Source organism: Cololabis saira, chromosome 10 (assembly GCF_033807715.1).
Source record: "Cololabis saira isolate AMF1-May2022 chromosome 10, fColSai1.1, whole genome shotgun sequence".
NCBI lineage: Eukaryota > Metazoa > Chordata > Actinopteri > Beloniformes > Belonidae > Cololabis > Cololabis saira.
The window spans coordinates 23,020,821-23,081,695 of NC_084596.1; the positions used below are offsets into that span (position 1 = coordinate 23,020,821).

General features: G+C 39.7%; 2 protein-coding genes across 2 annotated transcripts; both read right to left on the minus strand.

The window, feature by feature from the left end:
• Nucleotides 1-9,515: 9,515 nt before the first annotated feature.
• LOC133452634 (potassium/sodium hyperpolarization-activated cyclic nucleotide-gated channel 2-like) lies at nt 9,516-44,008 on the minus strand. Its single transcript, XM_061732093.1, has 8 exons — nt 42,798-44,008; nt 39,982-40,405; nt 37,625-37,786; nt 28,109-28,327; nt 16,782-16,928; nt 16,411-16,651; nt 16,155-16,319; nt 9,516-15,610 (listed from the first exon to the last, which is right to left on the minus strand). Exons 1-8 carry the CDS (start codon nt 44,006-44,008, stop codon nt 14,664-14,666), a joined length of 3,516 nt encoding a protein of 1,171 aa, XP_061588077.1. The 3' UTR covers nt 9,516-14,663.
• Nucleotides 44,009-48,609: 4,601 nt separating this feature from the next.
• Nucleotides 48,610-59,129, minus strand: rnf126 (ring finger protein 126). Its single transcript, XM_061732094.1, has 9 exons — nt 58,984-59,129; nt 57,246-57,304; nt 57,096-57,156; nt 56,762-57,000; nt 55,913-55,981; nt 55,680-55,749; nt 55,315-55,408; nt 54,971-55,086; nt 48,610-49,428 (listed from the first exon to the last, which is right to left on the minus strand). Exons 1-9 carry the CDS (start codon nt 59,056-59,058, stop codon nt 49,276-49,278), a joined length of 936 nt encoding a protein of 311 aa, XP_061588078.1. The 5' UTR covers nt 59,059-59,129; the 3' UTR covers nt 48,610-49,275.
• Between the last annotated feature and the right edge of the window lie 1,746 nt (nt 59,130-60,875).

The window sequence follows — 60,875 nt, forward strand, 5'->3', positions numbered from 1 at the left end:
ATCAATAATATATAATAATATATAATAGTTGGGGTTTTCTGGTCCTCTTTTGCTGTTGGATTCATGTTTATCTGGTTATGTTGGTACCGCCTCAGCTCAACTGTGTGACTGTGCATGTGTATACCTGTATGTAGTTTTGTGGTTCTTCTGTCCTTTACTGTTCATTGTTGTTGGGCTTTCTGTGCTCCTGGCTTGTCGCCTCATCCTCTTCCTCTGTTTCTCTGCCGGTTTATCTTTTTATTCTTTTACATTTTATTTTTTGATCATCCTGCGTTGACAGCGCTTTTTGTTCCTCAGCTATTGTTGAAAAAAAAAATGGTATTATTATTATATCACTGTCTGCATAATGACACGACATCATGACTGCTGGTTGCAGGTGAAAAAATCCAATGTCTTCAAACTCATCATCCAAAAGACAATTCAATTCAATTTTATTTCAATAGCATCTATTACAATACAAGTTGTCTCTGGGCATTTTCCAGAGACCCAGAGCATGACCCCTGAGCAATTATTAGATAAACAATGGCAGATAATAACTCCTTTAAGAGGGAAGAAACCTTGAGCAGGACGTGGATCATAAGGCACATAAGGCCAGTTGGGTATAAAGAAAAGGAAGTTACGACAGAGATGATGAAGAGCAGAGAGAAGAGAGGCACAGATACTGTGTCATATAAGACAATATATATTAGACTAGCATACTATGTAGCGTTCAAGGATCCAACGACACTAAAAATTGTGCTGTCTGAACTTGGCTTTACACAATTACATTTAAATAACTATTTAAGGAAATTATGTTTTTCATGTAATGAACAATGATTTGACGCACTGATATTTTCATGTGCCCACTCCACATCCTCACTTTTACATTTCTTTCCAGTTTAGACGAACGTCAGTGGAACCTCACATCCACCAAATCATTCTGAAAATAAATAAATAGATAAAAAGTCCATTGTGCTGATCTCACTTTTCCTTGAAGGTCTGAGTGCACAAACTCACACCCACTCACTGCTATTACTCACTCTCATTCATAGTGCTTTGGCCTCTCTTATCAAGGTCAGAAATGATGCAGAAGAACATACCACACTGGTTTTGCTTAGAGAATAGGCTACCTCAATATGGATAAATGACGCTGATAAGTCTAGTAACGTTGTTAATGCTTTCTGTATGAAATAGATTAGTCAGTCTAATTTTTAAACGTAAATAAACATATTTATAACAACAGGGGGATTATTGTTCAACCAGAGCAAGTCAAATCATATAAAAGCAAAACATTAATCTTAAATTAGGGGCTTGGTCTTTTGATTGGCTCCTGGAATAGTCTTCACAACTGTCATCATTTTTTGCTACTGAGCACTGCCTTGACTTCTGAGTTGTGAATAAAGACCTAACACAGGATTTTCATTCATATCTTATGGCCAATACAGACCAGAGAGATAAGTGGTGGGTTGGCTTGGAAGGTTCTGAGGACGAACCTTTGCTAAGTGGCAGGCAGCATGTGCTAACCAAGCATCGGATAAATGCAGTGGTCATTCCAGATTTTGCCACCGAAACGACATTTGACACAGCAACGCTTGCTGCACGGCATTAATCGGCTGAAGGGACCAGGAGCCACAGCAGATCATTTCAGAACATTTACAAGTGGAAATCTGCTGGGGTCCACAATAAAAACACCTGCACAGGCTGATACCGGGTTTGAAGTATTTTCTTGTCTTGTCTGCTGTGTTAGTCCACGTACAGCAGAAAAGTTCCGAAATTACAAATATCCCGAGTCCTATGTACTATTTACAAAAGGATGTGTGGAGGATTGCCCTGCAATAGACTGGTGACCTGTCCAGGGTCGACCCCTGCCTTTTGTCTGTATGAGCTGGGATAGACTCCAGCAGACCCCTGCAAAGGATAAAACGGGTAAATAAAATGGATGGATGGATGGATGGATGGATGGATGGATGGATGGATGGATGGATGGATGGATGGATGGATGGATGGATGGATGGATGGATGGATGGATGTGCAGGACCTACGCTGTAACACAAGTATGTGGGGTCAAATATGTCTTAATTTACTTACATTTATGTATTTAGTATCTACTGTACATAAACTAATGTGCAAAAGAAGAATAACCAGATTTCAGGTCTTAAAGTCACATCATTGTTACATAGAAGGATTAAATAAGTATCATAAACACATTAAACTGTAAACAAAGAGCACAAGAACAATAGTGGGAGCATTTCTGGTGGAATAAAGAATAATGTATTTGGATACAGTAGTACATCCTGACACAGACTTGTTTGCAGTAAATGATGGTGCTAGAATTTTTAATGATACATATCAAAGTTATTTAGGAAAACATATATGCTGCTCTCATAACTGTAAACGTATTGCACAGGGCCATCTTTAGAAAAATGTTGATGATGTGATTCAAAAGTGGAGAATATGCAAAACCTTAGATGGTTGCTGAGTAAAGCAATATTTAATACAATAATAAAGAAAAAAAATTCGACCATCTCACATATTTACATCTTTTTTGGGGGGGATAAAGTTATTTTTTTGTGCCGTAGCACAATAATGCTGTAGTACATGTTCATGTCAGTGTAACATAAAATACCCATATCACACAAGTACACATTAAGCCATCAATTTAACCTCTCTTCTTCTTCAGTCTGCTCAAAATATCCTCCTGTTTTGTATTGATGACTTTACTAAAATCTGTTTATGAGGAATATAGATTAAACCTTCCGGTATTGCCACAACTTCTGCTGATTATTAAACAAATTTGACCATATCTTCATCGAAGTCACAATTAGTCAAAGACAATTTGACAAAAAAAAAAAGAAAACTGTAATATTTAAATTTTTGTACCTTCATTGCTTGTGAATCTCTCTATTTATAGCTTATAAAATGGTCATTTGGAGTCTGTTGTTTCAATTAAAGAGATGAGAAATGGCAGTGCGGCTTGTAGAGGTGCCCCCTCATTTAGGCGTATGTAAACCTCGTCTGGTGACCGACCGTTTGCCCTTCACAAGAAAGATTGGATGGTGTGTACATGTCCATCATAATAACTTTCATACAATCTTAGAAGAGGGCAACAAAAGAAAAACCTTTGTTCTGAAATATCCAAACCAATTATCTTATCTCATTTCATAAGATAACCTTTAAGAATCTTCTGTAATGGTATTTATTCTTTAATGTTTATTGCTTGTTTATTCATCAGTGTATGAGAAATAAACCGTATTATTTCACCTTTCTGTCATCTGAACAATGGAGACTTCAAAGCCTGTTATAATAATAAAACCCTTGAATTTTGACATCTAAGCTCCAGTACTTTGATAATCAATCCCCATTTATTAAGATGAACAGACATCGGACGTGATGAAAATTTCTTTTCCCCCCTCCCCAGAATGGGAGAGGCAGGGATCCTGACAGGCGAGAGACATCAGGAGGCATGTGACAACACCTCTTGTTCCTTAAACACACCAACGAATGAGAAAGAGTATTGGGAATAAACCATGCAGAGGGATGAAAGTGAGCTTAAATCACTGGGGGAGATGCCTGCCCTAACAAGCTCCCAGGGATTGCCTCATACTTAAGTTTTCCAGGAAATCCCAAGGTTTTTATCAGGCTTAATGAGAAAAAAAAAGCTGTTGGTCAGAATTGGTTAAAAAGCCCATAATATGCTTAATTGTGGGTATGAAATTTAACTTTGGGGTTGCACTAGCAAGCTTTTGTCCTTTCAGCTGAAGGGGTAATTACTCACTCTTCTAGCAAAACACTTGACACTTTGAAAAGAATGATAGATTTCCGAGGATCTAATTTAAAGCAACAAAAGGTTGCTAAAAAAATAAAAGCAGTGTGTCATGCCATGATGAGAAACTACCAAACAACCTGGCAAAATGGGGCACTGTACAGTCTCATTAGAGCTGAACACACTGCCTCAGATGCATTTTTATTGCATTTGTTTGTCTTAGCGGGACTTTCCCAAGGTCTGTTCGTTCCCTAAGGAAATGGAAAGAGATGGAGGTGTTGGTAGGACCCAGAGGTGCACTGTGTGAAGATGATGGATTCTTAAGGATTTCTCTATCCTCCTGACAATTACAACGTCACTTGTGTTCCAACCCTCACATAGAAACCATGTCCTGGTTGAAATGCACCAGTACGCAGTCATCAGTCTCTTCTAAGGCTGTTGAAAGTTGCAGCTAGAGATCATGTTTTTGTGCAGATTGCTGGATTCTGCTTGAAGGTTCGAGACCTAACAGCAGTATACAAACGATTATGATTACTTAGACAAACACATTGACAACATACCGACCCCTTGGGCCAAAACTCAACAACAGCCCTACAGAGGAAGATTTAAATGGGTCTGTTCAAGGGTCACTGCAAAAAAATAGCCTATCTTGTTTATACTTATATCTTGTTAAAACTCTTTGTTTTCTGTCGCTTTTGTCTGTGCTTCAATGATTTCTGTCTTCTGCGCTGGTTTTTTTCTACAGCGTTTGAAAATGCAGCAGTGCAGTAACAGCAATGATGACCTTGATAAAGCAATATTTCATTGCTGCTTTTGTTCCCTTTATAAGCTGCATCAAGATGATATTCTTGTTTGTATCGGGTAGTGAGGACTTACAGCTAAATGTTACTATTTTATGAGTTGCAGTATAACTAGGTCAGGGCTAATTTTCACCCGAATTCTCTAGGAGGCCACAATTATCAATAAAGATGAACAGGAAAAGACTAAAAGATACTTATGGCAGTATATCCCATTTGCCAGACAGACCATAAAGTGAATATTTGCATATTATCATTAAATGTTTTGATTCAAAAATAAACCTTGTTTAAATTTTTTTGACAATATATTAGCATTGTGTAGAGGCAATCTATTTTTTTAAGAATAAGACATTTAAATGTTTACATTACACCAGTACATTTTGCAGTTGACTCCTAGTGATGTTGAAGCTATTACTGTATCAACCTGTGTCTGCTTTATCTTGTTTCTTCCACTTTACAAACTAACGTGTGCCGTTTCAAACTGGTTTGGATCTTTTTGCATGTTTTGATCACAGGAAGATTCTCTGCTACCAAACAAAACAACAACTAATATGTAAATTATTTTCTTCTCTTACATATTCTTTTATTGTCAGCAAATTCTGATGATGCTGTTTTGCATCCACTGAAGCCTACGATTCAGTCTCATCATTGTATAGTCTACACATGCCATTCCCATCCTTGTTTTCCATTTCATTCAATAATGAACCTATTTCTGTTTCCTGGATAGTTAGGTTTAGTCAATGCAATTTCAGTTGAAGGATTAGGTGCAAAAACTAGAGTAGAATAGAATACAAGTTATTTCATTCATCTTACCCAGGTCACATTCGGAAAACATTTAGTAAAGTTTAGGAACCAAAACTGCTTTGTTGAGGCAAAAATACATTTCATGAAATGTAACCTCTGGCTTAAAAACTGACGCTAAAGTTAAAATGTTGTCAGAGGGTGAAAAATGTAAACTAAAGGTGGAGAGGGGCAATTCTTGTTAACATTCATGTTGTGCCTCCGTCTTAAAACATTGAGTTTGAAACCAAATGAGGATTTAATTTTTTTTTAAAATCAGAATGTGATTTCAGATCAAATTCCACTGGTTATGTAAAAAAGACGATCTGCACACTTGGATCAATGCAAGTATCTTTAATAAACCAAGCTTTCGGTCAGAAGACCTTCATCAGGGTGATAGATCAAATTCCACTGGTTGAAATTACTTTTTTTTTTTACCTTGTCTGCACACATATTAATGGTTGATACCATGCCGGTACAAACCTAAGGCATATATGTGTGCATTATTACTATATTTAATATATATACATATATATACGCATACATACACATACATATATATACACATACAAACCCAGTGAGTGTTTTGGTTTTTTTTTTGGGGGGGGGGGGTGACATCCACTGCCAATCCAGGAAGCAAGAGCACACGGAAGGTTGAAATTACTTTTAACTAACTATACAGTGAGAAAACCTTGCAGTTGAATGGTGGGTATCTTTGGCACCCACTGAGAGCGTGAGTGATGATGTGTGAATGTGTGTGTCTTCTCGTATGAATAGCTTCCATGTCACTGGGTGCAGACCCTGACAGAGAAGAACAGATGAGATGATTCAGAAGCCAAGCATTGTCCCTGCTCTCATCACTTCAGCTGGCAGCCCAGAGCAAATATTATCGGTGGAATTGGACGATGGAGTAGAAATTGCAGAGCGGGAGCCTTTGTTTCCTGCTGTAAAACAACCACAGCTGGGAATGCATAAAGACTTGACGGGATTCAATGTTTTGTTAAATGACACAAATTGCTTGAGGACAAAAAGAAGGGTAATAATATCTTCCTTGAGATTTTGTCTTCCTTTTGAGTTCTCTATGAATCATATATTTCCGGTTCTTCATATTTCTAGAACATCATTGTTATCCTGCTAACGCCTTTTTGTATTATCTTCCGTATTTCTTCCGTCTTTTTGCCCAGGGTGGAAGTTTCTTTGTCGCCTGTAATGAGAAGTGTTTAGCAGTGCAGATACATGGAGTGCAGCTTGCACTAGCTGCTCAGTTAACCCGGCGGACACACTTTCATCTCCTCCTTTCTCCTCTACCTCTGCTTTCATTGCCCTGACAAATGCTCTCAGTACCTTTTGGTGGGTGAGGGGCAAACTCTTTTAATTTTGTAAGAATAACAGTATCATTTTTTTCATTCAGCGCTCTTCAAGGAATGCTGCATTTGAATGTTTTGATTATTTACCTAAAATGTTGTATAAAATATTACATAAAACACTGCATTTATTGTTACAGCAGATACACTCCTTATCTTTCTCTGCCCTGCAGGCATGTTGCTCATGTTGCAAACAAAAACAGCACTTGATGAGAAGTTCTGTCACATTAAATATAGCTATGTTAAGGTTTATAAAAAGATTCAAAATGTTAAAGATTTTAAAATTGTTGATTTGGTACATGTACAGTAGAAAAACGCACTATGTTGTTCTTGTCACATGCAGTTGATGACACAGAGAAAGTGCAAACACTGTTATAGTGCATCCAATACAAATAAATCTACTTTATACAACATGTAGTAATTATACAACATTAAAAGGGCACTTTTCTTTACATGTCTGTATGACTCATCTGAGCTCACCCTACAGAAATACTCCTACTAACACCACTGATGATTAAAAAAAAAACAAAACAGAATAATAATCATTCATATGTTAGTTGTAATAAAATTGGTTAAGTGAGAAAACATATGAAAGCTTATAATTTCTTTAATCAACTGACATGATCCCTTGTAAAGGATCATGTTCATGTGACCCTTGTTCCCTGTCTCGTGCTCTGTGTTTTTCTCTTGATCTCGTTCTCTTGTCCCTCTCAGCCCACTGTCCAGCAAACTGTGATGTTGTTGAGGCTGTCCGCAGCTGTAAGATGATTTTCTGTATCTTCTTGCTGTCTCGCTTGCTGACTCATTCATGGACTCAGAGCTTGGACCAAATGCTAATCCTGGCATTCAGAGTTGAGCTGTGTTTCCTAAATGCTCCCCAGAGCAGAAAGACAAGGCTGAGGCAGCTCCAGCAGAGGGGGAATGCTGGGACAGCGGCTGTAGCAGGGGTTAGCTCTTCTTTCCATGCAGGCACGCCAACTTTTCTATGCATGTTCAAAGCAAATGCTGGCAGATTTTACAGCAGAAATAAGTTTATATATATATTTATATATAAATATAAATATGTGTGTACACACACGCACCTCCATCATGACTTTACAAGAACTGAATAATGAATGTACAAGGTTTTGACAGACTGTGATATTTTCTTAAGCTTAAGCAAGTAATTTGTTATGTGCAAACCTGATCAAACGTGATCAAACAATGAATGGTAATAGACGTATTATAACAAACAAACAAACAAAAAAAAAGATTTTAAGAATTTGAAGCCACAGTATCCAGTGCAAAACATGTTTGATCAATACTATTCCCAGCCCCAGATGTGGGCTTGTTGACAGCCTAATAAGACACTGCTTACACATGTTACCAAAACATAGTAAGATTAAAAAACGCAAACTTTTTTTTTTCTATTGAAACTTGGCTACAATCCGTGCCGGTTTTTGTGGCTTGTGAGAAAATTGCAGTTCTTACGTCCTGAGAAGATCTGGGGAAAAACACAGAGCTTTAAGAAAATCTGAAAGAAAAAGAAGCTCATGAAGACGCATGGCCAAACTGAAAGTGGAGGGATGGAAAGGGGCACGGATAGTGCTAAGGAGCTAAAGAAGCAAATTGTCCTCTGGAGATAAACAGCGAGGAGGGTTATGCAGGTGACGCTGATATGATTAATTGAAGTAGGACACACAGGGACAAAGCTAAGGACCGGCACAGCCGAGGAAATTAGGTAAAGGACATATACAGAATGAAGACGCATACAGCTTCACAACTTTGTTTGCTATCTGCCTGCAGCCACTATCAGCACATTGCTTCCTCACTGAATTACAATTAAATAGAAAGAGAGAGGGAAAGAAAGCGAGCATGGGTGTATGTGCAATAGAGCGGAAGAGAGAGGACATTATGTCACGTCAAGGTAAAAGGACGGACACGCACTGCGGATGGCCTCACCCACATTTGTACAATCTGGGGAGGCAACACGAGCAGTGTAAAGCTCTGTGTTAAAATCTCACCTTGCATGTAATATGAATCTTTCTCTCGCAGTGTGTCATGCATAATCACTGCTGATCAGACGGCTGTTTGTGTGTGTGTGTGTGTGTGTGTGTGTGTGTGTGTGTGTGTGTGTGTGTGTGTGAACATTGAGAGGAAAAGAAGACTGATAGGGAATGGGTGGATGTAGCTCCCAGGCTGCCAGAGGAATGTGTCCTTGGACTGCCCTCATCTCTGACGCACACACACCCACCCACCCTTTCTCACTCACAAACACACACACCCTTTCTCACTCACAAACACACACACCCTTTCTCACTCACAAACACACACACGCACGCACACACACACACACACACACACATACCTCTTACTGGTTCATTTACTCTCTCTTTCAGACAAATACAAGACTCAGACTCGCATGTGTACGCACACCCTCTTAGGTATCGAACAAATTTCACTTACTGCTGTGCAGCGCTGTGTGTGTGTGTATGCGTGCGTGTTCACATGCACACAGACACATGAGTGGAAAGCTCTTAGTCAGAGCTCAGACATCTCATCAGGGATGCAGCGGAGCCCCTGTCTGCAGAGAAGAGAGAAAGATCTCAACTGATGTAGGGTAGGATGAGGGTGTGGTGGTGGTGCGGGGGAGCCGTGGCAAGGTTAAAGTGTGTGAGAGCCCATGCATTTGTAGCTGTTAGTGTAATTTCAGGAGCCATGTTGAAGGATCATAGACGCACACATCTACACTCTGACAATACAGGCAACCTGGCACATCAGCAAACAAAATCCACAAATAAAAGTGCACACACAGAGATAAGTATGCCAATGCGCTCATCTTTTTTATTGCACAACAATGTATCATCTGTTTACGAACGCTAAAAGAACATTGCCACTGACTGACAGACCAGTTTATTGAGATTGACCAGGGTGTGGCTCTGTGTTCTCGTCAAGCAGAGGTGGTGGACAAGACAGCCTTTTAGACACAGGTTCAAACCAGCCCCACGCCCCCGCCACTAAGCAGCATCACAGCTTGCAAGGACTGGACACGAACAAAAATCACCTTCTATCTTTCTTCCAGATAGGTTTGGTAGCACTGTGACCTGGGCCGGGAGCTGAGTTGTCCCTGGATTGTAGACATCAACTTAAGACAGAGCCAGAGTTCTGTAAAACTTGAACCTTTTGTTGTTATTTTTTCTTGTTTTTTTTTTGTTTTTTTTTGTTTCAAGAGCAGAAGCTGAGCACAGCCCGAGATGGTTGCAAACTGGCCCCCAGAGAGAGAGAGCACACAAGCTGTGTCAGATATCTGTGCTGTTTTTTTTACATGGTGCTGGTAAAGTGTGTCTAGATGCCCCCATGAAGCGGCTCGTGTGGGCTGTGGAATGCTACTAAGTCTAGGGATGTGCTAGAGTCATTTCTAGAAAGCATTTCAGTGTTTTTCTTTTTTAATTTATTTTTTTGTTTTGTTTTGTGCATTTTTTTCCCTTTTTTTATGTTTGTCTGGAGAATAAATGTAGTTATGACCATTTAACGCTCTGCAGCTTGTGCTGGCACCTGTCTCAGTCTCATGTGGGTTTCAAACCCCTAAATGGCATCGTATTCTCAAGTGGGACCAACGTTATAGAAGGAAAGGCACAGGAACACACACACGCACACACAAACTCAAGCACACAGAGTCCTGAAGCAGAGAAGGCTTAGGTAAGTTAAGCAGGCTACAGTAGCTACGACACAAAAGTTTAACTGTTTGACTAAATTAAATCATTGTACAGTAGTTGGTACACGACAATGTCTAGATTTAAAGGTCCCACAAGAAATTATACACAGAACTCTGCTTAGATAAGAAAAATACAAGCATGCATTCTGCTTTATCTGTCAGCAAACTCAACTGGGAGTTGTGCTCACATCACTGCTGTGGCTCATTAGTTAGATTCACCTTTAGAGAGTCTTTTTTTTTTTTTTTTTTAATGGCAAACACCAGATCAGTGTACAACCAGCTTCAGTGAGAATAACTGTGCAAAAAATACAGTTCAATAACATTTTCCAGCATATGCACAGCCTATTTTTCTGATATTGTGCAAGCATCTCCAATGTTTTTACTTATTGTTTTTCTGTCATTTTTGGCTTCTTGTGGCAAGCAGGTCATCTAAGCTAATGTCTAGACTGCCGATATCCACCAAGAACCAGACAGAGCTCACCCTCTCACTGTAGAAAATGTTTCTTATAACAGCAGGTTGTGGTAAAAAACACAACAATGTGCCCCACATCTCTGTGTTTTACCGTATGTACAGAACATGAAAGTACAGAGTACAGCGCGCATGGTGTTGGAAGGCTCAAACCAACAAAAATGTGCAATTTTGTGTTTCCCTTATCAGGGAAAATTATATATACTGACATTGTCATTGTAATTCAGCAATACTAGTCTTCATCTATAATGGTTTTTTACATATATTGCAAGTTGAAAATAAAAACACATATTTGCATTTTTACAGGCACATACATACCACAAAAATAGACTATGTGGAAACTAGATATACTAGGCACAAGGTATGTACAGTCCATGTGCATAGGGCACACTAAAAAACAAAGCTGTATAACAACAACCAAATATAATAGACTGTTAAATAAGAGACAGTTTTACAAACAAAAATAATACCCTGATTTGCTAACATATCAACACCAAGGCATTCAGTACCCTTAATATCTGGTGCAGCAAAAATGAGAGGTTTGAAACTTGGATATCCTCAGTAAAACCAGTCAGTGTCACATGTGTATGAGGGACGTTAGTCCCCGTTCACAGCAAGGTCCAGGAGTAGAACCATAAAACAATAACACCTAGAACCCACCGTCATCAGGCAAATACAACACTGTGTCATACAGAAGTGAAGCCAAAAGACTCTGCATTCTTTTGTCATATCAAATAGATAAACTGACAGAGGCGTGTTTCCTGTCAGGATTGTATCAGCCTCATGGCTGAGGGTTCAAACAGAGAAGTGCTGATCAAAGTATCTGGGACCCTTTGAGCAGGAGTGAGCTGCAGACTACACATCTCACCAGATGGACACAATAAAGCAGAGATGGCACCTGATATTTCCTGAAATATCAACCCTTTAACTCTTCTCCCGCCACGCTCTCTCTCTGACTGTGGACTAATTCAAATATCAGCACTGTCTTGATAGCAGCTTAACAGGGCAACCTCTGGTATTATTAGCACAAAGAAATAGGGGAGAGGACCAATTGATTGCACTGAAACAGTATCGAAGCACATAATAGCCATTGACTCAAATGTTCACAATCATATTGGAATTTTGGTTTAGAGAAAAAGCAGTACATTGTTCCTGTGTTGCTGACAAAGCAGGGTCGCAGCATCGTAACCCAGGTGTGACGAAGGTTTATTCGGAACATGATATTGATCAAGCAGAAAAGGAAAATGTGGTTGCTCTAAAGTAACAATGAGCCAGGGTTTACAAGCCATAGGATGAAGCCCTTGGATTAAAAAAAACAATCACCTCCACCTTGTTTCAAGATATAAACAATTCTCCGGATAATCGTTCCAACGATTCACCAAGCAGGAAGTTATGCTAATAACAATCTCAGGGTTATGAACACCCTTGGCCCTCAATGTTTCTCTGTGTCAGTCAAAAATCAAGGAGAATCCTTCAGCGTAGTCAAATCAACAAGATGAAAGTAAGATAGATGAGTTTACAACAATAGAAAGCCATGTTGCAGCAATTGATACATCTCTCTGGAAAGGTAGCAAACCTGAGTGAAATGTCCATCGCATTGATTTTTACAGTCTGGCTCCTGATCGAAGTTGGAAACTTTGTTTGTCTAACGGATTAATCAGCTGCCTATTTTCCATCCCAACTTGCTTCCCCTTCAGTTCAACCACATATTGGGTTGAGGAGAAGTACAGCAACCATTTTAAGAGAATAGATCATTGTTTTTTTTTTAGATTACAAGGTTGTAGTGCAACACAAGGTGCTTCACCAAATGTCCTCAGTGCTCTCTTTGGACAGAGGAGTTCAAAGTGGTTTCAACTCACTCTCATTCACGCCCATTTCAGGAAATAAACGTAGAAAAAAAAACTATCATCGCCTCATGTTAGTTCTGGGTATCTGATTAACTATAGCAAAGTTATACCCAGAGAAGCAACAACCCCCCCAAAAAAAAGATTACGCAGACACTCAGCAACTCGTACAGCGATGTCCACCTCCTTGCATCATAAAAGCTTCTTCATGTCTCCGTCCGTCCCTTTATTTACATGGCAGTTAGAATCTGATTAGCTGTCTTCCTTCATATATGGCATACATTCAGCAACAGAAGGATTTTCGGCTTAACAGGATCAGACTGTTGAGCAAAAACTAACCAACGCCTTAACCTGGTCCCATAACTTGAACTAAAAACTCGTCATCTAAAAGTCGAGACATTCACCAAAGTTTCTGTTGATATTGAGCACATCGTTCTTACCAGCGAGCTGTTTGTGCCCTATACTGCCCCCACCAACCCGAATTCAACATAGAATTGAACGTAATAATTTGGGCTTTAAAGTGACATTTTTGAGGATCTGACTTGCTGAGCTCCAACATGGATTCCTCCTGTGACCCTAAACCAGTTTAAAGCAGCTTGTTCAATCTGTTTTCAACAAAAAAAGACACGACACATCCTTTCATTCCCTCAAACATTTTTGGTTAAGGTAACAACATGTTCACTGGATCACCATACCTCAAGTGAAGCCACAATAGCTGCTGGATTCTTTAGGAATTCACATTAAAAAGAAAACATAAAGAGAGAAGTTCAAGTTCCTGTACAGCATATATATAGATATTTATATTCAGATATATATTTATATATAGGCGGGGTAGAGTATTGCAGAATTATATTGCATGTGTTAATCAATGAACCTAGACAGAAACAAGCAAGTATACAGTATGGGTTGTTCACAAATGTTTCCTTCCAGTAAAGCTCAGATTATTAAACCATCTTTGCTTTCAGGGTTACAATCAGTATGCTGAGCAAACAGCTGACCGCTTCCCAGATGATTCATGAAAACGGGGCAGTGCCACCGTCAGCAAGTCGAACCACTCATGCTTGACGATGCGGTGCAGAGAGCGAGTCCCTTCTCTGAAAATGGAACCGAAACACATCAACAAACTCACACGCACAAACTTACACCCACATATATACATACGCACAAACCAAATATATGGCTTCTAATGTTGAATCAAGGCAGTTAAATAAATGGCATTTTCTTCTATGTTTCTTTTTCTTTTCTTTTTTTTTTAGTTGATACAGACACAACCAGACTTGGTGTTTAAGCTCAACTTTGGTTTGGGTAGATACAATGAATATAATATCCTTCCACACTGTTTTTCTTTTTCTTTTTTTCTTATTTTGCCTTTTTTTGCAGTTATTTACACACAGATGTAAGATCGACCAGCGGTCTAAAACACTAATTCCACTACTATTTTAAACAAGATGAAGATGTGTGTCCTTTTGCTACAACAGCTTATACAGAAAAATTACACTCAAAACACTTTGAACACTGAAAATGTCATTGTCATTTGACCTCAAGTCCCTGATTTTCATTTTTAAGTCCAGCTCCTGCTAGATTGCATTGCATGGATTCTACACAGTATGCAAAAGGTACATTAATCATACTTTTCTTTATATCTTTACAGTAAAGACAGCAATATACAGTAGGTGTTTGGAAGCAGAGTGAAAGTGGTGATACCAAGACTAAAGGTGCTGCCACAGTAGACTAGACCAGTTCAACCTTAAGTTATATTAGTTTAATTGTATAGAGTCCTCCTAGCTAAAGTGTCTCTAGACGTTGAGTAGCTCTTTTCTTTCTGCCGACACCAGCACAGTGCATCCAGGTCGAATGACAGGTGACGCTGGCAGTAGCTGATCGGTCATTTAGCAAGCTGAAAGAACAGCTGGATTGACCTCACACTGAACAGATTCTCCGACATAAAAGGCCTCTCATGAACTCTACCAGGGTCACAAGTTGGAAGACAGCCGGGATCTGGCAGAGTCTAGCTCTGGAAGGCTGACAATCGAATCCTTCTTGGGAACTACAGAGTCTGGAGGTCCTGATCCAACAGCAGCTGCTGCCCCCATTCCAGCAGGTCCAGCAGGTGTGGAGGCAAATGCCACCCTCTGTTGAGCTCCCGCCGATCTTCCCACCCCTGAGGGCCCCGGCAAGCTGTGGTGAGGGGGCTGCGGAGGGCCGATGGAAGTGTTGGAAGTGCGGGTCGAGGGTGGAGGGCTGGGAGCTGCAGACGCAGACGCAGCCTGCGGCGTTGCCTCCTGGGGGAGCGAAGGCTGCGATGCAGACAGGGCCCGGGTGTCCTGGCTCAGGCTGCTAGCATGAAGGGAGTGGGTGCTCTTGTGGGAGACAGGCCTCTGCTGGATCTGTGTGGGGCTGGGTGCATGGTGCTGCACGAGGGACAACTGGGACCCTGAGGGTCCTACACTCGCCATGTACTGGAAAGTCCGTCCCGAAGCTGTGAGCGGGCTTTGAACTGGTGGGCTTGAAATTGCAGATCCAAATGCCCCTCCGAGAGTCTGGGGAGGCTGAGACTGAAGAGGAGACATAGAGACCGGACTGGACACGTTCTGCATCACCTGGAATCTTCGCACCATACGTGGAGACTGCAGAGTCCCTGGACCCACCAAAGGACTCGCCATTTGGGGGCAGAAACTCATGGCCACAGCTTGTTGGAGGGTGGCGATGGCAGAGCCTGTGTTTGATGGACCTGGAGGGGCGAAGATGCCACCGATAGAGGGGGTCATAGACATGGCCCGTGGCCGCTGCAAGTCCACCAGCTTCACCATCTCGCGGTCATACTTGACAATCTCCTGGATCATCTCATTCTCTTGGTTGTTGAAAACGCCGGAGTTAAGATCGTGCTGAACCTTGTGCATTAGGATGGAATTCTTCTTACCTGTGGAAAAGTATCAAAACATTGACTAATGGCAAAGGTAAGAGGTAAAAGCATGAAAAAGAGAGGAAAGAGAGGGGACAGAAAAGCTGAACAAAACACAGAAAACAAGCAAATTGAGGATTTTGAAAATGTGAACGAAAGTATTAGGATATAGCATGTGATGTCTGTGACACCAGGTACATCCTCTACCAGAACAATGAGCCAAATCAAGGTGCCACCCTGTACTTTCATCTCAAGTTACAGTATCCTGGATCCTTTTGATTGAACAGTGCATCTCATTTAACTGCCTATTTCCACTGTTGTATTCTAGACATTTAAAAACATTTTCTGAGTGGATTGAGTGCAGAGACACTTATCTCAGAAGACTTTCTAATCACATTAAAAAACGTTGCCATTGGCATCCTCTATGTAGTCGTTAAATCAATATATACTGTTTGTTAGAGAGCATTTTTGGTAAAACAAATGTACTTATAAGGCTCTAATCCAGTGAAAGCATTAGAGAAAAATATCACATTTTAGATTTTGTCTTTCTTCTCTTTTTTACCTATGCGGTCTAGACGGTCAATGGCAACAGTCTCGAAGGCTCGTCTCATCATGGGATACTCTTCCAGCACTTCATTGAAGTTGTCAACAGACAGAGAGTAGAGTCGACAGTAAGTCTCAGCTCGCACACTGGCTGTCCGCCGGCCCCTCGTCAACAAACAGATCTCTGAAACAGGGAAGGAAAAAGCTTGAAATTAAATAACATGAACTTCAGCGTCATCCTGGAGATCAGGCGCAAGCTGCAACGTAACCTTCACCTCCAAAATAAGAGCCGTCGGACAGTTTCATGGCGAGGGTTCCCTTGGTGATGACACTGCATACTCCATGCTGGATGAAGTACATTTTCTTGCCAATCGTGCCTTCCCTTATTATGTAGTCATGGGGTTGGAACACCTCAAAGCGAAGCTTGGTCAGCATGGCGGTCACAAAGTTTGGTTCTGCATTGGCAAACAGTGGCATGGAGGCCACCAGCTTGCGACAGTTGAAGTTGACAATTTCCTGTGGAAAGGCACATCGCAATGAAATAAGTGTGCGTGCGTGTGTGTATTATAAAAAGAGGATGCTTGGAGAGGCAAAGGCAGCTCCAGCTTATATTTAAGGAAAACATGCGTCTTATTGTTTGTCTCACCTCTCTCAGAGGCTCGCTGAGTTCTCCCAGGATGCTCTCCTCGTCAAACATCTTGCCCTGGTATCTGTGCTCATAATAGTCGTGGATTTTCTGCCGGAAGTCAGCGGGCAGCTTGTGGAAGGACATATATTGCTCCACTTGTTTGTACTAAGGGAAAGTGGGATAGACAGAAATGATGCTCTGTTAATGCAATCCATACAGTTAAAAACATGTTTCTATTGATCCACAAACCACTATTGCATTAAAAAGACTAACCAGCAACGAATGCTGAACACACAATTTGAGCAAAGATACCCAAAGCAGAATGGATTATTTGCATTTCTTTTTTTTTTAGATTACATGTTTTAATTGTACTCTCTTTATTAAATTGTGATTTTGGTGATATTTGATGTTTTATAATTCTGCCAAAAAGGTAAACGAATTTTCAGCCTGTTAACATTCACATATATTAAGTCTATATTGCCTTAAAAAGTTTGATGACAATAAGCATTATTTGGTTTGAGTGAACCAAAAACCTGTTGCTGTAAAAATCTCACTAGAACTGTGAAAATCTTCAGTGTATAACAATGCATAAGGTTTACATTTATCCTGAATAACAGATTTTCTGTTTTTTGAGGGGATGAAATGTTGCCAGGTGATGGCAATTTTTTCATGTTTTAACTGTATTTTTGTACAATAAAGGCTACAAAAACCTTTGACACCAAAACTGAAATATATTGTTTCTGTGGATAGAAAAAGCTTGAGCAATTTTTGAAGGACGGCATGTAAACTTTTTTATAAGCAAAATGGCCCTTTTCTTAGATCAAATTACAAGAATTAAATGGAAAAACAAAAAGAAATAGAATAATGTTTTTACAAAAAGTCTCTACTGAAATCAAGAACGCAAAGTCTAGTGGAAAGTTTTTTCATCATTTACTGAAACACACTGGCCAATTTTTACGTCAGATATGACTTGTGACACAGTCGCTACGAGCTCATAAGTAAGTATTCTCATAGTGCCCAAGTCTTGTTAAATAGGGAGGGGGTGTCAGGAAGAGAATCCAATGTCTTTCCTTTGCCAAATCATTATGTGGAACACAGAAATCTGCTGTGGTGACCTTAAAGAGAAAAACCAAATGTACCTTCATATTCATACAGTCTGGCATCTTTAAGGGCCCCAAAGGGATATGACTATACAGAGGCTTCATCCACATATTAATTTACTATAATTTTATTATTTTTGAAGGATTTGTTGTCATTTAAAGATGAATTGAGAATGATTGTGCTGTACTATGTTCACGTCTGATGGAAACTCATAAAAACCTGGAAGTACAGAACAATCACTTGTTGCTGGATTAAATGCATACTGTGCTTTTCCCCATGGCAGACAAATGCCAGGTCTTATCTAATGTAAATGTACATTTGTAATTTAGTTAGTTAGTTCAGTTCAGTTCAGTTCAGTTCTTTTTTTTTTTTTAACTCTTTAGACATTACTGGAGATATGCATGCTTCTGCAGTTAAAACAGCACAAGCAAATGAAATCTTTAGATGTCTTGTTTCAGTTTCTCATTTAACCAACTCAAATGTCCATTAAATGCTTTGTGTTACCACAAGGCATGTTTTACATTGCAATTGAAGACAAAATGGTGAACACAGAATAGGAGCACGGAGCAATGATTCAACAGATTGTCAGCCACATTTCCTCTGCGATGCACGTCTTTACACTAGAGGGAGGTCCAGGATGTCGTACTACAGAAGTTATTATTAAAGCTCAACATAGTGGAAACAGTGCAAACTAATGCCAAGTCTGAGCCTGTTCTCCCCACGAGGCATTTACACGTATAAAACGAGCCGCACGTATGAGCTGCACATTGCTGTACATACATTACTCTGATCAGACAAGACGTTGTGCATGTTTTAGGGCTGTCCTTGCCGGCAGACTTGGGACTTCTTGCCATCACAAGGCCCCTTTGCAGAGACAGACAATCACTCCACTGACATCTCATGAGTCGGATGACCACGTTCAGCTATGAGCAACTACCCACTTCCACTGTAAGCGAATGCTTTCACAAATCACAGTGACGTAACATACACAAAACACACAGCTGCACAGCTGCAACAAACGCTCATGCCCTATGCTAAACACTCTCTAGACGCTACTATATATCAATTTGAAAGAATGTGTTCAGCTTGGCAGAAAAACCGTTAGCTTTATCAGAATCCATCCGAAATGAGAGACATAAATACATTAATAAATAAAATAAATCTCTTTAACTGTGGAGACAAATAGATTATAGAGCACATACTTCAACAGGCTGAAATAAAGAGTCTCTGAGACTACAGCTGAAACCTGCAACCTATAAAACTGTCTGAAACATCATTTCGACAGGACAGCAGTCTGGCATACACTGTGTACTCACAATTTTCAGTGACTAAAGGAGTCATTATCCATGACACCTATGTTCCAGTGGCCCTGAACCACAACCTGCACATTACAAAGGACTTCAATAGGTTTTCTGCAGAGCAGTGAGACCAGCCAACAAATGCAAGGTCTCAGCTTCACTCCTGCTGCAGACATCACCTTGTCAGCGCTTGTGTTTCCTGCCAGAGGCCCAAAGCAAAACAATGAGGTCCACCTGCTCAAACAGTCACAATCTCTGAGTCATCAGGAGCAGCACTGAAAGTATTACAATGAAAATTGCTTATTATCAGAAACAAATGGCCTGCCTCTCTGCTCTCTGCGGAAAAAATACGCATTTGGTTAGTTTTGCTCACATGAAAGCCCGTGTACACAGAGCATCACTGTTTCAAAGCTTTGCTGCACAGGGTAATGAAGTCATACTTTAGGTCATGCACCAAAACCTACAGCACGACAGACCTTTACTTGTGATTACAGCACATCTTCACTTTTAATTTGATTTAAAAAGAGTTTTATAACACTATAGGCCCACAATCAACATAATGCATAAGTATGACATGAGGAACAGCAGATTTTTGTAAATCAGTCTTATAGAGATTATTTCTCTAATTGACTCAGATGGATTACAGAGCCACAGAATTGAAAACTATTTTAATAACACTCCTCGAGAGTCATGTCACATACTAACTAAGCATAAGGGAAGTTGGTATACCATGACTTCACATTGTTCTGCAGTGCAGGCAGGAAAAGGTACCGTTACTCTGGAAAAAAAAGAGATGGTCCTGACTGATACATCAGTGAGAGAGTTTCCTTTAGGAACATTTAAGATGTAAATATTTTAATTAAGTACCCATCTCTTGTTCTGGGGCAGTTGCATAGCCCCTGTGGTGAAACATTCCGACATAAACTCTCAAATACTTGCATGGCTCCGTTTCCTGACATCTGCAGACGGAGACCAGCCCTGTGTCGCAGCTCTTTACCTTATGTGTCAGTACTATCACTGCAGCTGGTGGGCCCAGCTGTGAACAGAAGTACTGAAAGTGTGGCTGCGGTGAATTCTGCCAGCGAAGGGAAGCCTCTCTCAGGTAGATACGCACCAACCACGCAGCCGCATTCAGACATGAAGCCCATTCCAGCAGCTTGTGACTCAGCTAAGTCTGAACTACCGAAGCAGCTACAGGCTGATTGGACTGAGATGTGACTGAGATGGTGACATGTCATGACTGGACTTGATGAGCCATGTCACAGTGTGAAGTATCGATCATTCTCAGGTGACCCTGAAATCTCTGCAGCTTCACAAAAGGAAGGCGGCACACATTTGGTCATGCAGAGGGGACTGAGACCCCAATGACAGTGAAAGTGGCTTCTGCACCACTCTGATGCAGTGTATGCAGCAACAAAGTCTCCACTGGCATTCTCCTATCTAAACTCTGTTTAGGATTTGTCAATCAAGAGGGTTGATTATCTTTTGTCCTCATTCATCTTTTAATGCATATGAACCTGATATCATTCTCAGATTTCTCCTCAGCAATCTTTCATATCACTACTACTTATTCATGCTAACCGTGAATGGCCATGTGGATGTATAATTCATTCACTTCTAAATCTCCGTATTACAATATGAAGCACATCCACCAAACAAAGGGAAGATCAGATAGCAGTAAGCCCGAGCGTGTCCTGTCTGTCTTCAATTTCAGAGATGTGTACAGAGGGAGTAGCAACACACAATAAAAAAAAGTCTCACTTAATCAATTTAAGATTCTAAGAAATTCTAGGAAATACAGGAAATCATATATTCATTCAAAAGGGGATGACAACTTGAGGTGATGGCTCGATAATTCAGTTCAATTCTATTCAAAATTACTTTTTTAATCCCTGAATGCAAAATCCACTTAAATACATTTGCTCATTTTTTATGTGGTTGCTTGTTTTACTTTATTTTTGCATTTTATCTATTTACTTGACCAGATCAGTGTAAATGCTGACATTTATCAACAAGAGAGTCCATGTTTCTCCAGTGTTAGCTTCCCTCCATTGGCTCCCAGTAAAACTCAGAATCCAATAAAAAAATGTATTACTTCTGTATAAAGCCCAGAATGGCCTAGCTCCACGATATTTGCTAGACCTGATAGTACCGTATGTTCCTAACAGAGCTCTCCGTTCTCAGAGTCCAGGTTTACTCGTAGTTCCTAGAGTATAAATGTAGATTTGGAGGACGGGCGTTCTGCTATCAGGAACCATTACTATGGAACCAACTTCCAATCTGGGTTAAGGAGGCTGACACCACATCCACCTTTAAAACCAAACTTAAAACCTTTCTTTTTAGTAAATCCTATAGTTAGTGTTTAGTAAACTTCTAGTTAGTGTTAGTAAACCTCTAGTTAGTGTAAACTGTAGTGTGTTAGGGCCAGTAGTCATAGCTGCAGCTGCAGGATCAGATGAGAGCAGCTCGTCTTAAACATAACGTTGTTGTAGATATCCTGCCATAGGCCTAAGCTGCAGGGGGACTCCAACATGACCCACAGAGTGGTGCCCGTAACCCCTCCTTCTCTCCTCTTCTTCTCTTTCCTTTATTTCAGATCCACTCTCAGTTATTAGAAGTATCTCATCACCATCATTGTTATCCATTGTTCTTGTAGTTTTTTGTGCTGGTCTTCCCCCTCCTTTTCTCTTCTGTGCATATTTGCAGGCCAGAGCTTCCACTGCAGTCCCACCCTCTGACCATCCCACTGCTTTCTCCCACCTGTCTGTATAGATGTCTGTTGGATATCTGCCGACATCCTGACCTGCAGTCCCACCTTCTGACCACCTCAATGTCTGCTGTCTAAATATATATATAGTCATCCCTGTAATACACCAACTAACCATTGTGTCTGTGTCTCTCCTCTCTGTTCCTCATTCTCTGTTCCTGATCTCCCTTTTCCTGCTCTGCCAGCTGGTGTTCGGCAGGAGGGTCCCCCCTTATGAGCCTGGTCCTACTCAAGGTTTCTTCCCTCCTAAAGGGGGGTTTTAACTTGCCACTGTTTGATTTAAGGTTTTTTTCCAACTATGGGAGCTTTTACCTGCCATTGTTTATGTTATGTTTATGAAATAATTGCTCGAGGGTCGGGTTCTGGGTCCCTGGAAAGCACCTAGAGACAACTTGTGTTGGAATAGACGCTATATAAATAAAATTGTATTGAATTGGATTGAATCAGTGACTATCACTGGCCACAACTGAGGAAGAACATCTTGTGCAAGACAAAAAATACTTTGAAAAAAATAACAAAACCTTTGTTTTGCAAAGGTGCATCTGTACCTCTGATGGGAGTGTGTGTGCTTTTGTTTTGGTTTGATTTCTTCAGGCCAGAATATTTGTTGACAATTTACATCTGATGTTCAGTTACAAATGAGGCAGCCCAGCAGTTTGGTGGTTATTCTTTCACCCAAGAGGGCTGGAACAGGGTCCATCTATACCCTGAGGTGGGTATAGATGACGGATGGATGAAATGAATGAAGGAGAATATTAGGTTTTCAGTTGTTTGTGTTTCTCTGAGCAAGAGTGGTTGCACAGCACACAACATGAATAAAGAACAAGCATTTGGTCCACAGCATGAATTTTCTGGAGAAAAAAAATGAGATGATAATTATACACGTAGCGCAGGGTGGGAAATCTACAAATACACACTTGCTGATTGCATGTTCCAAAGCTATTTGCTTCAAGCTTAAAACCATCCTCCTTAATTCCAATACGAAACTTTTTTCCCTTTTGTGCATATATAATAATGGTTAATACCAAGTTTGGTAAAACCTTAATCATATATATGCATTTTAATCTTCAAACAAAGAGTTTTTTGGGGAGTATGTGTGCATGGATGTGTGCTTGCACGTGTTTCCTTCACCAGCCCTCTTGGCAGTCTCGTATATTTTATTGTTGTTCCCCTCAAGTAAAGGAGAAGAATAAATGTATTATGTGTTGTGTTTGAAATGAGGGAGACATAAGACAGACAGGTATTTATAAGCAGGAGAGGAGAGAGAAAGGGAGGGGGGGGCGTATTCCGTTTATCATTGAATACATTTGGTGTGTGACGTGTGTAGTGCGTGTGCAGTGTGTTGGGGATGCATGTAGGCCTGTGAGTATAATTATGTGTTGGGAGGGGGAGGGCAGTGTTGATATATACAATACCAAACTTACCAAACTTTTTCTAAAGTTATAACGATGCCTCAAGTTGTCAGAAAATGTTTAGATAATCATACTTTCTGTGTGGCGTTTGCAAGTCCAAAAACATGCGTAGTAGGTTAACTGATGATTATAAATTGCCCGTAGGTGTGAGTGTGTCTGGTTGTCTGTCTGTATATGTGGCCCTGCGATAGACTGGCGACCTGTCGAGGGTCAACCCCTGACTCGCCTGAAATTAGCTGGAATAGACTCCAGCAGACCCTGAAAAGGACAAAGCGGGTATAGAAAATGGATGGATGGATGGATGGATGGATGGATGGATGGATGGATGGATGGATGGATGGATGGATGGATGGATGGATGGATGGATGGCCCCAGCATCTTCTCCAGCAATGTAAAGGTCAGAGGTTTGAACCTGAAAAATGTGGTATGGGATTTATTTTCAAACGTCCGCTTAGGTTAATATATGCTAATCAGTTAAATTTTAACAATGTGCTAATGGCTAACTCATTGCAGTTTGATTTTGAACTTTGGTTGAACTATTGATTTAACATAACATGATACAAATGAGTTTATTTCTGTGTACAGTAGTTCTGTTTGTTTTGTGTCACTGTCACTTTAGTGTGGTTAACTCTCAGGTCTCTGCACCAAAGCTATAGTCAAATTCTCCACAAACCTCACCTGCTAGAATAGAAACCTCCACACAATGCTAGCTCTCTCCACTGTGGGACAGTAGGAGTGATTGTCAGCAGCTTTTTTCCCCTCTTTTTTATGAGCACCCATCAAATGATGCAAATATCTCTTATGCTCATACTTGGAACCGTGGCAAATTTACCCAGTGGCATCTGCATCCGCTGCAGAGGCATCGTTGGCACATTTCTGCTGTATACATTTTTCTAATTTTATTTTTTTTTCGTAATACACTCGTCCTCAACTGAAATACTAATCCCAAGGGGGGGAGAAAAAGAAAATCTGACAGCCGGTCAGAAAACGAGCTCTGGGTAATAGCACTTTACTGCCCTCAGCAGAAAAATGACATATTGTAAGATGGGATGAGGTTGTATTAGAAAATGTTTAAATGCTTGTGAATGCACATGAAGCACACAGCAGTATGAACAAGTGTATGATGTCAGTACATGTATGTTTCTCACTTTATCGTTAGTAAGAATAACAATACAGGCTCTGTGAGAGAACAGCTTATACAGCTCACCACAGCCCCCAAATACTTCCTAATTTTATTTTATAGTTACTGCTTTAACCAAAAGACATTTAAACCTGCAGGCAGAAATTAAACTTTCAAGCATCCGTCAACAAGGACCAAAAAGGGCTTTGTGTAATTGTCCCTTTCTGTCAGTGACCACCACCGGAGGATAAAAAACAATGGACTTGTCTCTAGCCTTTTAACTCCCATCCTCCGGGACAAACGCTAGGGATATAAGCACTAGTCAGCAAAATACAAGCTGAATCGCTGTCCTCTAAAGCCTTTATCTCTCATGATTCATACTGCCGGAGTTTCACTCAATGATAGCCAGCCAAAAACAGCAGAAAAAACCACTCTAAACTCTGATGCGAAATACACAGCATTCAAATATCCAGGACTCCGTCTCCCACAGGTCTCCCCTCCCCCTCACTTTGCTCCCTGTAGCAGCCGGGTAGCACTAGCGCTGCACCTTTCAAGGACACCGTCGCCAGGAAGGATAGAGAAAGTGGAAAGGGAAGAAAATAAAGGAATTTAGATCAGGAGGTGAAAGCAGACCGAGACCAAAAAAAAGATAGAGCAAGAAAAACAGGTGGAAAGGAAGAGGGACAGGTTAGGGGAAAAGAGGCAAGGGGATGACATCATGTAAAGGGGGATTGGGGGGAAAGAGCATGCAGGTAGAGGGAGGACCAATGAGGGAATCATCGGGAGGAGACAGGAGAGAAAGGAAGCCATGGGTGCTTATGTCACCTTCAGGATGACATTGGCAGGACACACTGGTTTGCTGCCTCATCAGTTCTACGGTTGCCCAAAGGGACATCATATCACAAGTGCACACACACACACACGCCTATGCCCAGCTCCCGGCAATGTGGCTCTACCTGGCCGAACACACCCGCAGCCTGTGATTGGCTGCTGGCGGCCATCAGCTCTCCCCCTGCTCCCCAGCCAGCCAGACTCTGCTTGGAAACAGAAGGGCTGAGTTTCTAACACCACAGGCCACTGCTGCAGCGCCGATCAGCAGCGCTCCGGTCCACATCTTTGTTTCAACAGATGTGGTGCTGTTCACATCAAATACAACCAAACGACAATATGAAACTAAGAGGTTAATTGTGACGGTCTCAGGTTTAAGTTAAAGTGTAAACAATTTGTTTTGATGTTGGTTAATGTCATTTGTGGGGTAAAGTCACCCCACTAATTGTTATCTTTCAAAATATATATGCATAAGATAGAAATTCTGCATTGTTTGAATAGTGAATTGATTGAATGATATTGAAAAGTTAATTAATATCCCGAAAAGTTAAATAGTTAAAGCAAACAGTCAACAAAGAGGGTAACATCTGGGAACAAGATGAATACCTGTTAAGAGACAAATGCAGATACATTTTGGGTTTAGTGGATGAATGAATTGAGGTCAGCAGCCAGGTGGCCTGTAAATAATTAAAAATTCCTGAGCTGTGTTTTTAATGGGAATCACAGTAAATATTAGCTGTTATTTGGTGATTTCTACTCTGCAGCATCTCTTCAGACTTTGTGGATGATCATTATGGGTTGAATGCTGAACTACGAAAAGAAAAAATAGCATCATTCAAAGATGGATTTTATTCTTTTGTTTCTTTGAATTCAGTGCTTTCTTTCATTTGGTATAGCGTTGTTACTAATAATGCAATTAATTCAATCCATGCCTTTATTCAAAAGATTTAAACCTGAATTCTGAAGCTCTTCACCATTAGTAACATTTATAAACTGTACATGTCCATTTCACTACTTACAGTTTATCAGTTCACAACAAAGTGCTGAAAAAAGTGAAAAATGCTCTGATTATACTAATAAACACTACATTTGAATTGGTTATTATATCTTGTTTGTTAAATCTGTAAAAAAAATGTCCTGCTGACTATTTGTTTCTTATGACCTGTTGACAACTTGCCCAGAACCCAAAAACGTACTGGTTCTATCCAGAAAGACAGTCGTGCAAAATTTAGTACCCCCTCATCTAATCAAATGCTTTTTCTGTTCATGTAAAAAAATAAATAAATAATAAAAAAGATCATGTGATCATAGTGGGTCTAAACCTTAAAAACAATCTCAGACAAACAGCAACATATTTTTTTTTTACTATTTCTAACCATGCCATTAATTACAAAAAAATTTATCCAAAAAAGAAACTGAGAGGGCAATACTACCTACCCCCTCAACCCCCCCAACCCCCATACTGCTCCCGCCAGGTGCTGCTGATCAATAAATGCATTCATTTTAAAAAGCGAAATAAATAGAACAGCATTTCACAGAAGAACAACTCAGGCTCACCAAGCGTGGAAATGTAAAAGTCCACAACAGCGCAATTAGAAGACAAACTAGGAAGATTGAACTAAAACAGCCTCTAAGAAGAACATGGAAGCACAACTGAGGTTCACAAAACTATTTCTGAACAAACAAGACCTCTGCACCAATCTTCTATGGACAGATGAGACCAAAGTGACCCGGCCACAGCATTCCACCAGAAACACCTCGTACCCACGTCCATCCACGTCGGTGGACGGGTGATTATTCAGAGTTCTTTTGTAACCACAGCTTGATTGATATCGGATCATGCAGCAGGACGATGGGGTATGGTGTGTTAGTAAATCTACATCAGAATTACTATAAACTAAAACTAGCAATGTTTTGGAATGGTTTAGTCACAGTCCAAATCTCAACCCCACTGATGGGGCTAAAATTGGCCAAAATTTCCTCCACACTGATGAGAGAGACTTATGAAGGGATTTAAGAATCGACTGCTTCATGTTAGTGCTGCTAATAATGAATCTACAAGCTGTTGAATAATGGGGGTGCTTAGTATTGCCTGCATGATTTTTTTTTTCTTTTTGGTTTGATTTGTTTTTTTTATACAAATAATGGCACAGTCAAACAAAAATATGGTTGTTGTTTGTCGAAGAGTGAACATGCCTAAAACTAGGATTCAGTACAAACATATTATTTTTATTTAGTTCTTACACATAAAAATCTATGATTAAAAGGAGGTGAGTAAATATGACTTTGCTATGTTATTTTTTGTTTTTTAATATCATCTTCAAACAAATAAAACTGACTACTTCCCACAGTTTCCAATACTTAGACTAAACTAACTAATCAATTTTCTTACAAGAGTTTAATCTTTGAAAATATGTTATTGCGGCAAAAGCACAGGAGATGTATACTTTTTTGCTTTGACTGAATTATAAAAAAAACTGTAAAAACAAATGTGGATTATCACTGTATGGCTTATTTAAACTCAGTGGCCACTTTATTAAGTATACCAGGTGTACCCAAAAAACTTGCTGGTAAAAGGTTGCCTCTTTTTAATAAAAAAATGAAAAGATGTGAATGATGTGAAGGAATTGCTGTTTGTCTTCAGCTAACTTGATCCTTGCCATATCTAATGTTGTCAAGCAAGTGAAAAAGCACATTTACTAAATGTCAATCCTCTCTTTCAGAGGGGACGTAAAAGGAGATTATGGGATTTTAAGTACTATGAATTAGAAACAACGAATACAGAGAGCTGAGTAAATGGTACAGGGTTGTCTCCTCACCTTTTCTTGATACTGCCGTCTGGAGGAGTCAAGGGACTGGATCAGAGCTGTTGCATGGCCTATAAAAACAGCATAGCAGGTAGCTCCCACTATCATACTCAGCATGGTCAGCCAGATGTCTGACAGACTCTCCGGCGCCTGCCGGCCATAACCGATGCACAGCATGTGGCTCATCGCCTTGAAAACAGCAAAGGAGTACAGTTCTGCCCAGGTATCATTCTGTTGAGAGAGTACAAAAAAAAGAATAAACAAATAAATAAACAAACAGTCAAAAAGTGTTACATAAAAAGTCATGACCCGAGGGCAAGCGGTGTCAGACGAGAACAGCTCTAGGGAACGCGAGGTCATGGAATAACTTATACAAATGAGAACTTGAGGGACCGTATTGCATTACAAGAAAAGAAGGAGGAAGTGGAAATAACATCAGAGAATCCTTTGAGGCCTAATCAGTGAAGTAGAGACAGTTTGTGAATTATTTCCTCAGAGAGGAATGATAAGAGGTCATTAACTGTACCCTTACAAAGCCCTGCGAGCAGGGATCTACTTGAGGCTGTGACAGCCACACAGCGGTCACTGCACTGCTTATGAGGAGACTCACAAGGAAAAACCTCTGCCTCAGCCTGAAACAGGACATTAAGATGTTGTATGATAACGATGACAACATTTAATGAATAAAATATCTTTCAAAGAGGCTCAGCATTATTGCACTGTAGTCCACATGCATCTTAACTGAAGAGGAATAATAAAGCTCAACAGAGCTTGGCTTCTTCTGTTTGTCCTTTAGTCTTTCCGTAGCAGTGAATGGTGGCTGGTAGCTTTTATGGCCTCAGTATGGCTTTCAATGCTGACAGCATTTGCTCAAGATAAAAGAAGGAAAATTATATGGAAATTTGGCAGAGTTTTGAATTGAATTGTTTCCTTTAAAAGAAAACTGCCAGAGCAATGTCTCTCTGCCTGTAAAATGAAAGCTAAGAGCTTCTCTTTGTAGTCTATAAAGTATCTCTATGTCTGACATAATCCTGGGTGTATGTTATGGCTTTGCTTTTATATTTTAGTATTTCTTGAGTTTTTATTTTCCTAGGTCTTCCATTTTAGTCCAATTGTCTTGCATACCATGTTGCTTTACTTCCTGTTTTAGTTTGAAAGTCATTCTCATTATGTTGCATTATAATGCATGCGTGTCTGCGTTTAGATCTGGGTTGATGTCTCCCTTGTCTCCTTGTCTATCCCCTTTCCCATGACAGTCTGCCTGTTTCTCCACTGCAAAATGTGATCAACAGAAAACCAGACATTAATGTAGACCATGATTTTTTAGCTCACTTTGCCAGTCATTATTTCAGTGCAGATGGATTTGACAAGCAAAGTTAGAGAAAAGTCGTTTGTGACTCCTCCAGGGCCGGTGTGTTCTGACTCCTCTCCTCCTCACATGACCGTATAACACAGCCTGCTTACTGGTGGGACTGTTTATAGAAATACAAAGTGACACCAGAACGCAGCAGAACCAAACGTACCCAAAAAATCCACATTTTTACAAACATTGCATAGATGTATAAATTCAAAATAACTTAAAGCACTTTTGAATATTCATGGTTATTTGAGGGTTTTTGGGAGTTCAAAGTACAGTAGGAGATGTTTCAACACCATAGTTACAACGGATATTGAGACAGTTGTCCGTTTTTAGCTTGATATTGTTTAGTCAAACAGCAATAGATGAAAAAAACATAATTAACGGGGGCCTGTGATGTGAAAGAAGCCATGTTGCCATGTCGAGTAGAACATCATTTTCTGCACAAAGGTCTGCGATCATCCAAATATCACCACATAACAGGGCCACGGAGAGACTAAACAGCCTCTACATTTGAGTGGATCAGCAGGACTAAATGGTAAGGTTACTCCTAAAGTCTTAGGTATCAGGGCATACAAATGTATTCTGTTCCTTACAAAGTCTTATTCGTGTAAATATTACCACAGAGAACATAAATATATGGCTTCATACTGTTAGTAAAAGCCAAAATGCAGAAGCAGTGATGAAACAGTAGCCTCCCTGGTTCTACAGGAATTGATGGGTAAACAGACTGTTAATCCATTAATATATCCTCAAGCAGGTGTGAGCACCTCTTTAAAAGGGTAGGCATTATATAAGCTACGGCTTCAGTCTACATCTTTTCTGGTTCATTTATTTATATCTCCAGCTTTACTGTGGTGCATGTTTTGATTGACTAATGGACCAAAATAAAACTAACTATCTAACTAAAAAGGTTTTGGCAGTTCACTGGTGCATTCAGGTGTGCGTTAACCAAATGCCAAGAAGAAAAGACCTCAGCAAATTGCTGCTGTCCCTCAGTATATAATACAAAATGAAGTTCATCATTCAGCAGCATTACCCATAATCCACAAGCTGAAGATATTTAAGACAGTTGCCACCCTTTTTTTAGGAATGGATGTCTCAGCAGTTTCACTCCATGCAATGTTCAGAGAAATTACAACAAGGATAGGAAAATTATTAAAAAAGAAAAGAAAAAAGGGATGTTACAAAGACTGAGTCAAACTCCAGACAGAAGCCTTCAAACTTCAATAAACTAAAGCAAGGCTGTAAGGTAGAGAGGATGAGACTGAATATGACACACACACATACTGTACACACACACACACACACACACACACACACACACACACACACACACACACACACACACACACACACACACACACACACACACACACACACACACACACACACACACACACTAAACAATTACTTCATCTTAGGTTGTTTCATTTCAAGACCCCGGGCCCAGTGATGATGATGACAGTGATGACTATGATTCTGAAATAGTAGCTACAGGAAAGCGTCTCAACGGTCTTCTGAGATTTCTATTAGATAATTGTCTATTTCTTTGTTGGTAAACAAGATCTCCATCATTTGCTTTTTTCTGTTCAAACTTGGTTGAAAAGACAGAGAGATTAAAGCGCATCCTCACATGGAATTGAATCTTCCCTTAGTTTGAGCCTTTAATTTTGCCTCCTGCCCACGTTTCACACCTGGGTTTGGTTACTGATTTGCCCTTCCTGCATCGTTGGAGTCATTACCGTCCTCATTCAGGCTGTTTTCAACACACAAACTGCACACTGCGTTTACAATGCAGTATACACTGTGTCCTTTACATTAGTCCTGCAGTTTGTACATATTATGACACTGTGAAAGCCACTGCTGCATTGGCGCATTGCACTATGAGACAAAGAAGGCAAGGTAGACGGGTCAGCTGCACACTGGACATTTTCCCACATCAGGGTTCGTTTTGTTTATTCATTTTTTTTATAACTTTTTTAAATAACTGCATACTGCAGTTATTTACTTTCTGCATACCCTGTATTACATTGTGAAAAAAATGAGTACTCACTATTATGTGGTTGAAAAGAGCCTCTACATACAACTAGGTTTCATTTCTTCATTGTGAGCTCCTCGTTAGTTTGCGTTTGCTGTTCACCATGTCTGGCCCAGACTTTTTCCTGCCTCCAACTGTTTCTCTTTTTCAATTTTCTTGATTACGTGCCACAGCAGAGCATTTTGTTAAAGCTCCAATAATATGCTTTTCCTGATTTTCAGAAGTTCAAAGTTTATTTAAACTGTAACACACCCAGTTTTCAGCCTGTCTGGCTCTCATTTTAAGACGTGCACGATTGATCAAGCAGTGAAAAAAATAAAAAAGGTTTGGCCAGAGCCAGTATAAAGGTTCTCCTTTTTTTTGTTTTTCAACACAACTTTTCTGTCTCACACAGGATGAATGCACATGCACAGATTGCTCCTCTGAGCCTCTAACAGATCAACCCGGCACATGAATCAATCCCTACGTGAGATCAATGCTGCCCCTCTTACACGATTCAGCTCCAAAAGAAACACTGTTGCTGTGGCAAGTGGCTGGAAGTAACCAATAACAGCCAAGTGAGGTGGGAGCACATCAAAGTTGAATAATAAGGGACCTTTTGTTTGGAAGGAAAGTTTTATGAAGTCCAGATCCTCCTTAACGCCACCTGTGACCCTGCATTTGTTTCCTCAACTCACTACCAACCACTCGCAGTGAAATGCCTTGCACGGCGCGACAATAATGTAATTGCTTTTATATGATAACCACAAGCAAGTAAGCCGTACTGTAGTTGTATGCCTTCAAGGAATTAAATATTATTTTACTGCTATCGATATAAAAAATATTTGGCTTAAGAAATGTGTTGTTGAACCCTGCCAGCAGTACGGCTGTAATACTTGTTTGGGAAGAAAATCCAAAAATGGAGGATGATGTTTTCTTGGTTTATCATGAAGGTTATATGAAACGTTTTTAGTTTCCAAATGCTACATCAAAAACAATGATGAGAAAATCAGTGACTGATGTAACCAAGCCTCTGTCCTAACCAGCACACACACCCTTCAGTTCAGTTTACAAAGGCTTTTCTGAGTTCATTAAGCAGTCAGCTCTGTCTCCTCCTCCCTTCTGCTCATCTGGCTCTGAGTATGTGTGTGATGTCTCTACAGAGTGTCCTGTGGAGTGGACAGCGACATGTTTATTCTGAACATTGAAGTCAGAGGGTTCTCAGAGCAACGGTCACCCACTTACACCCCCGTGGTAAAAGCTGACTGGAAGATTAGATCCAAAGCTAAACAACTTTGCAAGGCTCTTAAAGACCATATACAGTTTTTAGCAATGTGCACATATATTTTACAAGAATAGTCATTTGTTCTTGGGTGGAGCGAGGAGTGTACTCAGTACAATAGGTATCGCTGAATTTTAGTATAAATTGTGTTTTACAAAGGTTATACAATACATGCTTGGGTCTGATGAAACAGCACAATTAACACTCTGACCGCCAAATATAACACATTGCTCAGGATGCAACTTATTAAAATTATTATTATAATTTTTATCTTTTATTTCCAGAAGTGGCAAAGCTCCTATGTACCAGGAAAAACCATTATAGAGTAGGAAGAACAAGACTGAGTGGTTTTCGCTCCATATTAGACGTTTGGTCAGAATGACATTTGCATCTTTATTCTGCATGCTTTCAGGACAAATTTGCAATTATACTCATATTTTTGATGTTGTAATCTGTAATTAACATTCTGATATGATTACTTAGCATCACTGAACAGCATGTTATTTGTCATATGTGACTATGAAAGTGGTGGAGTCAGGGTGACTTCACAGGTCTGTTCGCTGTGTTACAAAAATAACTGTTGTTTGTTCTTACTGCTATTTGAGTAATGTTTAAGTTCAGCACAGCACTTCTCATTCCCTGTAGAAGCACTCAGCTTTTTGAGATTCATCAGAATACAACAGTAGAGCTCAAGTGGGACTGACATTTCCTCACACTCTCTCCTCATTCAGGAAACAAATACCTTACTTTTAGTCCATGTCCAGACTGTACCTTTTACTTTTCAGGCCTGCGTGTGGTTACTGGCCCACCAGGTGTGTTCATTTAAATATGCAGTAAGCTGCTGCAGACCAGTAATGTTGTTTGGTCAAACTAATTGCTGTGAGTAAATCAAATGACTTAGTACCATGAAAGCAGATTTCTGTCCTATAAAGCCCCTCCTGCTGATGGCAGTGAGGAATTACGGGAAAGAGACATCTCTGTGATGTGGATACAGAACGAAAAGGACACATGGATGTGTAATTACAAAGTTGAAAGTATGCACATTCTGTCATTTAGCACTGCTGTCACTATTATTACCACGTTGCCTCTGTAATGCAGCAAGACTCTCACAGCGTTCCCTCCTGGCAATTTACTTTGAAGCTGATCAGGCTGATTCTAAATATAACAAAATTAAATATAGGCTTGGAAGTTTGGGGTGTAATGTTAAAACAACTTATGTTCCCTGAGGTAGTACAAGTTTGGCAGAATCCAATTACAGACTGGTGGATGTCATTCAGAGTCAGAGTGTTCTCAAACACCCTCTGTGGGTTTGCCTGCAGGGCCCTACACCTGCAGAGCTACTGCAGGGTGCAAGGTTTGACGGATGGCCTGGCTGCGACACAATGGCTAAAGTTGTCAGCCACTCAGTAGGCGGCGGGTCTCAGGTGGCTCCGTCAGCCTGTACGAGGCCAGAGTGGGCGTTTCATCTGAGAGTGACAGCTCTCTGGAGACTGGTGGTCTTTGATTATACAGTGAGGATGGCGCCAGAGTCAGTGATCTGTCAGCGCCAAACTTCATCAACATGGACTTCAAACTCACACACCATTTGGGTTGTTTGTGCTTCCTTAATAAAGGATAAATATCTAAATTTTGTGAAGGTATACCTAAAATGCAACAGCAAAGGGAGTTCACAGTTGTTTAGGGAACTTCTACATTATCAAAAATGAAAGAAAATCCACCATAATGTCTTGAATATAGTTGTATTTTATGATATTCACATGACAAGCTGCGTCTAATGATCATTTTGATTTCTGCCACTGTAACTTCTCAGTGTTTGAAGTTATAATTCAAGCTTCTCCAAACTACATTGATAATTGAATGATTTACTGATTAGCTGATAAATCTTTCAATGTTTACAATCATCGTGGGAATAAGTAGATATTTACACACACTGTATTCAATAACATTAACCAACAATAACATAAAGATTTTATTTTTCTTTAGCAGACAGTGAGGCTGAGGGTAAACCAGACACATCATAGTCTGGAGCCATTTGATTTTAAGGTATTCATTGATCAGTTATTAGTGACTAACTGATATTGTTTTATTATTTCAGGAAATAAATCAGAATTGCTGACACACTGGCAGGTAAGGCAGTCTTTTCACTGAAACTACTGCAAAACTATGTTTTTGATTACCTTTACCTTCAAAAAGAAAGAGAAAATGTTTATGTTTCATACATTAAAGTTCAACAATTTGCCTAGTGGCTGCTTGGGCTCTCTGTGTCAACCCATATTGATTTTTACTAATACGACATCAATAATATTGCATTATGTTCCAGTTTGGCACATGACACAAAAACCATTTCCTTTCCTCACACTAATATGGCTAGGAGGATATGTTTTGATGAAGATGACATTCTTTTTTCTATTTTTTACTGCAATAAAAACAAGATTCTGTGTTTTCAACCATAAATATTTCTATTGTAAGATTTACTAGCCGCCATAGCCAGCATACACAATGTCTGCATGGAGCTCTATTTGTTTAAAACACTATAAGGATTCTGCCTTGTGCGTGGTTTGTCTTGGTCAGCCGTCGCTCACTAAAAGGCTTGGTTGACAGACAGACCTACAAACAAGCAGCTTTTATCTCCCTGAGAAAGACATGGCAACAAAGAGCCAGCTGCTGGGCCATATTCCTGCATCCCTCTGTTTCCCCGCTTTTATCTTTCCTGCCATCACCCCACCATACAAGGCAAGAGGGATCTACAGGTGCACTTAAAACTGTGGTTTCTTTCTCAGCGAGTCTTCACTAGTAACCTGTGGTTGTTTTGTATGTCTGGCATGAACGCTGGCCTGAACACCTCTGCAAAAGATGAAAAGATGAGATGTTTTTATCACTTCACTTTGAGAGAAAAACATGCCCTTCACAACTAATTTCTGGTAACTTCATGTTACCTGGGCCGCTTGGTGGCACAGTGGCTTAAGCAAGCGGCTCATATACTGAGGCCACAGTCCTGCAGGTCGCAGGTTTGAGTCTCGGCCTGCGCACCTTTGCTGCACGTCATCCCCATTCTCTCTCTCTACCCCCTTCCCGTCTGCAACTTGAATAAAGGGCCACTAGAGCCACAAAAAACATCATGTTACCAGAAATTAGTTATCGCTTGACACATTTTTAAACAACCAAAAGCTTGTTAAGTCAGTACAGTTAGCTTTTTCACAATGAACTACTTTGCAAATCCTGATCTGGTGTGACATGGACCGGAGTGATATTAAAGGAAAAACGTAACTGTATTTCAGTCAGACAACTATATGAAAACTTCATGATAAAACACTTGAGTTTTGGTATTAAAATTAAGATTAGATACATCTGAAATTGTAAGGCTTAAAGGGAGATAATGGGGGTAATGAAAATAACTAAATCCCATTTCCATAGAATCAGAGTGGGTGTAAGCTGGGGAGGAAGCAGGATTTTAGGAGTGGCAGCAAGCTTGGCAGGCGAGAAACATCAGAAGGCTTGTAAAAGACGAATACCTCTTCCTATTTAAACAGACATATGAGTGAAATGGAATAATTGGAATAAACCATATAGAGGTGAGAACAAATACAAAATACAGATCAAGATGGATGCCTGAGCTGGCTCCTAGGAGTCAACTCACAAGTTGAAATATACAGCAAATTAAGATCCTTCTGAGTGCTGCATGGTCAAAACATCCAATCATGTCTGTGCATGTGTAAAGATGGTGATCAGAAAAAAATGATTTTGATTTTGTATCAAGATGGTAAAAAGAAAAAGGCTTAAATGCTTGCAAAGGAGGATTCATAGTTTGGACAACAGATGATAAGGTCATGAAGAGTACATGTTTCAGTAATAGCAGTGGTTAGACTACATCTATGGAAGAGAAACTAGTGGACAGAGTCAGAAATTGTGTTTAACAGCTATTTAATTTGAGATCAAGGCTGTATTAATGTGATTTGTAAGGAAAAATACAAACTATTGCCATCATCCATCAACAACCAAATAAATAGATATAACAGTATGGATGCAGTGCATAAACCTTAATTATGAAGATGAATGCACAATTGTGAGTTCACTGGTGCAAACAAAAACCATAACCACTGATCTACGGAGATGTAGAGAACGTGACATGGTCAAATGAATCATCCCTCATCCTATTCTCTGTAAGACAGTGCATGTGTGGTATACACTGTGGGTGCTTTTCATTAATGTATGCTTCCTCGCATTCTCTTACCTCAGGTGACTTGGAAATCATTCTGCCTTGGCCATCATGGACGACCAGCCAATCACTTCAAGCATAGAATGAGGACACATACATGTATCCTCGCTATCTGAACTGTTTCACACAGTGAGATGATGTACATCTCAGCACTGACTCCATGAAACAAAAGAGTTGCATTAAATATCTTCGACTTCTCCATTCTTCAATCCTGTCATGGCATCTGGTAAAAGCTAAGATGCAAGGAAACGATGCGAGCGAGGAAAGCAAGTTTGACTGAATCATTGACCCATATAGAAAGGGGAGTCCAGCGGCTCTCTTACGTCATGGGAGCATTTCGCTGGCATGGTTTGTGCCCAGTTGCTTCCTTAGAGGGAAGGGTCATTAGAAAACAATACAAAGCCATTCTGAGTTTTTGCCCTTCATCTGTAATAAAAAATCTTGATGGGAGGGGTCTCCCCCAGAATGGCAAAAACCTTCAGGTACCCAATCTCATCTTAGTTGAACAATGAGGGGAGATCATGGGCTAACATGTTGCATTCCTTACAAACCTGTAGAGTCAACACCATGGTGCACCTTTATCTTTTTTTTTTCTTTACCATCTGTGTGTTTATTCAAGTTGCTTCGCACAAACCAGACTCCCTCATACATACCTCCATCTTGTTGAGGGACACCCAGCAGTCTGACGGAAAGTCCTGCAGCATGGGAACCAGGAATTGTAGGCAACCGTCCCAGTGACACAGCAGCAACATCATGGCAATCAGGTTAATGATCCGCATCACTGCACTAGCCAGGTCGTAGGTCATATGGAAGATCTGGATCAAAACCATGAAAACAAAATGAGTAGATGAGTTGAGACATGTAGAGATCAACAGCGTGTTGGGTGTTGGAGGGTTTGATTAATGAGTCGGGGAAGCAGTGAGCCATCAGTCCCAAACACAGCAGGAGCAAGGGAGACATTTTTTTCACACAGAGATACATGACATCAGTCAGAGTCTCAAACACGCACAGGGTCCAGTCGCATACGCGCTCCACTCACGCAAGCCTGCAGGCACAAAGATACACTAAGTTCACAGACAGATATGTCATCACATACACACACTTGCTTTCACACAAGCAGGATGACTGACAGGGACCATCATGACACTGAACAACTGATAGTCCGTCTCATCTCTCACATCAATCATTCTCAGTCACTGGACAGTCCTTTAGGTCAATCACCCATCACCTGCCTGACCTGACCTGACCTGACAGGGCAAGTCAGACAGGTGATGCTGCCCACACACAAAACTTAAGTACAAGAATACTTTATAAAGAGTGTAAATGTGTGAAAATAGAAGGGATTTTCAAAATAAAGCACATTTGACAATTTGACTAAGTCTGTCACGAAGGAAGAGGTTCACTTTCATAGTCAGTGCAGTTGGGAGAAAAGTGATACTCCGTGATAGGAATGATGAGGAATGAGACTGGACATGAATCACATGCGCTCTTTTTTCTAAATGCAGCTTTAACCTTTATGAGGTTTTCACTGTCAGTTTCTATCAATCAGTAACTGGAAAAATAGAGCATGTGATGAGAGAAACTGCACTGTATACAGTTGTTTTTTTCTGGCTGCTTTTTCTGTTCAGCATGATGGATGGCTCTCAGGAAGCTGCAGAAACTTAAAAACTCGTGTTTTCAGGTTTTTTGTTGTGTTACGATCAGTTATTTGTTTCGGTTGGGGGGAAGAAACCAGTTGCTACAATCCTCTGTGGGCTGGTTTGTTTGTCATTTGTGACGTCTTGGGTTATGGTTAAGATCTCTATTGTATCTTAATCATTGTCTTTTTTCTTTTTTTAAATATCCATTCTACTTCAACCTATCAGCCTTTTCAATTTGTGTAGGGAGCCTTCAAGGGGGTTTGCAGCAATAATGACAGATAACATTGAGGAAACAGAAGCTTTTGAGCCGGGCATTCTCTGCATATGCCGGTGTCTTCTTCTCCATCTCATCTTCCACCATGCATGCCAAGTATCACTTCCCATCATGCATCGCTGTGTGTGTATGTGTGCATATCACATCATATCTTCAGAAATCCAATTATCCAAAAGGTCAAGTGAGCAGCCGAACCCCACTGCGCTGCTCACTATTGCAAAATGCCAACACCAGGCTGCCAATACTGGCATAAGTAAAAAGTTGAGTAATTTTGGTGGCATCACTGGATCTATTGAGACCCGGGCTGTTCTTCTTGATGTTAAGAGGTTATCCAAGGAGGTGCATGCCTTATCAAAGTGCAGATCTCTGAGTGAAAATATATAGTGTGTTAAGTTGCAAGGAAAGAAAAGGGGTTTACTAACAGTTAAAATTGCTCCTTGTTTTTTCTCTTTTTGCACTGAAAAGGGTTCCAAGTTGAATTTCAGTTAAATTCAGTATGGTAAAATTAGCAAATCCCCACACTATTTATATTCCTTCAACAAACTTTCATACCATAAGTTTCACCCACATCCACCTGCAGTTTGTAATTAAGTGGTCACATATATAATCATAGTCAATTGCCCCCTAATGCTGCATATTATCATTATCTTCCACCTCACCTGCTCTTCCCCTTGTGCCTTAATTGATCAACCATATTTGCCCTGATAATAGGCTGTTCATTATACTTCCTGATGTCAGCTGCAGTACTGTAAAATTAGACAGCAAGGCAAAGGGGGGAGGTGACTGTGCAGCAATAAGAGTAATTAGAATGCAAAGTTCGTTAATGCTCAAATATCCTGCTGGCATTATATTGCTTGTTTCTCACCAGGTGGCAGGTGAGAACATCAATACCGAGTCTCCAGGTCAAGGAGAGCATGCTGCTTGGAGCTAACAGAGGGGCAGATTGGTGGTCTGGTCATGTGCCAATAGCAGCATATTGGAAGCGACTCAGTATCCTTTTATCGCTAACTGCTTCCACTTTTTCTGTTATTATTGTGATTAGTAAGTTTATTATTGTCATTGTGGTCGGGGACAGACAGGAAATGTTTGTTCTTACCTCTTCCCACTGGTGAATGTAGCGTATTAATCTGGAGAGCCTCAGCAGCCTCAGAAGACTTAGGATCTTGGTAAAGCGGACTATCCTCAGGGCGCGAGCAGTCTTGTACACCTCTGAGTCGATCCCTTTCTCCACTATAAGGAATATGTAATCCACTGGGATAGAGGAGATGAAGTCTACAATAAACCAAGTTTTTAAGTATTTCTTTTTAATTGTTTTAGGGTCCAAAATTATATCTGAGTTGTCCTCTATTATGATTCCAGTGCGAAAGTTAAGCACCAGGTCCATGAGGAAGAACGTATCAGAAACCACGTTGAAGATGATCCAAGGCGTAGTGGTCTCCTCCTTGAAGAAAGTGATGCCTACAGGGATGATGATTAAGTTGCCCACCATAAACAGCAGCATTGTAAAATCCCAGTAGAACCTATCAGGAAGGTGTGTAGTTGGGATGTCAAGATAACATTTCATATATATATATATATATATATATATGGATGTGAAATGTAGAGAAGGGGGAAAAAAAGGAGACAAAGACAAAAATAGGCACAGATAAGAAAGTGGAGTTGCATGTGGAAAGCCAATAGGCACAGGAGACCTCCTCAATATAAACATGTACAAGTATGCAGGGAATAATAATAAAAAGATGCACAACTGACAAAATACATGTCCTATAATTAGGGTTCATGAACAATTTTCCTATCTCTTTTAGGATTGGCCAAATCAATCTAATGATGCCATGGCTTCTGAGTTTACCTTAGAGTAAAAACTAAGCGAGCTACTTTTGGATAATTTTAACCCTCATATTGTGCGTTTTTGTTTTAATTAGTTGTAATTCATTCAAGATTTTTCTCACTTGGACAATTAATTAACTAGGTTTTGTTAAATCCAAGTAATACAATATAGGTCGGATGGATGTGAATTGGAGATGGACAGTGCTGGATAAAGCTCTAAACAAAGATACAGTGCATTTTAACATCTATTGTTTGCAATCCTGATTTAAAGTTGTGATTTGTGTGATCAGATGAAAACAAGGCTGCATACCCTTTACACGACACAATGATTAGGAGTGGCCTAAGAGAGAAACTTCTTCAGGTTTGGCACGGTATAAACCATTACAGGAGATCCTGCCCACAGCAATAAACAACTATATTACCCCACAATGACTCTTTAAAGTGATTACAATGCTCACTGACTCTTTATTGCAAAAATTTCCCTTTTTTTCCCTTAAGTGATTAGTAAATAAATATTGAATTAAAACAAGTTTTATTTTTCCTTTTTTTCTTGAATTATATGGTTGAATTCTGACCTTCAAGACCAGTTTTGTTCTAATAAAATTGAGGAATGCCAAGAAGTAAAAAGATTAGAAACTAAAAGTGTTTTGGAATCTCTGTGACCTTCTGCCAATAGACTGGGATTCAGCCACAGGGCTTCATTTAGAGTTCAACACATTAGAGTTCACGTGAAGAGCAAACACACACACTACTACCTGGCGGTGGTGTGACATGTTGAGTAAAGGTAGTGTGGTTCTGGACAGTCCGATGAAGCCCAGCAGGTCTGGGGCAGCGCTGAGTCATTATACTGCACCTTATGCAACAAGCTCTGAGCCCTCTACAAGGGAATAACAATAAACGCCCTGATAATGTTATTTGAAGCAATTTTTGATGCTTTAACCTTGCATTAATCAGAATAAGAGCTAGGGGAGGGGAACTGCAGCTCTTCCTCATGATGGAGTCTGCGTGACTAAGACGCCTCTCTTATGATACCTGTTGTCATATTACATCCTGCCTGTTGAAAATATACTTTAGGCTTTGCCTTTAACGGTCTACTGGCTGGGCTTCATGCGATATAAGTGGCCCAGACATGAAAGGCGTTGAGGCGGTTTAAAGGTCGCGCTCAAACGCGCGAGCCGACTGGAAATGAGAGGGGAGCTGTCCACTCCCTGTGGTGCTGAAACCGCCCGATTCAACCAGCACATTGAATGAACCGCACACGCTTTCTAGCCTCACTACAATTCATCAACTGATAGGTATCGAATGAAAGGCTTTTACTCAAGCAGTAGTCAGGAGGGAGGCTCTTGACTCGTGGATTTACCCAAATATGTGAATGACAAAAAATTGGTGACGGACAAACCAGCTGTCTTTTATGTATTTGAGCCGTGACAAAAAGCGCACCCGCTAATAAAATGCGGGATCCGGGAAGTCGTAGAGCCGTATAGGTCTCAAGTGAGCATGCTTGAGGTTTTCGCACACTTGGCTCAAGGTGACATTCCATTACTGAGTGCATCGCATACACACACACATACACACACATAGCCTACATCCTGCCAGCACGGCTCTTGTCGCAGAGCAGACATTACAACAGTTATGAGCCAGATTCTTTAAAATTTTATTTTAAATTAACCCTAAATGGCGTGAGAGATGTGTCTTCTTTGATAAATGTGAGCGTCGTGTAAAAAAAAGACGAGAGGTGATAGCAGGCCTGGCTTATTCAGTACACCAGACATGCTACTGTTCCGACTGGATTTGTTTACAACCTTGAAAGGACGCTAAGTGCCATTTTCCTGACAACAGGTTGTTTAGGGGGAGGGGGAGTTAATGGCAGAAATCTATAATGGATCAATTAAATTCTCTTCAGATTTAATCATGTGGCACTGAAGTAGATATCATCAGTTAGTAGTCCTATAACAGTAATGCATGTGTCTCCAGAGTCACTGTGGTTCTGCTACTCACTGTAAAGTAAGTTGTAGATGACACCGAGGACCCTTGTGGGCCTCTCATGACTTCCACCTTGTAACCAACAGAAGCGCCATCTCTTACCTGAAATCGCTGTAAGGGTGGATAATCCAATTTCCAGCTGATTTTACCCTCTCCTGTTCCCTTTCCACCGCCTTTTGACTACCATACATGCGTAAGGAGAATTTGTTAACTCCCGGCTGCAGCATACTACTAAACTGCCGCTGCATGAAGCTGGCTTGGCTGCCCTGGGGCTCCGCATCCTCGGCGGGCAGGATTGACGGTCCATCCTCCTGCTTCAGGAAAGTGACAGAGTTCCTGGGCTGCTGGCTCTGACCCAGAGTCGGGCCGTGCAGCGAGGACGAGGCTTTCCGGCTCGGTGCGTTGGAAAAGGACACCTTTGAGTCCTTTTTCTCGGGGACGCCTCCGCCGGACCCCGGGGTGACTCCGGGGTGGGTGCTCTCCCCTCCCTGTCCCCCAGCCAGAGAGCCGCCCGGCGTGATGGAGCCGTCCATGCTTGTGCTGGTGGAATTACAGGCTCCTCGCTTCATGGCACCCCCTCCGTCCTCGCCTCTCCCAGACCCCGCCGTCTGCTTCTCCTGTTTGGAGATTATTGAGCGCAGGCTCCCGGTGCCGGAGTCCCTCCTGCATTCTCCGTTTTTGTTGCATTTCATGCTGGAAACTGAGGCGACGACGTTGCATGCATCACTCGCTGAGGCGTTCAAGACCTCTGCAGGTGCACCTGCAGGCGGCTGCGCTCCGGATGCTGTGGTGTGGCAGCGCTGATGGCCAGCATCGCCCGCACTGGCCGTGTCGGTGGCTCTGGAACTGGAGGCAGCAGTGGGCCGCGAGGCGGCGGCAGGGACGTCCTCTGTGTGAGGAAGGCAGGGGTCCTTGCTGGAGTTCCTCCTGGAAACCGAGGACGAGGCTCCCCCTCCTGGCGTAAAGTTCTTCATCCTGATACTGCCGCCTCCTCCTCCTCCTCCTCCTCCTCCGCCGCCTCCGCCGCCGCTCCCCCCGGCTCGGCGCAACCGCGGATGCTGAAACTTGGACTCTTCTTCTCCGTCCTCCGTCTCGTCCATCACACCTGGATGCTTGCCACCGGGTGCGAATGCACAAGCGGAGTCCACACCGTTTTGTCCGCTGTTGCTTCTCGTGCACTTGGATGCTGCAGCTGCAGCCTTGTTTGAGTTGATGTGGCCGCGTCCACCGCTGCTGCTGCCGCCCGCTGTTTTCTTTTTCATGGTGGCGGCAGACGCCGGTGAGACCTCATTCCTGTCCATGACATTGAGCATATCAAATTTTGCCTCCAATTATCTTTTGAAGAAAGCCAATCAGAACAAAGGCTGGCGGTGGCGAGGACAAGGGACAGGGAGAGAGAAAGAAGGGCTGTAGAGAGGGAGGGGTAGACGTGACTTATTTGCAAACTACTGCACTTTATGTCCTCAATTCATTGTGTCAGAGATGTCTAAGCACACAACTTTGCCGCAGTCACGCAATTCAAATTGTACTTTGTATCAAACGGTTGAATGGACTTCACTGAGTCTAAGGAGAAAATCACATATGTTAATATTTATTGCAAAAGCATTACTGGGTAAACTACCACTGTACATATCCAATTTATTAAAATATTACTCTAGCAGCTATAATACCAGATCATCAGAGAAAATTCTCCTCAAGGTCCCAAGCACTCGAACAGAGTTGGGTAAATCAGCCTTTTCCTTTTATGCACCGCAAGCTTGGAATGAGCTACAACACAAACTCAACCTTAAATATTTACCCTCTCTTAACATGTTCAAACACATGTTAAAATCAGTTTTTACAGAACAATGTCATTGTTTTTAATCAAGTGTCATTCTTGTCATGAATTCTTTTTAGCTTTCTGATCCTTGTATGTTTTATGTTTGTTTTTTGTTTTGATATTTTTTTATTTTTTGTAAAGTTACTTGTCCTTGTATGTATTTTCTTTTATATGAAACTGAATTTATTTTTTTGCTGCTATCTTGACCAGGACTCCCTGGCAGAAGAGATATTGTATCTCAATGGGACTTTCCTGAATAAATAAACAATTTGGTTACGCATCCAAATAAACTATATCCAAATGAACACAGTTATTTACAGTACTTCAAACATAGGCTACTCACATCAAAAGTTTAATTGCTGCGCATGAATGAAAATTCAAATGAAGTAATGTGTTGGAGGAGGTGGTTTGACAATGACAAACACCTTTGATCAAGGGGTGTTTAGTGCCCCCTAGCGTCTTTACAGATTGACCAATGGCAAGAATGTCCCAGCATTATTTATGTGCACTGACACAATTTCCAATACTGTCAGTGGGGAAACGGTTATTAACAGCTACAGATCTGCTGTCAATGTCAAACTTTCAATATTTATGTGGGCTTTTCTCACTAAATGTTATGTGGAAGGTTTGTGCCTGTTGGAGTGCTTCCATGTGGAAAACAGCCCGAACATCTAAACCTGCTACCACGAGGAAGAAGACAGTGAGTGGAGGGTAGATGCATACTCAAATTTTAGGGAACAGTTTTCTGCTTTTTTCCTTCATTTGATTTCGTTCTTGTTTGATGATGTTGGTAAAACTACAAATTTAATTGTGCATTAAAAATATCAAGTATATTAATGTGGTCAATTTGTGGGCAAATTCTTTATATGTACTCTAGTTAATCAGTTATTAATTGTCTTTTCAAAAGTTGTCGAGGAAACTAATATGATTTAACACTGAGGAATCCATTCATAGGTACAAACACATATTGCATCACTGGCTGAGGTATGGCTTCACTTAGATAACATACATTCATGATGGGGAGACAATTCATATATATAGGCTACTGCTTAACTGAAGCATCACCCCTGATAAATATTATTTTTCAATGCATGAATGAATGCGGGGTGTATCATGACTCTCTTCTTAAACTATCAAATCAATATACTGTAACTTAAAGTGATTTGCACCTTTTTTATGTGATATAAATGCAAAAGATATCATTTTTAGTGACTTTGTAAACCAACTTCATTGTCTTTGGAAACTTCAAACCAATACAGAATTCAATACCAGCAAAACATGCAAACACAGGGGAGAGAGAGAGAGTGTGACATTAATATTATAATTTCATGTATCAATTGTATTGTAATTTATTGTATGTATATGTATGCTTTCGGCAACAATGGTTACCATTCTTGCCAATAAAGCCAATTTGAATTGAATTGAATTGAGAGAGAGAGAGAATGTGGAACCGACAAAAGATTACAGAAGTTTAAGCATTCTGGAAAATTTTACAATCAGCACTTGACAGGTGTCATGGTTGGGTAAAACAGCAACATTCACCAAAGGTTTAAAAAAAGAAGAAGAAAGTGTTCATGACTCAGCAGCACAGTGGCTTAGTGGTTAGTACTGTTGCCTCACAGCAAGAAGGTTCCCGGTTTGACTCCCAGGCCTGGCAGGGTCTTTCTGTGTGGAATTTGCATGTTCTCCCCGTGCTTGCGTGGGTTCCCTCCAGGTTCCTCTGGCTTCCTCCCATTGCCAAAAAACATGTGTACTAGGATGATGATTCTAAATTGTGTGAATGTATGTCTGGTTGTTTGTCTGTATATGTGGCCCTGCGATAGACTGGTGACCTGTCCAGGGTGAACACCTGCCTCTCATCTGTAATTAGCTGGGATAGGCTCCAGCAGACCCCACAGGATAAAATAGGTATAGAAAATGGATGGATGTTCATGACTCAGCACGAGTGTCTAAATCTATTAGATGGACCTACACTATTTTAATTGCCTTTTGTTGCATATTCTTAAAGGTGTTTCCCCAAAATCCTTTGCAGAGGTAGTGCATTTCAGTGAGTGGGAATGTTTTCTACAATGCATTGTCACATTTTTGAATGCATGTGGGTGAGCTGTAGGTGAAGGTAAAATGTTAAATAGGATAGAATAGGAGAACTCATCAAAGCAGCTGCATCAAGATACCAATGATGCAGAGGCATTCAATTCAATATTTTAGAGACCTGTGTTACTGTGCTCCAATAACAATAGACCATGGACCTTCCCAGGAGGTCCATGGTTATTTCAGGAGGACAACACCAGACTTCCTTCTGGAAAATGTACAACACTGTGACCTCATAGACACAATGTGTGTGCTTGACTGGAAAAGTAAGTCATGTATTTTACATGACTAAAGAAAAGAGATAGATATACTGCTTTTGTTGCATTTCTGGAAATGTGTTTTTTAAATCTTGAATTATATGTCGATGAATATCTATTCAATTAAAACAAGTAAATTTCATATTAGAAGTAGTAAACGCAAAAGCAGGAGCAGGAACTCTGGTAGCATATTTCGAAATGAGTTAGTACCAATAGAACCACAGAGCACCATCCTCACACATCCAGGCCATGATAATGGAGTGCTCTGTTAAGAGTGGAGATAAAGTAGTTAGCCTGTTTTCTCTGAACTAGTTTTGGGTGAGTCTAATTTTGCCCATAATGTCCAGTATATTATTTAAACTTTAGAAAACATCTGATTGCTGGCAGCAACCGTTCACATCTGTTGAATTAAAATACAGTTAATGACATGCACTGGGTATGCACCAGGATATCTCCAGTTCAGTTCTGACTATGTGCATCTTCATGTTATCTTTTCTTTGCTTTATTATTCAAAAAATATAGTTAAATATGCAGTTGCACCACAGGTCAGTAGGGGGGTGTAACCAAGTGGTGCTCTCAGTTTTCAACAGATCATAGACCAAAAAGACACTATAATATTGAGCCATAAACACATTTCAGTAGTGCACAGGTGGAGGAGCCACAACCTATTAAGGTTTGTCCATTAATCAAAGTGAAATGTGTTAACCTACATAAGGAAGATGAAGAGATAACCTTACAAGTGTGGCACAAATGACACACAAGGGGCAATATTTGCACCAAATGGGGACTCCCAATCTAATTTTACTTACAGGTCGTCTGATACCTTCAGCAATACATTTCATCAGTTATTGTTTATTTTCAAATAAGATCACAGGTCACTGTAGCAACAGACAAAACAGTGAATGTCAAAGAGATTATTTCCTTATTTTTCTTTTGGTCAAAATATTTCAGTGGCATGTTGCTTCCTTTTTTCTTTTTTTTTAAATAAAAAAAATTCTGAAGACTTTGTAAACAATAATTAGGGTTTTGTAAATACTCCAAATAAAGAGTTATGTTGCAACGTGCCAAAACAGACTTTCATTAACTGAGGCAGGCTTACTTTCTTTCAGAGCATCGGGTTTTCTGTTCTACTATCCTCACAGTAATAGATAGGGTCCGAATTGCCATAAACAATATGAAAGTATGGATCAACCAGACTGTGCAATAACCAGGAAAGTGCAATAACTTTGAGCAATATTTCATAACTTATTTCTTTTCTATTCATATCATTCTATTTATGGCACAGCAATTTTAATTTTTTATCTTTATATGGGTGTTTGGTTTTTAGGGTGTTTTATATATGACAGTGCTGAGTGAGTGAGATGTCAATTTCCCCGAGGGAACCTCCCAAAGGGATTAATAAAGTCATCTGAATCGGAATCTGAAATCAATCTTGGTGATTTAACGGTATACTTGAGGCACTTCAGTACCGATTGAGGAATTAAGCAAATCTGTTGATTTTAGCACTTTATTGTGACTGTACAAAAAATTCAGCAGATAAAACAATAACACTTGTATTGTAAAATGTATTTGGCCATTTCCATAGAGGTAAAATCATTTTATGCTTTTTTTTGTTAGTACACTGTTCAATTTGTTTTTCACAGGTTTGAGAAACATTTCACAAAAGAAACTAAAAGAAAAGAAAAACCATCTTTACCATAAGAAGATTAAAACACACTGGAGTAAGTTCAAATAAAAAGAAAATGCACACATCTTCAAAGATTTATTAATTGCCAAGACTAAAATTGAAAAAAAAAAATCATGTTTTTATACAGTAGTTTATCAGATTCACATTATTCAAATACTCACATTCACTCAGATCAGGCAGAATCCTGTGCAAAACAAAATGTGCTAATAAATAAATTAAAAAAAGAAAAAAACTAAAATGCAAAATGTCCATTTGTCTCCTTGGGGATCTTAGTGTGAAGTGTCAGCTGTACAGTGGCTGACATTTCAGAATTAATTTTCAATCAATGCATCAATGAACTGCACCCCCACAGGCAATGTTTGTTTTTTGTTGTTCTTCTTTATTTATTTTTTTCTTTAAAAAGAGCATTTTGTCTTTTAAATATAAAATATATCCTAACCTTTTGGCAAGGAGACATTTCAAGGACAAGTTTCCAGTCCCACTTGTATTATATTTTATATCCTTTCTGGATCCTCTTTCAACTAAGTCTAAACTCCTCACATACTCAGTAAAAATAGCAGCAGGAGCTGGACCCAGCATCTGTGCAGCACAGGGGGAGGAATGATGACTAAAGTTGAGTTTGTCCCCAAGAACTGAGACAATAACTGTCTTGGTCTGAGCTGCACAGAAGAGATGTTGGGTCCCAGCTTGGCGTAGAGCTTTCAGATGTTTACAGGTGGTTAAAATCTATGAGTTGCTGGCAGCATTCTCATTACTAGGGGAGCTTGGGGAGGATGAAGAGGAGGAAGAGGGAGAGAAGTTCATTCCTGATAACTCTGGTGGGTCTGTGGCAGTGTTCTGTCCACTAAGACTCTTTCGGCACACAGGACACGTATCATGCTGTCAGGAGGGAGAATCAAAACATTATTAACTGGTTCACAATCAATACATTGATAAAATATTCATCAATACAAATAATTCAATGTTCAAGCACAATGAGCACAGAGTAGAATGTTTTTGCTCAGCAACATCATACAACTATACATTGAATTAAAAAAATATAAACTAACCAACCACACGATTAACTCTACAAACTTAAAGGAGTGTGAAGAAAAGTAAAGAAAGACAAACAAGTTTATACTTAAAAAAAATGTTTGGGATAACTATAGTATCAGCAGATTCATTGGTGACAGAAGTAGTTGTAAAAGGAGCTTCTGCCAAAGGCCTTCTCTTTCTCAACAAGAATAGATTATGGTTCATCACTGTCTTAAATTCATCTGGGAGTATTTGATCAGTTAAAGTGAATATCAGATGCTAATTTCTTATCTTGGGTACCTATATACTAGCTTTTCACCAATTATACATCCAAGTATAATCAATCTCAAGTATACATCTTTGTGCAACTGAGATAATATTGTTATAAGTGTTTTCTGGTTGTTTAAATATCGGGAGGTTCTTAAGTGTTGACTGGTAAAATTTCTGAAAGTTTTCCATGAAGCTCACCTCTTTATTCTCGTTGCCGTTTTTTGCTTTTAAAGTCGGTGTGATATCAATACGTATCTAAACACTAAACTGGGCCAGGAATATCGTTGCTGGAAGCTGTCCTTGTACATCGCCTTTACTCTAAGGAAGAATCCCAACAGACAAGGGCCGGGTTTCCCAGATCAGTTAAGTAGTTCTTAACAGCGAAAGACTTCTTTCAAACCTTCTTAAGGAGCCTGTGAAAGAAAATCGCGTTTCCCAGAGTTGCTCTTAGCTTAAGTATCTCTTTCATTAAGAAGGAAATGAAAGATGCTGCTGACCCAGTCTTTACAACCATCTTAGTGAACAAAGACTCACAGATCCAGCCGCGTCAGGCAAATCAATATCACACCAAGCAATGAGATATTAAAACAATTCACCCCGCACAAATTTTGATTTATTTTATACTTTAGATTTATATTGTTTAGCATTTATTGGTGACAGCAAAGGGGGAAAAAAAGAAAAATAAGGAATAACAAGTGTGTTCCTGTATATGCTTTATGCGCACAAATAAAATGATCATCATGAATATCATTTATTTGATAATTTGGCTGCTATACAGCATGTTCTCGCTGCAAATCAACCGCGTCACCGTGCGCGAAGCAGAACTGTTTATATGAACGCATTCGTGCGTCAGCACTTCAGTCCCCTGGACGTGTGTCGGACCGGGCTGTCCAGGCAGCCGTGACACCGATCCTCCTGCCCGAGCCCGAGCGCATCTATGTGATGACAGGGAAGCAGCAGCTGATCAACGGGATCCTTTGATGAATCGTTCATACAGTCTCAAATATAATCAATGGTGTCGGTTTATATTAAAGAATCTTTTTGCCCAGAAGAAAAAAGAGCGAAGACAACGACCCATAACTATTTTCTTCTCTTGAAAAAACCCACCGCATGCAGCATCATTCAGAAGAGGAGGAATACGTGCGTGGCGGGGATGATCTCTGCAATCTGAAGCCCTCTATAATTGTAAAAAGAATTTCACTTATCACGGGTTCTTTTTGGAACATAACCCCTGCGAAAAACCAGGGTTTGCTGTAATTCCACGTTGCGATTTGCGAAACTCGCCTTCTCTTGGCTCATGTTTTTGAACGCACACACACGCCCACCCCGTTTACTCCCGGTCTCCGTGTGTGGGGAAAAAAAGCCTCACTGTAGCCAGAAATAACGGAGTAACACACCGTTTGGATGAAAAAGGGTCATTGAATTATATTTATCATCTTAATTTTTTATTATAACGCACAGGCAGCAGTGAATTAGTGCGTTAGGCAGCAGTGCTGCGTGTGAAAATGCGCTGATAGTGATCGGTGATCGATTTGCCTGGCATCGATTCATTTGGTTTCAGAACCGTACAGCTGCTCCAAAGAGCGTCTGAAAGAGCGAAACTAAAGGACGGTGTTAAGAAGTCATCTGGGAAACACCCGTATCTTAGGATTCTCTCTTAGTTCAAACCTTCTTTGAACCTCTCTTAAATCCTTAAGAGAGGTTGGATCTGGGAAACCCGGCCAAGGAAGTTCCCACCGTATGACATAATTAACTCTCTTCCTCAAATAAAGTCTCACATACAGTTTGCAAAACCTTATGTACACAGTCTCTATGCTGCATCGAAAAAAAAACACCTTGTACATCTCTTTAATTTAAAAATGATGTATAAGGTAAGAAATACTTTCTTCAACACTTTACTTCCATCCGCAAACATGGAAAAGCATGCCATGTATACTTCAAATATTTCCATTTTCTCATGAAGACTTTAGCATAGCGAGTACATTCACATGGTCAGTTATAATCTTACTAACGTCATTCTAAATATGACAATACTGAGATGAATGTGATCAGTCGAGTTGCTTTGAGTCTATTCACTTCATTTTATTAAATGATCTGCTGACTGTAATATGTGTTGACTACGAGTGTTTAATCATTGTGGTAGGCTAACATCAATGTTGACAACCCCCAAGACAGAGGGGCTGAAGATCCATGTGATCTGCTAGAAAGTTTTGGTTTGACTCAACATGTGATAATCCAGAAGATTAAAAAAGCAGTCGGTGTATCAATATCAAGTCCAGGAACAGTGCTGTGTCCAATCAAAACCAATTTGGACAAACTGACACAACTTTACCCAATCAACTACAAAAACCTGGAGGATAGAATGGATCCGCTAAACTCATCCTACTCATCGATATTTTACCCACAGATTTCTTTAAGAAAATTGTACCGTTCATGGCATCTGATCTGATTCAAATAATGAACTCATCCCTTTTATCAGGTACTTTCCCCAGACCTTGGAGACAGCAGTCATCAAACCAATGTTAACCAACAATTTGGACAGGTAACTATTGCAAACTTACACACTTCAAATCTTCAGTTCATCAGTAAAGTTATTGAAACGGCTGTTTCAATAGTTAAATACCTTCTTAACTCTGACCTCTTCCAGTCTAGTTTTCTGCTCACACGAGCACTGAGACGGCCCTTGCATAGAACAATGCATTGAGTGGATGTCCCACAATTTTCTTCAGTTGAACAAAAACAAAAATGAAGTGGTTGTTTTTGGACAAAAACAAGAGCGTTACAGAGTCAGCACACAGGTTCAGGTATTACAGCTACAAAACACTGATAAGGCCCGAAATCTGGGTTTAGTCATGGACTCAGACCTGAACCTCCAGACACATTAAAACCATTACAAAGTGCGCCTTATATCACATGAAGAACATCTTTTGCATCAAAGGACTAATGTCTCAGCAGGACCTTGAGAAACTCATCCATGCGTTTATCTTCAGTCAACGTGACAGTTTTTTTAGAGATCTGCCAAAAAAAAGTAAATCAGACAGCTGCAGCTGATCCACAATTCTGCTGCCCGGGTTCTCACCATAACTAAGAAAGTGGACTACATCACCCCAGTTCTGATTTCCTTACACTGGCTCCCTGTATCTCAGAGAATAGACTTTAAAATACTTTAAAAAACTGTTTGTTTTGTTAATCACAGGACCAAAATACATCAGAGTCATATCAACCGTCCAGGCCTCTCAAGTCTTCTCGATCAGGGCTGCCCTGTGTCCCCAGAATCAGAACAAAACATGGAGAAGCAGCATTCAGCCTTCACGCTCTGCAGATATAGAACAAACTTCCAGAAAACTGCAGGAATGTTGAAATCCTCAGTCGCTTTAATCAAGGTTAATATCTCATTTGTATACAGCTGCCTTTTACTGATTAAAACCACCCAATTTAGATTTGAACTATGTTAATTTCATTACTAAATTGTAACTTTAGCTTAAGTCTAACTTTTCTTTATTCTGCCACTGTATTGTAACTAAGATTTTTCCTCTACTTTTCATGTTTTTATTATGTAAAGCACCTTAAACTGCCTTGGTACTAAAATGTGCCATACAAATAAACTTGCCTTGTCTAATTCAAAATGTATTTCTGTCTAAATAAAGAGATACTCTATATTGATGTAGCCTTCCATACACATCCGCCCAGTCTTTAAATATTTTTAAATCTCAGTTAAAGACCCACCTTTTTTCCCTTGCTTTCAATTAGTGTTTTTTTTATATTGTCTTACCCAGATTTGTCTTTTAACCCTTTTCTTTTCTTATATCTTTTTAAAAGCATCTGAAAAATGTCTCTTTTTATGTCTTCGTTTTTAGCATTTAAGCACTTTCTGTGAAGCACTTTGGTTGCGGCTCAGCCGTTTGTATATGTGCTATACAAATACATTTGACTTGACTAATAACACACCGACTGTGAAATAACAAGAGACAGCCTGGATTGAATGGCGCTTTTCCACTAGGACCTACTCAGCTCGACTCAACTTGGCCAGTATTCTTTTCCACTACAATCCGGTACCCGGAGCAGAAGTAGACGAGGTTGGAGCGAAGCTGCTGTGACCCACTTTTGAGTGTGTGACACAAACGAAGAAGAATAATAAAAACTCCCAGGATGTAGAACCTGGAGGAGATGATATATGTGCTGCTGGGTCTGTGGCCTGTGTTCAATATCAAGTTAAAAAATGAAAGTGAGAGAAGGCTTCAAACGACGAGGCTTTTTAATTTGTTTTTTAGCTCGTCTTGGCGCTGCTGAACAGTTCGTTGGTAGCCAAGAGCAGCTATGGACTGACAAAGCTCCTGGTAGATCTTGTCAACCGTCTAAACCCCTTTGAATCATCTCCTCAGTCACCAGGTTTCTGAACATCTGCACCTCAGAGTTGGACCACAGAGCAGACTTCTGTGCTGCCGTTTGTTGAATAGAATGAACGCCTCCGTCAGAGTCGCTCTTTAAATGATGTCCACATCCTGATTCAGACGTGTGATGACGTCAGATACAGCCCGACTCAGCCCGCTTAGAATCTCGGCAGAGTAGTTACAGAAAAAGTATCTACTCGGCACAGTTAAACCCCTAGTGGAAAAGCCCCGTAAGTCAACAAACCGGCACATAAACGTAGCTTATTAGAAGTTTACCAGCCATCACTTACATTGAATTATAGAGGTAGATAATGTTAAGCATTGACCTCTTTTTGCTGTCATTTTCATAATATCACGTTGAAAAAAAAAGTTAAATGTTCTGGTATGTCTAAGGATGTATTTGCCTAATATTAAGACCCACTGCAATCAGATATTTTTTTAAATCTTAGCCAACGAAAAAAGCTAAATGTTAACTTAAAAGCGGCGGTACTAATTGCATATGATTGCATGTGGTATTCTAAGATCAAACATAAAAGGCTTATTCTGAGGATATACAGGCTTTAAATTGAATTGTTAAAAGGAAACATTGTATGAAACCATTTTTCCACCACTTTTGTGTGTTTTTTAACAAATCTGTGATTTGTTACAGATTTACACTGTAACTAATAAGAATCCCAAAGCACAATCAGTATCTCACATTAACGCTGCACTTCTGTTTCACCCATTCAAACTAGATTTATACATACCTGCTCCAGCCACGGTACTATACAGTCATTATGAAACAAATGATTGCATGGTAGTTGCCTAACACTCTCTGCGACACTGTAGTCTTCTTTGCATACGGGACACTCTAAACCAGCACCTGAACAAAGAGTAAAAATAAATGACATAAGGTCTCTGATTGTTCATATGTGATCTAGCTGAATAGAAACTTTTCATACCAAATCTGTTTATTTTAATTAAAGTCAAGCTATTGAGCGATATTGTCTTAAATTCACGAAATGACATATCATACCTTTAAAAATGTTAGAATGCAGGAAAATAAAACCCAGAAAAGAAGAAGGAAAAGATCAGTTTCAGAAGAACTTACTAACGTGTTCTTGCGTGATGGAAATTGTTGGCAAACTCTTTATTCTTTCTCTGTCTGCAGGAGGAGGACCAGTATTTTCAAATTGGTTTAATAACTGAAATTGAAAAGCACCAGATTCAGAATTAATTATTGAGGGCTAATTTCCATGAATACAAAAGCATTTTTGGAGATTACAACATTTAGACATCCTCTTCCAATACACAGATATATCTCACTTAAAAAATATATATATTTCCAAAGATTGAGTTTTCAGTTTCAGAGATACACACATTTTGAATAAACAAAAAAAATAATGACTGTGAAGTTCTTTATACACTTGATTCTTCTCATCATGCAAATAATTATTTTTGTTTTCTTCTTCTTACCTGTGTGATGATAGCATCGAGTCCGTTGGCACCCCAGGCATAATCCATTGGATTGGAATGTAGCATACCCCTACAAGACAAGTAGCTGGTGAGTGAAAAAGTTAAAAATAAAAAAAAAATAAAAAAAACCTTTACAAAGCTTTTTTTTTTTTTTTATTATCCAGTTACAAGAAACAACCTTGTGAACATGTCACACAGTTTGTTTGGGTTTTGTTTTTTTTTTCCAAACTTACCATGGTCCCATCCCGATATTTGGCATGGCTGTAGGTGCTATGATTCCATTTACTAGCTGCTGAATAATTCTGTATTGAGTAACAGAAATAAACAAATATTAAAAGGATTCACCACATGACACAACTGAAGATATACCAGTTTTCAATGGTACTTCTTCACAATAATACATTGCCTTGCTAATGAGTTTGTCTGTTTGTGGCCATTAGAGAACAGATTTTTAGAGCCAATGATGTAAACCAAACGTGCACACGTTTGCACAAGAAAATCCATTATTGTAGTTTAGCCTACATTTTCACGTAACAGTAGCGCTCCAGCACATCTCATGTGTAGGATAGTGTTTGGATAACCCATGTAGCCTCGACCAGATCAATTTATCAAGACAGATGTATTTTTGGATTAAAAATAAGTTTCCAGAGTCCGAGAATACAATTACTTTTCACTTGATCCATTACCTAAACAGTTAATATGTTTCTTTTTGTTATTTTTGAGGAATTAAGATTTTGAGGAGTATTATGAAACTATACAGAGCTATATTATGTTTAAACCAACACACCTGAATCATGTTAATATGCAAATTAAAGTAATGCCATCTGCAGCCATAATGTAAATTGAAGTCAGTTCAATAATACTTTTTAAATCCCCAAAATGAAATGATATATATATTTTAAATATAGCATATCTAATATGTTACAACATATTCATAATTAACAAACACACTGGGCACATTATCAGGTACACCAGGTGTACCTAATAAAAACGAGAGTGCCTGTGTGTGGCTACATAAAAGATATGTCATATACTGTATATTTCACATACTACACAGACCTTACTGCTTAAAAAAGTCTCACCCCTCTAATGTGGGCACGCCTTCGTGGCGCATTCCCTGTCGTCGAGGTACATGTCGACCCCGGGGCTGCCTTGCACTGTATCGTTGCCGTGATGCCATTTCCCTTTCTCTCCTGTTTTCTGCCTCTCGATTGTCCTCTGTGGATAATCGCGTCCGAAGGTCAAAGTTTTCATCAAAAATACCAAGGGCAAATGGTCCATATCCAGTGGGAAATGTGAATAAGTGTTGATGGTCCGTGTTCTGTTTTAAAAAAGAACAATGAGGCAAAGTCAAATTAAGGTGTACAGTAAAACAAGTTTTGCCCGAACTAGATGATTAATTATTGTTGCGCTCACCTCCATAAATGGGCGGTTCTGATCTCCGGCAGAGGTACTGGATGATGACACATTGTCACTACTGTGTGAACACATTATGTAAAAATGTAAGACTCAGACATCAACATTAACATCAAATGAAATGTAATATTTACGAAATACACTCCTTACCTTCTCTCTTCAGGCAATTCCTCAATAAACCCAGATTCACAGTGTGGACATGTGTAGTCCTAAAGAAAACATATATGAAATATATAAATACACTACGCCCAGTGGTGGACAGTAACGGAGTAAATTTACTTGTGTACTGTACTTAAGTACATATCCGGAGGATTTGTACTTTACTTGAGTATTAGATTTCTTTGGTACTTATTACTCTTACTTGAATACATTTCCAAGACAAATATTTTTACTTTTACTCGAGTACATTTCTAGGAAGGCTGAAAAGTACTCGTTACTTTCAGGTCTGCTCTTTTTTCTTCTTCCCTAAAATCCTATTGGACACAAGCTGTTTTTGTCAAAGGAGGAGACCTATCACAGTGCACGCTCTCCACTGGGATGTACGTAAAGCGGAAATACGTCAAGCCTCCTCAAAATGATACCGCCAAAGTAGCCTGCGTTTGTCGAGACAGAGCCGCAACAAGTCAAGACAGAGCCGCAACAATGGCTACGGAGGGGGATCCAGACTTAGTTGGATGGTGCAGGTTCATTTGGTTTCAGTTCATGATTGTTAATAAACTCTGCATCATCTGTCCTCTTATGATCCCATTCATTTGATTTGTTTTTGGTGTTTCTGGAGGTTTTATATAACATTGTGGTTCTAAAAGCAGCACATCAGTGCAGCTGGTTTCAAAGAGTTCATTCTCAAATACAAGAGTTAAAAGATCCTTAAATTAATTTAGAAAAAATATAGTAATTTACTGATGTGGAAAATAAGAAATTTACTCTTACTCTTACTTTTACTTAAAGTAAATTTAAAAGCATTTACTTTTGGATACTTAAGTACCTTTAAAAGCAAGTACTTTTCTACTCTTACTCGAGTAATATTTTGACTGAGCTACTTTTACTTGTAATGGAGTAAATTTTGACCAGTAGTATTTGTACTCTTACTCAAGTACTGGGGTCGAGTACTCCACCACTGTCCACCTCTGACTATGCCTAACATCATTTCTGTCACGTCTAACACTATTATATTATAAAACAGAACCACTAAACATAAACATCTCAGTATACAGGTTTACTACAGCCTGGTGAACATGGTGTATATTTCACATGAGCAGTTCCTTGACAATGCAGCATCTCACAGCTATGCAGCTCAGTATAAAGTAAATGTTACTGTAACATTCAAGAAGCTTCCTATGAAAGGCTTGACAACAGATTGCTCTTGTCACAACAGCAAGGTCAACCCACAGAAAATCACTTCACACAGAGGGAATACAGTACAAGTTTTACTTTCATTTTGTAATGCCACAACTACAGCCAACTATCAGCAAACCTTGTGGTAAATACATGTCCAAATAAAACTGTATGCGTTTTCCGGACAAAGGAACATTTAATTCTGAACAGAAAAATTATTATCTTTTTAAATCAGGACTAACAAACCTCTGTGGGGGAAGTATTTAGTGTGACACACCACCACAGCTGGACTCGTCCAATTGTAAACATAGTATTCATTTATACTGTTAAATACTGAGCGATATGAGTAGATTTACAGCTATAAAGCACATGTTTTTACACGAGGTGCCCGGCAACTTGGTTGTGACACCCATGGGTGCTTGGATGGCTAGCTCCACCGCGCAGCTGCACCGCAGCTCTGGGGGAGAAACACTCCTGAGATCCGCACACACGGACATCTTCACACACGCAGAGACAGCAAGTGTCCGGGCTGAGGTGTCGATGACAGTCTTACCGGTAAACGCGGTGTGATCTCCGCCGAGCAGCGGTGACAGAAGAACAGGCAGGGCCGTGGAGGGGCTTCAGCCATCTCTACCGCGGAGGAGGCGCTGCGACGGCGGCCGGCGAGGGACAGTTCAGCACTTCAGTCAGGAAACGCGCTGCGCTTTTCCTGCAGCAAGCGCGTCTAAACCAAACGCTCCGGTACCGATACAGCTGGAGAAATGTCTTTTTTTTTCTTTTTTTTTAAATATTATTATTGAACGCAATTTATAAACAAAAAAACACATTTATACAAACTGCTTGTGGGGGAAATACAATACAATATAAGAACATTATAGTATAGTGTATATTATACTTGCTTAAGATATGTTTAGATATATGTGGATATTTATGCAGTATATATTATATGTTGAGAGGGATAGTTATAATTATGTAGTATATGTTATATATTTCTTAGGTATGTAGCATATATATATTTATAGGGATATTTATGTAGTTTATATAGTGTATATTTATAGAGATTTATATAATATTTGCATTTTCTATATATTGATATGATATTTACAGGACTGTCTCAGAAAACTAGAATATTGTGATAAAGTTCTTTATTTTCTGTAATGCAATTAAAGAAACAAAAATGTCATACATTCTGGATTCATTACAAATCAACTGAAATATTGCAAGCCTTTTATTATTTTAATATTGCTGATTATGGTTTACAGTTTAAGATTAAGATTCCCAGAATATTCTAATTTTTTGAGATAGGATATTTGAGTTTTCTTAAGCTGTAAACCATGATCAGCAATATTAAAATAATAAAAGGCTTGCGATATTTCAGTTGATTTGTAATGAATCCAGAATGTATGACATTTTTGCATTACAGAAAATAAAGGACTTTATCACAATATTCTAATTTTTCTGAGACAGTCCTGTATGTAATATTTATATTTTCTATATACTTGGGATAATTAGGTAGTAATAAGCATGTTTACATAGTATTTATATAAACTATATTTATATGGATATTGTGTAGATATAATCATAACAATAATTAAAATTCCTAGAGTTATAAAGGGGTAGGAACTAGGAAAAATTGTATACTTCCTAATCCTTTTTCGAACATATGTGAATATGAAGATGTTACTGTTTATTTATTTTTTATTTTTTTATATATACATGTTCGAAATAAAAATTAATTAATTCATTCAAAATAGAAATCAATCACTGTGTGTATAATAACCACAATCATATGCTGTAACAATGCACCTTTCAATAACCATGTCTACCTCATACTGCTCCACCTTTCACTTTTTTTTTTAAATTGTATATATGTTAATAAGAGCTGTCATTTGCCTATAATAACCGAGTCAAATTCCCTGTCTTGTTTGATCTGACTTGACCAAATAAACATGATTCTGATTCTGATTTTGGGAGGTATCATGAACAAGAGACATACACACAAACGATAAGGTAAACATAAATAAAATTGATAACAAAAAATAATAAGGCATTTTAAGGCTTATACTTTTTTGCAGTTATTTGACTTAATTTTTTTTATAGAGACAAAAAAATATTTGAAATAATTTAAAAAACATTGGAAACAGTGCTTCAATTTTCTCCACTTACAACAGTGCATATGATATTTAGCCAGAAAAAGAATGACATTAACCAAGAGAGACACTGATTTGTCAATTGTATCTATGAAAAAAATTATATTTGCGAAATCTAATTTTGGGATGTCGTTCATTTTTAAAGATAGCCAATTTCTAATTTCACGCCAAAAAGTTTGTGAGATAGAACACAATAGAAACATATGATCAAGTGATTCTTCAGATTCATTACAAAAAGCACAGGGATCAACTTCAAATTTCAAATGTCAAAATGTTTGTCTCGAAAATTTCAGCA

Coding starts and splice junctions, on each gene's coding strand:
- LOC133452634 (XM_061732093.1), bottom strand. CDS start 44,008: ATGCTCAATGTCATGGACAGGAATGAGGTCTCACCGGCGTCTGCCGCC. Junction 40,406..42,797: donor CACCCTTACAGCGATTTCAG/GTAAGAGATGGC, acceptor CCTTCCTGATAG/GTTCTACTGGGATTTTACAA. Junction 15,611..16,154: donor TGACCGTCTAGACCGCATAG/GTAAAAAAGAGA, acceptor ACTTTTCCACAG/GTAAGAAGAATTCCATCCTA.
- rnf126 (XM_061732094.1), bottom strand. CDS start 59,058: ATGGCTGAAGCCCCTCCACGGCCCTGCCTGTTCTTCTGTCACCGCTGC. Junction 57,001..57,095: donor AGAACCGCCCATTTATGGAG/GTGAGCGCAACA, acceptor TTTTTAAAACAG/AACACGGACCATCAACACTT. Junction 49,429..54,970: donor TAGTACCGTGGCTGGAGCAG/GTATGTATAAAT, acceptor CCCTCCTGACAG/CATGATACGTGTCCTGTGTG.